We start from the raw sequence: 72,089 nt of genomic DNA on the forward strand, positions 1-72,089 counted from the left end.
TGGCTACAATTATTTTGGGGATTCTGGATTTTTTTTACTGGATTATGATTGATGGTCATTTAATAAATACTCTATTTGATCTGAACATTTGATATTTGATATGAACACTGGGTATATGAGCCCAGTGCAAGCACACAGACCAGCTGGTTGGACACATTCCATGAGCTCCTGCTGACAGGCTCATAACCATATCTGTGGTGCGTTGCCAGGTACCTGCTGTACTTAAAAAGCTTGTCAAGATTATATAGTTGAAATAAGAGAAGAGAAAGTACTAGTCTTCTCACAAAAGATTTAATAAAGGCAGCGGCCCTGTGTGAAGCTATTTCATTCAAGTGGACATCACTGGTGCTTGGATCTCCTCTGTGGAATATCAAAGATGAAACCGTGAAATCACTGCCACACGGGCAAGGACTGATGTCATAACCGTGACTGAACAGACTGCTGCCATTATGGTACCCGGTATGAAGCCTTGGACTTTGCCAGCACTTACTTTGTGTGTGTTCTTCCAGAAAAAGATCAGGATCAATTGGCTTCCACGTAGCCAGCCAGGCCTGCGATTTATCTGTACACTCCTTTCACAAAGCTATTTGGGTTATTCTGCAACATTTCATCCGGGGGTCAGACATGTTTTAACACAATATGAGCCACTGGTAGGTGTTGAAATGTTCCTTTGCATTGAAGAGATTGTGATGGTGACTCCCACTGAGGAAATTGCTCACACTGCAGTGATTAAAGGTGGTCGGGCTTGAAAGAAGAGGAAATTCAGAGCTCTGATGCGCCAGTGTCCTCTACTGTGAAGTGGAATTGGCACATCCTACTAGGAGCCAACCCATGTTCCTGAGGCCTTGGTCAGTTTCAAGAAGAGGTGGCAACACACTCATGAGTCACAGAACCAGTGCCGCTCACCACATTGCTTACCCTACTGGTACAAAAGGACCTTACCAGTGAACTTGTCACCTATCCAAGAGAACGTTAGTGCAATTGGCCATAATAGTAACATATATATCTTATTGTACATAACACCGGATGCTCTTCATGATGGGTGAAACTTTAGATCCAGCTCTTGGATGTGAAGCATGCCATCTCGAGAATAACAGAAATATGTATTGACGTAGACATGTGGATCATCACTAATAATAGCTTTAACTCTTTGATGAGAACATTGGGACACCAAAATAGTAATTACTGAATACATAGTGGTACAGGCTACATATAACTTAGACTCTCTCCTTCACATGCTCTCATTCTCACTCCATCTCTTTATCCATCCATATCAATCTATCACTCTATAAATTACCTACCTACCAGCTAACTAATTAACTTGTACTCTCACACAGAGAGCAACCGCATTTAAAGGAAAGTGTTCTAGAGTGAATCAGCATATGTACTCATCATTTCTACTAGAGGCTGGTGAATTTGTGCTCGAAATCATTACAGTAATGGAATTATCACAAAGAACTATAAAATCTGTCCTATTTGTTAACTATGCCAGCGTCTATGAAGAGGAGTTCTATCGGAACTGTTTTCAGCTATTTTTGTAAGTTACATGCAATTCTTCCCACTATGATTTGTCTGAGTTCCCAGGTGTCAGGGGTGTGGAATTGGCAGGTATTTAGAAGATACAGTGAGCCTTCCCTTTTGTTCCTTTTTCATGGCTAACTTTAATTCCTAATAGTCCAACTTTTATAACTTATCCCCTAACAGAATCAGTACTTCTCCATAAGATCTGGGAACAAACCAGGACTTCTTCATAACGCCCTGATGGCATTCTCCTCCATCAAAGAGCTAGCAGATATATGCATAGTTGATTAGACTCTCAAATAGCACCCAACCTGTATCCCCATCAAAGGAAGTATCAACCCTAGATAGACACAGATGTTGTCTTGAGTTAAACTGTGGGCAATGCTTTATGCCTCCAGAATTTCTTTTCTTATATAGATGGCAGGCCCTTCCCTACCTCTCATTTGGATCTGAATGAGCTGAATCCTCTGGAAAAATGGTAAAGTCTTTGATACTGACCAAAAAACCAAGCAGTCATTAGTGACATTTCCTTTTACTCTCTGTTGCTAGCATCGTGGCATTCCTGGAGCTGTCAGCGACTCAGGCTTTTACAATACAATCATTCCTCCCTTGGTTGGTAGTTACAAAGCCCAGTGTGTGATCTCAGATTTAAGGGGCATTATATGGGAAACTTGCTGATCAGACAGCCTAGTTCTTTATTGCTAAGCAGACAAGCATTAATTCTTTGTCCAGATTGTATTAGCCCTGGACTCTTTATGGCTCTCCAGGAAAGAGTATCTGAAGTGTCCAAATATTTATACTACTTTTGAGTCAATATCTTAGCTTAAATTGAGCTCTCAGTGCAATCTCCGGAGGAGCAGCTCAGATGACTCAAGGTATTCCGATCTCAGCCTTGGGTGTGATAGATTTTATAATATGTTTGCAATCTATCAGATTCTGCATTATTTCTTTTGGCCCTGCCAGCAAATGTTGAAGCTCTTGTTAAAGTCCAAGTGACTATGGTTTAAGATTGGTTCACATTTAAAGGAAAGTGTCTGGACTGAATAAGCGTATGTACTCATAGTTAGTTCTCAGATTGTACTTAGCTTACATGTAATAAGAATTTAAGAGCTGGCCCCAGAGTGGAGTAGAAGAGAAAGTCCTTGGGATGAATGGCTCTGCGCATTCCCCTTCCCATCCCACATAGTCTGGCAAGGAGCAGTTTACCTGCACTGAATTAGTTTTTAGATTAACAACCAGAATTGTGGCTGATATCAGCAAGATTGATATGAATCTCTTCTGCTGAGCTATGGATTTGTTTTCTAGGCCTGAGTTCTCTTGTGATATCACTTAAAAAAAAAAAAGATGGAAGTTTCCCTACTCTATCTTGGGATAATCTACACATATAGCAAGCTGTGCCTGGGATATCCTGTAATAGAATGCTCTTTTCAACAAGTCTGTTGGCCCAAAACACCTCTTAATGGAGTAAGTATGAAGCTCAAGGGACACTGTGTCTTCTGCTTTAACTCTGCTTCTCCATTGTCATTGCTATCTTTTAACACTTTGCTATAAGTGATTTGGGTCAATGTGATAACAACTTTACAAAATCCCCATGATTATGAGGAAGGACATGGCAGTATGTTCTCATTTTCCATTTAGACTATGAATACCTTGAATACTAAAGTAGATTTTTATATTCTATATAATCTAGAAATGCCCATGCATAAACTATTTATAACAGTTATTTCTGGATAAAATTCTAAATTCTTATGAGTCATTTACTTAAATTTTCAGAAAATTCAATCTTATCTCTCCAACTTGATTGTATGTATTATTGAAACATGGACATAACTTACATCTGAATAGTTTCCTTGAATCAACTACTTCAACTTTTAAAGATAGTAGATAATAAATATATGTTGGTTGACAGATTCACAGATTTATCTGTTTTGATCATATTAAATATGTTAATAATAGAGTTTCATTATTCTGAGCAATATATTCATTTGGGGATATAGGACATATATCCCTTATATGTACATATGTGCAATACATGCATATATTCCTTATACAAACAAATGGAATATACATTGACAGTGCAATAAAAAAAGATCTCTCATAGCACTCATCCAGAGTCCCTGTATCCTCCCTATTATCATTCTTTCTGCTTATGTCCAGACTATTTCAGAATAAACTATATATTCTACCCATAAATATTATTCCACCCAAATAGTAGCATATAAGGCACATTGTCTGCATTTTTCCCACTTATTACTGAGTAATAGCTTTCAATCCATATTAGTACATCTACAGCTTAGAGTTGCTTCACTCTACTTTTATCTGTTTTGTATTTCTTGTGAGTGTTTGTGTATATGTGGAAGTGAATTAAATAGGCAAAATCCCCACTACCATGAAGCTAGCCATCTAATTAGGAGAGACAGTCACCTAATAAATACATAATAACACATATATTGTATATTTGATGGTAATAAGTGATATTTAGAAAAAACAGAAATGTAAGAGGAGTGTTAAGATATAGGGGGTGGAAAGTGGGACTCTTCATTTCTACCAGAAAACTACTAAAGGTGTCAGCGAGAACGTCACATTTGGCAGAGGTCCAAAAGGAATGAAGAAGTGAGCTGCGCTGCCTTCCAATGGCTTACGTCCTAAAGGATGAGCAAAGCAGCTACAAAGAGCTGAAAATGTCCCAGCTGCAGCCAGGACGGCAGAATAACTGGGGCAGAGTGCAAGAGGAGATTCTGGTAGATCAAGTCTAAGAATGTACTGGAAGCAGTTCAGTGAGCAGATACTGGCTTTTACACTGAGAGATAAGAGGAATAATAGAATCATGAGTAGGTTTCCTTTAAAAAATATATATATCCTGATGTGACTTCACATTCACAGGGACACTGGGTGTTAAGAAAAGGCTATATAAGGGTGAGGAGAGAAGCAGAGAGAGTATTTGGAAGGTGACTTTAGAAATCCAGATGAGAAATGATGGCGGTTTGACAGGGTGGTATCAATGGAGATAGGGATAACTGGCCATTATCTGTACATATTTTGCAATTAAAGCCAACAAGAAGTAATGACGGATGGGATGTGGTGAATGAGAAATAAAAAGGAGTCAAGGATAAGCCAACAATTTCTGACCAGAGTAATGGGAAGGATGGAATTGTGAGGAAGATAAGAAGCTCTATTTAGGGTCTTTGAAGTTCAGGATGACTACCAGTGACTCATAAACTAGGTAAAAATGGTAGTGAAAACGTGAGTGTGGTAGGAGGGAGAACAGACAAAGTGAGGAGAGTAAGTCAGCTGTGGTTTGATGCATAGTAGAAGGAATGAGCTAAAAGAATATAGTGATTGGAAAAGAGCAGATCTGAAATTGAGATTATTCAGGGTTACAGTTATTGGCAATGAATAGTTTGGCTAAGTCATCACTGTGGAAGTTGGTATCTGAGCCGGGGGTATAACATCAATGGAAGAGATAAGTCTAGAAACTGGAAGAGAGGGAATTGGAGGAATCATTTTGAAATCAGCAAAACTTATGAAATAATACAAAATGAACAATTTAGTTGACTAATGCAGGCCCATCTATAATTATAGCTACAAATGCAATAGATAACATATAGAGAATACAAACATATATTGAATTCGAAATGTTGTTAAGAGGCAAAAAATACTATAGTTTTCAGAGTCGTGTTTTCTGAACATTAAAGTACAAAGATGGCTTACTTACTTTTTATCTTTTCCCCTTTCAAGATGTCATTTTCACATTTTGGCATTATGCAAGCACATACTCGTCATTTCCATCTGAAGGATAGCAGTTCTGATTGACTCATGGTAATCCACTGTGGTCTTGCAGTAGCTGAGATTTCTTTAAAAAGTTATGAAAGACATTTGTTCATATAAAGCCTTCTGGTTTTATTGATGTCCGTCAACGAACACAGCATCGCATCTCTCAGGACTGCTACTCATCAAAGGGGTCTTTAATAATCTCCATAATTTCGTCATTACCCAAACTTCGGTGCATCATTCATTTTACTCCCTTTATTATTCCTTTTTTTTTTTAAAGATTTTATTTATTTGACAGAGATAGAGACAGCCAGCGAGAGAGGGAACACAAGCAGGGGGAGTGGGAGAGGAAGAAGCAGGCTCATAGCGGAGGAGACTGATGTGGGGCTCGATCCCATAACGCCGGGATCACTCCCTGAGCCGAAGGCAGACGCTTAACCGCTGCGCCACCCAGGCGCCCCTCCTTTATTATTCCTTTTGAAATATTCTGATTAAACTCCTTTATAGTGATCACTTAACTGCATCGTGTTTGTACACACGCATGCCCACATGAGCACACGCATGGGAACTCTGCCCACCTACCCCACCTTTCTCCAGTTTTAACAATCATTCCTTTGTGATAAGGACCCTATTCCTTTCTATCAAATTATACTGTATAGTTTCCTATTGCTGCTGTGACAAATTGACACATACGTAGAGGCTTAAAACTACATAAATTGATTACCTCACAGTTCTGTAACTCAGAAGTCTTGTTTGGCTCATTGGTTCTGTTGGCTTCTCCCCTCAAAGTTGTAAAAGATGAAAACTGAAACAAAGTGTCAGTGTCTGCCCCCTGGGCTCTTATTAGGAGACTCTGGAAAGACTCTGATTGCATTGACTCAGAGTTGGCAAAAACCACTTCCTTGAGGGAGTAGTACCAAGATCTCCATTATCTTGCTGGCTCTCTGTCAGAAGCTGCTCGCTGCTTCTGGATACCTTTCTGGTTATTGCATGTGGTCCTCTATGCTTGAAATCTTTCTGAATTCCATTTTTGCTGTATTTCTTCTGCTCCTAGCTGAAGAAGGATCTCTGGGCCTCTGATTAGATTGGACCCACCTGGATAACCCAGAAAAAGCTCCCTATTTTTAGATTTATAACCTTAAATACTTTGACAAAGTCTGTTTTGAGATAGAATGTAACCCATTCCCAGGTTCCAGGGATTGAGGTGTGGTCATCCTGGGGACCTTGTCCTTAGAACCACTTTCAGCTTCATCTTCGGCATTTCCTGTTGGATTAGCACCTTCTGCACTCTTCGCCAGGCCACTACGAAAGCCATCATCAATAGCTTGAATCTAACTAAGCTTTGAAATGCCAACCTTTGTATATTTATTTATTTTTCTTCCTTTCCAAGTCTTCATGAGATTAGTCTCTTCTCTGCCTATTTCCTGCACTGGTCTTCTTAATTTTCATCGGCCATAGGAATTGTGCCTTCTTATTAAACTTTTGCTCTTCAACACAAACAACAAAATCTAGAATCCACATTTGCCTGTTACCACCTTCACGTGAAGGGCAAGACATGTAATTCCCTCTTGATTCAGTTACGAGAAACTCTGCGCTTAAAATACTTTCCAAAATACTATCCTCATTATTAGTCAGTGATCTTATAGGCATTCTCTGTGCCAAACCTTGTCTTCGGATACCATCATTATCTATCACAGTTTTTCAATTCTAAACGAAGTACGTTCACATTTCTTTAACTGCTTGCTGAAGTGTGATTTACAGAAAAGTTGCAGCACGTGGTACCAGCTGTGTAGGACCCAGAGAAGGATTGTATTCCATGCTGCTCTGTGAGTACGTGCAACCTGGAGGCAAACAGCAGATCCCTCCATGCTATTAATAAGGCCTCCCACAGAGGTCACTGTGAGGACTACATCAGAAATGCACGTTAGGAAAAATTTACAACCTAAAAATTACCAAGAACATTTTCAATAGCTACATCACCTCTATACTAGAAATCCTAAACCCAGTTTCTATCCACTTTGAGAGTTTTCAAATGGAAGTAACTGTTTTTTCTATTATAGATAACCCATATTTTTAAAAATTATTTAGACAACAGAGACAAGTAGCATGAATATGACATAATCATCCTTAATATTTTGATAAGTATATATGTATGTAGACACGTTTATGCACATGCACACACATATGAAAAAAGTATATATGCACATACAGAAATATGTATTTATATTATATACTTAAATATGCATACATATAACATGCATATTTTTATTTCTAGTCAGAATGACATATAATTTTTAAAATTAATATCTATTGTGGCAATATTATTTAACAATACATCCTGAGATAATTTGCTGTATTTATCATCTTTATATATAGGTTGAATCCTCATGCTTATCTGTAACTATTTTGTAGAAATGCACTTTTGGGGACAATGTACATTTTAAAGCTGTATGTAAATGTATTTCTAAAATCTATTTGATGATCTCATTTTAGTTGAGGAAAGAAGATACAGTTTTAGTTTGCTTATTAACTGTGAGACCGCCAAGTGGGAACAGGCAGCATATTTCTAAAAAAGCCAGAGTGTCAGGACCACAAGAATGTTGAAATCTTTAGTGTGGTGAAAGATTATCTCATAAAACTCCTCAATAATAAGTACACCCTTACTTATAATTAGTAGACCTTTTTTAAGGTTTTTATTCCAGGTATCATACAGTGTAATATTGGTTTGATTTGTACAATATAGCGATTCAACACTTCCATGCGACACTCGGTGCTCATCGCAATAAGTGTCCTCCTCTATCCCCACCACCTAATTAACCCATCCCCCCACCCCCCTCCCCTCTTGTAACCAGCCCTTTGTTCTCTTTAGTTAAGAGAGTTATGGTTTGCCTCCCCCCCTCTTTTTTTTTTTTTTTTTTTTTATAATCTCTTTGCTCATTGGTATTGCTTCTTCAATTCCACATGTGAGTGAATTCATCTGGTATTTGTGTTTCCCTGAATGGCTATTTCACTTAACATCATACACTCTAGCCCCTTCTAGGTTGTTGCAAATGCCAAGATTTCATACTTTTTGTGGCTGAGTAATATTCCATTGTGTATATATGCCATGTCTACCTTTTTTCTTTTCCCCTCACATCTAGGGTTACAGTTGGGGATAGGGTTAGGAAAAGCATGAGGGTGAGGATTAGGGCCAGTGTGAGGGAATGTGCCTTGTACACTGTAGTTCAGAGAACTTCTCCATAGGATTTTGGTTAGGGTTAAGGGTTAGGAGTAATGTTAAGGTTTGGGTTAGGTTATGGTATGAGCCTGATGTCTGAATTTCAGAGACCTCTCCAGAGAATAAAACCCTAGACTTTTGTTTGGGTGTGATTATACATGGCATCCATCCACCAAGCTGAGGCAAGGAGTGGATTTAGAGTTCTTAATACCTTTTATTTTTATTTTTTGTTTCAAGTTTTTATTTAAATTCTAGTTGGTTAACATGTAGTGTAATATTGGTTTCAGGAGTAGCATTTAGTGATTCTTCACTTACATACAGCACCACTGCTCATCACACAATGCCCTCGTTAATCCCCATCACCCACTTAACTCATCCCCCTGCCCACCTCCCCTCCGGCAACCCTCAGTTCGTTCTCTGTCACTAAGAGTCTTTTACAGTTTGCCTACCTCTCTTTTTTTTTCTTGAGTAAAGAAACCAATAGAAGTAGTTCTCCATTTAAAAAAAAATAATATTTTATTTGAAAAAAATTATTCTCATGAAAGAAAATTTGCTAATTCCAAAAATGTATCCAGAAAGGTAGTGAAAGAATGAATATTAGTGAGAATCCTTTCACTACAAAATTATCACCACAACAATTCAGTGACTAATTTCTGATTCTCTCTCCCTCCTTCTCTCTCTCTTCTCCTATCAACTTAGCTTCTGTTGTCACATTTCCATCTCTATCTCTGACTTTCTTGTTTCCCTTCTGTAAGGACCCTTGTGATACATTAAACCAACCCATGTAATTCAGAAATATTAATCACTGCTTCAATGTCCTTTTAGCCATGTAAGGTAAAATATTCATAGGGTCTGGGGATTAAGATGTGGACATATTTAGAGGGCCATTATTCTGTCTACCATGGGCTCTACACAAGAACAATTTGTAAAGATAGTTGGCATTTTATATCATAGTGCCTCATAATACAACCTCTGGAGTCAGATTTCTGGGTTCACATCCCATTGTTACCATTTAATACCTGTATTGCTTTTTGTTTTACTTAAGCTAAATGAGCTCAATTTCCACCCTGTTATCATTTATAAAATGTATTAAAATAATTTCAAAAACATAGTATAGTACCTTAATCATAGCAAACTATTGTTATTGTTTAAAGCTTTATTTATTTATTTATAGAGAGAGGGAGAGAGAACACGAGTGAGAGGAGCAGTGGGAGAGGGAGAGAATCTCAAGCCGACTCCATGCTGAGCAGAGAACCCAACATGGGGCTCGATCTCACAACTCTGTGATCACGACCTGAGCCAAAACTAAGAGTTCGATGCTTAATAGACTGCAGCACCCAGGTACCCCAAACTATGATTATTATTGACCAGGAACTGAAGTATTCCTATTTTAATAGCCTGGATTTAAGAATATTTAATCCATACCATCTACATGGGTGTGTTAAAAAGGAAGAAGGATACTTTCAGCACTTTTTCCCCAGGTATCCACCACTAATTATTTGGAGTTGATTTATTAATGAAATATTTGGCATTGGTGCCCTAAAGAATCTTCACGGGATTCATAGAAACTGAACAAAAGCAAGAACAATGTCTCTCTTATGTTTTTTCTTTCTTTTATTTATTTATTTATTTATTTATTTATTTATTTATTTTGCCAAATAATATATTGCATTAGGTGAGAATGTATTTTCTGCTTTATTCCAGGCCAGGTTTGAGAATAAAGTGAGGATCATTAAAATTATGCTAAGAAAGGAGGTGCAAACCAGGATATTTTGTCACTTTGATTAAATAAAAATAAAATAATGTTAAATGATGTTACTCATCCCATCAGTATTTGATTTGCAGTGTATATTCATGCATCTGCTGAAAGAAAAAAAGAATTCACCTACAGGTTTCTCTTGCAATGGCTGTATATTTGAGCCATTTTATGTCTGCCATGATCTCTAACATACAATGCAACCTTAATTGAAAATCCTATGCTTTCCACCACATTCGTTATCCAAGATATTTCCATGGAGCTATTGTCACTTTTGATTTTGTGTGTCATTATATTTAAACCCTGAAATTCATTTTTATTAAGAGAATTACACAGTAGTGTCTCCATATCGCTCTGATATGTATTAAATAGGACACAAAGTTATTGATCTTATCAAGAAATTGTAAAAGGCTGTGCATTGTGCATGGTAATAGCAGGTATATTTTGAATCTTAAATGGTCATCAGTTTTGTACTCACATTATGCTAGCAGAATCAAAGATGCTAAAAATGTCTTAGGTCTAGGACATAAAGCATATTTTTTCAGGGATTTTAGGCACATGTGGACTTTGCCTGACTTTGTATCAAGAAACAGAAGAAGCCTTAGTCTAAACTAAGTACAAGTAGTTTACATGATGAAAATATACTTTTAACAATTTAAAACACAAGGAAATTAGATGTTATTTATTGGTCCCCTTCCAAAAACCAACATTTGTCAATTGTTCTCTTCTCCAAATTTGTATATATTGGATACAAACATAATAAAATTTGAGTGTAATACAGAACACAGACATTTTAGATTGTAATTTAAAATTGTAACTGTAAAAAGCATTAATCTAAAGATTTTTCCTTTGAAATATATATAACTGATACATACTGGGCTGGATTTTTGAACAAGCATAACAAACTTTAAAAATATCATAAGGACTATTTGTTTTTCTTTGAAACATAGTTGTTCCTGTCTCTGACAGGTAGACTGAGCTTCCGAAGGGCCAGAGCTATGCTTTAAGGCTTTTGTGTCCAATAAACAACCACAATACTTTAATCAAAAAAGGCTTACCCATAATAAATATATGAATGGTAGGTATCTATAATTATTCTGCTTAAGAAAACCTTAGGCTATGCTGTTCTGGGGACAGTGGTCTAAGCCAGGGATTTTTGATTTGGGCCCAGAGCTCCAGCACAAACAGTTTCCTGAATTGAATCTAAATGCTCCCTTGGAAAGAGGTGAGAATGTAATCTGCTTAGGTGTTGAGATTCAAATCCGCATTTGATAAGGCGTTTTTGAAAATTTACATATAAAATCTTCAAATAAATCTGCCATTACATTATCATTCCCAATATAGAAGTCACTTGAAGAAATACATTTATTTCCATGATTTCTCCTATAAATCCAAAGATTGCAGTTATACATCAAGATTTTTATCCTTTGTGAGCACTATCTAGGAGGCAAATGCATTTTTATTAAAGAGCAAATCAATAAAATCATTAGTTAAAGACTAGATAACATTTAATTAGCATTAAATACAATTTATGGATGCTGTATAATAAATATGACAGATCACCTGTTTTAAAAAAAAACTTAATTCTATTTTTAATAGGTGCTACAAAACACATCCTTGGTTTATCATTTTCCTTCTTCACGTCTCCCATTGCTTTAATATGTCTAGCAATATTCCCAACATAAGCGTTTGAGAAACACATGTAATTTTTTTTCTTCTGTTAGCTTTTCATTATCTGTCATCTACCCTGACTGGCATTGTTGACTTTACTCTTTCTTTTATACCAATGTGCCAATATGGTTGGCTATAACTCAAAATATATCGATATACTGCCAGTTCTCGTTACTCTCACTGCTAGTACTATGGTTCAAGCCAGCAACATCCCTCGTCTACATTACTTCCAAAGCCTTCTCACTTGTCTTCCTCCTTTTGCTCTTCTCCTTACAGTAAGCTCTCCCACAAAGCAGCCAAGGTGATTGTTTTAAAACATCACATGGTAATATGTGTGTATCTGCCAGAACCGTACAATGGCTACTCGTCTCACTTAAAGTAGACCCAGAAGTCTTACCATAACCCCAGAGTCATTACATGATTTAGCCCCACCCTAGTTTTTGGAATGCTCCTCGCTAACCCAGGTTTATGACAACTAATCAGCTCTCTACACCTGTTGGCAGCAGAACTGGGTGTCGATCTCCAAATGTCCAGTCCATAAAGGTCTTTAGACAGGCATGAGAATGTCACACTCTTCATAAAGTGGAGAGATGTTGTTGGGTTATGAAATCTTTTCCACTGTGTCTCCTCTTTTGTGCAGTGGATGTGACCACATGATGAACTGTGTCTTCCCTCCTGGCAGAGTCCCTAAAAGCGTCTAGGAACATTCCACTAAGCTCTTTCCTCTTCCCAAGGAGCACTGATCTCACGTTAAGAAATATTATGTAAGTATGGGATGACCTTCTATTGTGTTGAGGATAAATTTGTTTCTACCACTTTGCCTATCCTTTTGTTTTCCTTTGCCTGTTACTCATTTGTCATTTCTATTTTTTGGCCTTAATTTGTTAATTTGGCTAAGTTTTCTTATCAATAGCATAGCCTTTTCTTTCATGTAGTCTGAGAGTATCTTTTAGAGGGTGATCTTGTTTACTTCAACTTTTCAGAAGAATTATTACAGTTACAAATTTAAATGTATTTACCACTTGAAGTACATTGTGTTTCTATGTATTCTCCTTACTTACCTTTGCATTTATTTTTGATTTCTTCAATTTCTTATTCATTAGGGGGTTTTTAAAAGTGTAATGTCTACCTATTTTCCATAGCACTATTGTTAACTTCTCTATGTTGAAGGGTAAAAGAAGGTCCCACCCCAAAAGATGACTATAGGAATTCAGAACATATCATCCCAAAATATGTCACTTTGATATATTGATTATATTGAGCTGTAGGTACTGGAAAAACAGAAAATGCAAAAGGAGCTTTTCTCTGAATTCCCCTTATCTGCCTAAAGACAGTTCCCACAAAGGGAACTCAATTGTCACAAATACCCTCCCTAGGAGTTTCATCAATCAGAGAAGATTGACTCCTCACAGGAGAACAATCTAGATGTTTATACCACAGCCAGACAACCTTTGCCACAAATTATCATGTCTCCTACCTATTCTATTAAGGCCCATCTACCTTTCCTAAAAATCACTTACTCTCCTCCCAAAGGCCTACATCTCCTCTTTCTTTTCCCTATTAACTGGTATTTAAGCCTGAATTCTAAGGCATCTCAGGTATCCCAGGTATACGTGTTAACTATCTTGTTTGTTTTTCTCTTATTAATCTGTCCTTTATGGCAGAGGTTTCAGCCAAGACTCAGCAGGGTAGAAGGAAAATCATTTTTCCTCTCTTTCAATATTGACACATAATTTTCTATGACTATCTGAAAACAAAATACTATTATTGTAAAGATGCACTGTTTCCTCCTCTGTACTATTCTTTATCTTCTTTGGAATGAGAGCCATTTAAAATATGGCCACTGTATTTGGAGTACTTGTAACCTCTCTGCTTCCTCTTTCTACCAATGAGACATTGAAATGACTTTACATACCATCCTCTGCCTCAAAGCTTTAGGTTTTGCTGAGAAGATTTATTATTTTTAGGTCTAGAATGTACTTGGCAATTTTTTTTTCGGTAAAGGGCCAAATAGAAAATATTTCTGGTTTGGGGGAGCATGCTGTTTCTGTCAGCACTATGCACTTCCGTTGTAGTAGGAGTGAAAGCAGCCATAGACGTTACATAAATGAAGGGACATGGCTTCCTTTCAATAATAGGTTACTTATAAAAACAGGCAGTGTGCAGGCCTACTTTGCGGACTCCTAGTCCAGATCAGTAATGGCATTTTTCCTATACTATAGCTCTTCATTCTTAAGACTTCTTATTTAGAATTTAAATCACACATTCCCCGTCTATCATCTTCCATCCAGATTTATCGTGAGGTCCTTTTACTGTCACTGTTTGTGCATCTTCCTCTTTAAGTTCCATCCTGGAATGTTTACATGGTCTCAATCCTATCTCAAATATTTTCCTCAGGTAAGGTAGGGGGTAAAATGTCACTGGATTTTTTTGGAGTGTGAAAATTACTTTTTTCTTATTAGTCAATTGAATTATGGGTAGCTGTAGAATGACTGATTTTTTATTCTTTTCTCTACAGAGTCCCTCTCCCTGACTTTTACTTTCTGTCACACCACTGACATGTCCAATGCCAGTCTGATATTTTTCCCCCTTGCAGGTAACTTTTTTCTTTATGGTGGTTTTTAAGATTTTCTCTTTAACCTTAGAATCCAAGATTTTCATCTGTATATGTCTTTTCTGATCAATCCTGCATGAAACTAGATAATTCTTTCAGCATAGATCAGATTTCTGTCATGGGAAATTATTTTCTGTTACTTATGATGCCATTACCTCTTCTTCATCGTATTTTTTTTTCCTTTGGGAATAAATATCACTCACAATATGGGTCTATAGTGTTTATCCACTAATTCCCTTATCTTTTCATCATGATCTCCAACTCAGTAATTTTACTCTGTGCTTCAAGATACTTTTCTCATTTGATTTTTATAGCCATTGGAAAGCCTCAATTTATGTACTAATTAGAACAATCAGCATTTTAAATGTATTATTTCAAGAAGGTTTTATGATTCACTTGGATCTTCTTATATATTTTATTATTACTATTCATTTATTATTTCTTGTTCAAAAATGTCATCAGTGTCATGTAATTGAAAGGCAATTGTTTCCTGAATCCTGCTTGTCTTTCCATTCTGTTATTGCCAAACATTATGCAAGTTAGGAAAGCAGATTCCTCAGCCCTTCAAACTTTGCCTGTGAGGTGAGTGGCTTTCAACAATGTACGTACTTTCCAAAAGCTTGGAGCAGTTTTCTCACATGCAAATATACTTCTGGGGGATGCAAGTTTTCATTATCTTGATGGTAGTAATGGCTTCATGATGTACACTTATATCAAAACATGAAATTGCACTCTTCACATATGTGTCATTTGTATTATACATAAAGTTGTTTTTTTTCAAAAATTATAGTTTTCAGCCTCTGTTCCGGTGGAGGTGACAGTACTGACTAGGGGACCTGTCCCTGTACTGAGGGATGGCTTACGTATCATGTAAGATATGTAATAGGCGCTGCTCAGCAACAGTGAGGTCAGTACTCAACGGTGTGCTGGCCAATGATACTCAGACTATCACCACATGCAATGTCTTCAGCAGGCAACAAGGTGACAAATGTGTGAAACGAAGTGCACTCCTGAATTGTGTGTGTGTGTGTGTGTGTGTGTGTGAGAGAGAGAGAGAGAGAGAGTATTTAGCCTAACTTCTGTGAAGGTACCCCAAACATTTAAACCCCCCCTGTTGATCTTATCTCTGTGACAGAGTTTGTTGACTCAGTTACCTTTTTGTCACCAACATCAAAAATCTCTAGTCTTGGTTCCAGCACAGCCACACCCCTGCCCCTTTCACCTCCCTGATACCTCTCCCTGCCTCCCTTATATTACTCAAGGTCTTATGGAGAGGACTTTCTGGTTAAGGTTTTGATTAATTAAATGTAATTTCTGTCTCTTCCTGAAGGTTGCATGAATATTAATTAGCTGAATTGTGTTTTTTAACTCCCATCCTACAATGCTTTGCATATATGAGTAGATAAGCACTTCCATCTTTAAAATAGAAATAGTAATGCCTGCCTTATCCATTCTCAAAAATTATTATATAAAACAAAGATGGATTAAAAAGAACAGTGATTTTAAAACTGTAAAATAAAAGCAGGAATTTATAGAGAGATGTTGCAAATCATTGATGTAATAGGCAGTATGAGACTAGATTATAAAACACAAGACTACAATTTGCATATTGCCTGTACTAATTTATTGGAATGGAATATGCTTTTCTCTGAGGAAATGACACTTCTAAATAGAATCTCTTCAATAACTGAAGATATTAAAGATACTATTAAGTGAATGCCACAGAAAAAAACTTAGTTTAAAAGATATTTCAAAAAGTGGACAATAAGGATAACTTTCAGAGGGTCAGAAATACTTTTTTAAATCTTGCTAATGTTTTTTTAATCTTTTCAGGTCAGGAGAACAGCACACGTAGTTTTAAATTACATTCATTTTCCAGAAACAGGTATTACCTATCATCTTAACTCTCTCTTGCCTGTCAAGACATGTCACACTGCTTTTTAACAGGAAAGCAAAGAGATCTGTCCATAGCTATCAATTTTTATCCCATAAGTATTCACAAAGAAAAATATATTTTTCTAAGAACTCGCAATCCTGAATCGAATTGCCATTTCCTACAAGCCCTATGAAATTTTATGGTTTTAAAAAATGAAACAATTTCAGCCACTAGAAAGAAAATCATGTATCTATCTGAATCTTCTAAGGTGAAAATACATCATCTCTCTAAAGATTTTGTTATCCTTTTCACAGAAAAAGGAACTTTTTATGTTAAGATGATGATGAAAAGACAGTGCTGGTACACCTGCAAGAGATCAGAGGCAGAAAATACTTTTATTTTTATTTCTATGTTCTGACATAAAGAATATAGTTACAATTCGGTGTTTTCTTTCACATATTAGAGGCAATCGTGTTACTGTCTTCATCCCTTTTTATTATCCCCAAAATGTGTGAATGAGTGAAAATGTTAGCCAGATTAAGAACAATAAAATGTTCTTTCAGTTACCTAAAAGGGAAAACGTTGGTTTGAAACAGAACGTTACAATATTCCAAATGGAATATTGTAACTCTTTAAAGTTTCTGCTGTGTAGACACCTCTTACTTTTTATCCAGTGCAGTTCCATTGAACCGTGAATTTTAGAAAAAATATATCTATATTATCCTTATCTATCCATCTATGTCTGTCTATCATCTATCTATCTATCTATCTATCTATCTATCTATCTATCTATCCATCCATCCATCCATCCAAATAACATTTCAATGAATTTCATTATTTTGGTTTTTTAATAACTTTTTTTGCACATATTCTTCTTTCATTTCAGAAAAAAAAGTTATGGTAGCTATATAATGTACTTTTGGAAACATCACTCTATTTGCAATATTTTAAAGCTTTTAAATTGTCTTCTAGTATTTTGGTTTCTACAAAGCCAGATTATTGGTGTCCTTCAGAATTTTTCTCTCATTTTTTTCAAATGTTTGGAGGAATTTAGATCATAAATCCTCAAGAATGGAGTAGTTTGAAAGAAGTGATATCATAAGCTCATAAAAAGAGTCTCCAGGAGATACTTAGAGATGGAATTAATGTGAACTGTATGTAAACTGCTGTCACCAATGAACTTGCCTCCTGGCTATGGATTTTCATATATGTCATTTTCCTTTCAAACTTTTGAACTGTCGCTCACCTGAACATACGAATGTGAGTATATGCATGTATGTGTGTGTGTATGTGTGTGCATACATCCTACATATGTGGACGTACACATGCATTTCCATCATGACAATAAAAGAAGGTTTTGTGCATATGTAAAGATTTTGAATTAAACATTTTTAAACGTTTTATTTTTAATGTCTTGAAGCATGTCAAAACTCATAATAGGATTACTTCAGAAGAGCCTCTAGACTATGATATATTGGGATGGGAATCTCTACTAAATATATCCTAACACTATTTTTGTATGTGCAATAAAGAGCGTATAGCTTTGCTAGAAGACTTGTTGCCTCCGCTCCAAACGGTCGATATGTAGTCCCTCTCAAAAGTCTCAACATTTTCTTATTAACAAGGTACAGGAGAAGGGGAGCTGAGGAATCACTTTCATTGTACCACACTTTTGTGAAGGTGCTTCACGCTTACAGATTCCATAGGCAAGAGTTTGGTGAGGCAACACAAACGTCTTATACAAAAGTTTTTACCTACATCAAAACAAAAACTAAAAATAAAATTGCATGTGAACTCCATCTTTGGGTACCTCTTTATATTAAAGAGGCACATAAATAAATTGTACACTAGATTAAATCTCACCATAGAAGTGCCCGGAATCTTCTTGAGTTAGCCCTAGGGCATGGAATAAGTTTGGTGTGCCCCAATTCAGGGAAACGACTCTATTTTTATCTCTAATCTAGTGCTCATAATAAAATGTATCTCATGAAGGCCCTTTAAAAAAAAACTTTCATATCTCGTTCATATGTTCCCTAGTTTGAGAGTTATTAAACTTCCATTTAACAAACAAAAATATAGTCATTGGCAGGCATTAAAACACAAGCGAGACAGCCTGGGACTTGGTGTGTTGCACCATCTGCCTCTCATTTCTCCTATCTTCCCTGGCATTCTGCGTTCTTTGTTTCGTTCTATTGTGTTTTCATTTTTTTACTGGTGTTCTTTATACTTAATATTAGGGGATTTGCACATTGCCTCTCAACGGTTTCTTTTTTCCCTTATTGAATAGGGAACTATTTGCATTTGCCACATATATTTACAACTAAGGCCGGAATTAGCATATTTTTAAATGTTTCTTTTTGTTTACAAATCAATACTAGTGAAACACCTTTGATTATTATTAACATCAACGCATTAAATATTTGTCTGTGTTTTATTTATTTTTAGTTTTGTTTTTGTAAGGTGGTTGACATCTTTACCGTCTTGGAGGTGGGGGGCGGTGCTCAGGCCCTGCGGGTGGGGCAGCCTGCTTCCTCTTCACCGTCCCAGGCTTCTGGCGGCGCAGGAGGGCGCTGGGTCTGCGAATGGAAGCCGTGCACAGATCTGGGGGATACTTGTTCCTGTGGAACCACTACACCTTTGCCATGGGCCGTCCACTCCATGCCCACAGCCTGGCGGTGCATCAGCTGGTTGTAGAGGAAGGAGTTAGGAGCCTTCGGGTTGTTAGGCTTGCTGCTGTATGTCTGCTTGCTCCTCTTGATCAGGAAGCTGCAGCAGGGCTGCAGGACCATCCATCGCTGGTGGGCAGACCTGGAGGCAGCTCCTTTCACGACGTGGGCAGAGACGGAGACTGTATCTTCTTCTTCTTTTTTTTTTTTTTTTTAATTTTTTTATTATGATATGTCATTCACCATATGTACATCATTAGCTTTTGATGTAATGTTCCATGATTCATTGTTTGCGTATTGCGTACCGTGCAATAGGTGCCCTCCTTAAAACCCATCACTGGGCTAACCCATCCCCCACCTCCCTCCCCTCTGAAACCCTGCGTATGTTAGAGGCAAACTAGAACTTGAGCTTGAACTAATCTTCAAAATCATTTAGTTTGCTATTTCACATATTCTATTTCATAGTGCCCGAAAGCTCAGGTACTTCAGATGTAAGACTAACAAGAAAGATAGTCATTGAGGAAAAAGCTTTTTGCATTTCTGTAGCTTAAAACCATCTGCTGTCTTCCGGTTTTCTTATTTTACCATTAAGAAGCTTGACGACTCCAGAGCTTCATAAATCATTGGTCGTTGTCTCAGTTAATAGCCATCTACTAGCAGAAATTTTTTGTTACAAAAATAATAAAAGAACAATTATTAATATTCTCATGTAGAGTTAATTGAATATTGACATATTGTCTAGTTCCCAGCAAGCAGATATATTTAATTTTTTGAAGAAATGATCGTTTTATTTCAATTTTACTTCTATGCTATAAAAATAACCAAAGCATAATTGTTGCTAAAAGCCAAAACGTATATTCATTGAAGCAAACACATTTTTCACTTTCACTATTTGGAATCAAATTGAACAATTCTCGATGCATCATTAAAATACACATTTTATGCAGGGCAATAGTCAGGAATTAGGCAATAGCAATTAAGAGGTGGTCCTTAAATGTGTACAATGTAAAATGGCCATTTGCAATAAATTAATGTTAATCTTGTAAATAAAGGATAATGTCAAGACCTGATCCAGTAACAAGAATTAGAAAGAATTGTGTAAATGTAACTGTGATATCTTCCTATCTACTTTCCTAATTTTTGTCAAACACATACTCTATTGACTGTGGACATCCATGTATCCATACCTCATTTGAAAAATTGTTTTGAGACATTATGTATGTGAGCACACGTATATGAGTTTGTATGCCTGCCATAATTGCTACAAAAGAAGCTACCAAGCATATTTAAAAGATTTTGTGTGAAGCACTTTTAAACATAGTTCAAAAAATATTTGGCTGTCATGACTGGTTATTACAACACAAATCATGTTTTGGCCTATAGCTGTTGAAATCCCTAGCTGCGGAATGTCCTAGAAATTAAATTATATTTTTCTTTTTCTGCACTGTACAGAATTTGAGTCTGATCTCTGAGGTTAAATCACTTTTTTGACCTCAAAGATCTTTCAAGAAGTATTCATAAGAAGCTGTCTCTGGAGGCTTCCACTTTAAGGTAACAAATGATCTGAACTGCATAGCTAGTGGGGAAAAAAAAAGCAAGAAAAGGTTCGGTAATAGAATTTAAGCTCACATGAATTCGATTCCTTTTAGCAAATGTTTGTCCTTTATTCATTTTCTTATTTATAACAATTGCATAATTTCTTACCAAAATAAATAATAATAATAGTTCATAACACTTTATTAATTTTTTAAAAGATTTATTAGAGAGAGAGAGAGGGAGAGAGAGAATCTCAAGCGGGCTCCCTGCTGAGCACGGGGCTGGACATGGGGCTACATCTCAGGACCCGGAGATCATGACCTGAGCCCAAACCAAGTTTCAGAGACTTAACCAACTGTGCCAGCCCAGCGCCCTAGTTCATAGCACTTTAATACCTTGGAAAGAAATAAGATTACACTTGAAGTAGTAACCATAGCTGGTAGGGGAAATGTCTTTTCCCTACTTTCATAAAAAGAGGTTTCCAGTAAGTACCCACGAGCTTGAGTTCCAACATTCCCTTCTCTGGACAAAGATGATCTGAGTTCTCTGGTAAGTGCCCTGCAGTGTCTACATGGCTTAATTAGTTCAAAGTAGCTGACCACAAGTCCTGCATGTAGGGTAAACTTGTCTCTTTATCTTTTTTTTTCTGCCAGATACATGTGGGAAGTGATAATGTCGGTAAAAAGATCTGTTCTACAAATTTAATTTTCCCTTTAATTTTCCAAAGACTAGACTAGAAGTGCAGTGATTATATTTTTTTCTCTCACACTAGATAATTTTAAACTTAAGTTTAATCAGTAATGTAAGTGATATAAGGGTTCTCTATTAGTTTTTTCTTTCTTATTTTTTAATTCTGTATTTGATTGCGGAAGTGGTCTACTTCCTCTTCACTGGGTCCAATCACAGACATTTATCATAATAATTGTAAAAATATCTACTTAATTCTTCATAAGTTTTATGGTAAATTTTAAATTACATAAACCTATTCCCATTTACTCTTAAAAAACTGGGTGAAATATTTGCTTAACTTTTATTTTCTTAGTAAAAACAGTTAAAAGGTAAATGTCATGGTTGATACTTTTGTCATTTCTATTTTTTTCTTATTTGCACATAATGGCTGTTCTTATTATGGATTTATATAAGAACAAAAATCATGAAAATTAAATTTCTAAGGGGTTTCTGGGACTCAGTTCACATACCATAAAATAACATGAAGTTAGTAGACAGAGCAATGAATAAAATAAAACTTTTCTGATGCACATATGACCCACATTTGTAAATGTAGCTAAGTATAAACATGTATGCATTATGATGTTAGAGTAACAAACCTGATATAAAAAATCTGAGAAAATCTAAAGTCCTCACAAATCCTATTTGCTTAAAGAGATCCAGGTGGAGCAGCAAACTATTTTTACCAAAGGGGCTACTAAGTCAATTTCCTGAAGGTTGTTAGGAAAAATGCCAGATAGTATCCAAGAGAATACGTCTGGTGAATTATGAATTTTTAATTTGGTACAAGTGAAATAAAAATCACATTTGCATGTGTGTGCTTGTGTGTGTATCTGTGTGTACTGACTGCGCTGTAGAATGAGAGACTCTATCAAATCCCCTTGACGTTGAAATTAAAGAATTAAACGTTCAAACAATTAGCTGAAAAATAAATAGTGACAATGATTTTTTTTTTTTTAATGCTGACTTTGTATAGAGCACTAAACAAACAATACTACTACTACTAATAAACCAAACGAGCCAGAAAGAGCTGTCAAGGCAGGCTCTGTCTCTTGAGGGCAGCATGGTACTGTCTTCTTCACTGACATTCAGTTGGGCTTCAATGTCAATTTGTCAGGCACTGGCCTTCCAAAGTATGTATGAGCCTAATCATTTTACCGTGGTTCAGAATACATTGAGGTTCAATGTTTCTTCGGAAAAGTGCACCAAAATTTTGGTTTTAATGTTTTCCCCAGGAGTGTAAATCCATCAGACTAGGGACTGTATTGAATTCTCCATTATGAAAGAGCAAGAAACCCTAAGGGAAGGGAGGGAAACCTGAATGGGAAGAAATCAAAGAGGGAGACAAACCGAGAGACTCTGGACTCAGGGAACCAAACTGAGGGTTGCAAAAGGGAGGGGCTTGGGGGGATGGGGTAACCAGGTGATGGGTATTAAGGATTGCACATGATGTGACGAGCACTGGGTGTCACACGCAACTAATGAATCATTGAACACTACATCAAAAACTAATGTACTCTATGTTGGCTAAATTAACTTATTAAAAAGAAAAAAAGTAAAAAAAAAAAAAAGAAAGAGCTAAAAAAATAGGAAAACGAGGCAAAAACCTTCTCAGCATGCCATCTGTTAGTGATGGTGCTTGCTCTTTTTACACGTCTTCATGTGGCTGCAAGACCCCAGTGCATTCTGGGAGTGTTGTGCAGGTAGACATGGTTTGTCTTTGAGCTACTGACATTCAGTTCTTTGTGATATACTTATCAATTTGGATTGCTTATGTGGAAGACTAGAAATTTTGTTTCTGGAAATCAGGTCTCAACATTGATATCTAACTTATCACCCATTTGGGGAAATCCAGAATTTCACCTTATGGATAGTTTTCATATTTTATACCTGTATTGATCATGACTTTTGGAAACCAAAATAAGACTCTGGGACCACACCCGTTTTGCTCCTTATGTAACTCTAAGAACGTATTCAATGGAGTTTCTTCATTCCTAAAGCATCCTTTTGTTTAACACCAATTTATCATCATCAAAACGTCTGTACCAGGAAAACACTCACCTAGAAGATAACTGAACTGCTTAAATAACATAGAAAACAATGTCCCTTAAAGAAAAAGTATATCTAAATCTATGTGAAGTAGAGTGCGAGGATATTGAAAGATTGAGGTGAAGCATAATAAATATTATGTTTTAAGGTGATGCAATAGAGACTATAAGAAGTATTCCAGTATGTTCTACTTTTTCTTTTTTATTAAAATTCCTGAAGCTATGCTGGGTTACAGTTACAGAGTATAAAAGGCCAGTTTTTTAGCTTCCCTTGTCATATAAGCAGGTTCTAGTAAATGGGATGAATGAAGAACTGGGATGGTGTAATTTTGGGGAAGAGGTCCTAAAGGAAGAGGTGTGTTCTTCTCCTTCTATTTTCCTCCTTGCTGCTGGATTTCCAGATGCTTAACCCCTAAAGTCCTTATGTGGTCAGAAGGCCAAAGGGCGATTTGGAGGTGTTATACTGGGAGTCATTTCTAGATTCAGATTTTTTACAGTTAAGGCCAATGAGAGCTATACTATAGTGATGATGGCATCGAGATCTGGAAGAAACCTAGATCTTTGGTGAAACATAGAAATTGAGCAATGGCCTTGTGACTTTTTTTTTAAGATTTTATTTATTTACTTGTCAGAGAGAGAGAGAGCAAGGGAGAGGCACGCAGAAGGAGAAGTAGGCTCCTTGCCGAGCAAGGAGCCGGATGCGGGACTCGCTCCCAGGACCCTCCTTCCAAGGACCATGGGGTCATGACCTGAGCTGAAGGCAGATGATTAACAAAACTGAGCCACCCAGGCGTCCCAAACTTGTGACATTTTATAAGAGATACACAACAGGTCCTCAGCTACCATTTAATGCTTCTGGGGGACTAAATTTTTTCCAAACTAAGCTCCCTTTGCAAACCCTCCAACCAGTCTGTTTGTCTCTCTCTCTCTCTCTCTACTTCTCTCCCATTCCAAAGTTCTTCAGCCAAGATGCAAACTTAGGGTAATCTTTATTCCTTCTACCTTTTCTGAACTCCTTTGTCCAAGATTCTGTGGTTGAGTAAATGATCTGGGAATTTTTGAAAATACCACCTGACAATTCTTTTTGCCACTTTATACCCTCTTAAAGGGTTAACTTATGTATGGAAACTGATTTAAAAAACTGATTTTGGTGAATTTATTATCAGCCAAATGCATATTAACTCCTAGATAACATTTAAGTCATCCTCTGTTCAGTAAAGACCAAATTAATAATGTGAAAATTTCAGGCAAAGTGCGTTATCAGTAGCAAAAAGAGTTACATTTCAACATGGAGGTAACTGCCTTGTCTTCCATGTGTAAGTCTGGAACTCCTATAAAACAGGTGCACATTAATAACTACACGATGTTAAATATCTTGCAAAAATACATAACATTTGACTCTCACCTCCGAAACAGATACCATTCATTACTCTACAAGCATTGAATTCTCCTACTTCATATATACACTGTTGACTGGTACTAAGTGAAAAGTCAAAGAGAACAAGTCCCCATCTGACAGCCCAGATGATAGGAGGAATAGTCAGTTTACTGTGACAAAGTAGGCAGTTCTAACATAAATAGCTCCTAGCTATGGTTTGGAAGGAATATTTTCCTTAGATGACTCTGTGGAAACCTCTGTGACAAGCTGTTATATCTTTTACAAATCTGCCAGCTACTTTTTATGAGCTTCAGTAGCTCTTTATGACTATAATAAAAGGAAAGTAGCAGCCATGTGTGTATCCAATGGTCCCCAAAGCAGGCATCCTTCTACAGAAAATGTAATGAGATCTTTGGATGTTCTTTCCCTTCTGCTGGCTGGTTGCTATCCTCACTCTTGTTCCCAAGCCATTCTATTGTTACTTTAATAAAAATAGTATGTGTGAAGTACGTCTGACAGTTCTCATTACTGTTAATTAATAGAATAATTGTCAAAATAGTATGCCCACTATCAAAAAAGAACATATAAATCAGTAAATTAGAATTTCCAGTCATCTAAATAGTACCATTAGACCCCTTGAAGTAAATTTACTTAAAAATGTATTTATTCACAGTGCAGTACAATTATATTTCCAAGCGTTAATTTGAGACCATAATAAGTTTAAAGGACATAGTTAAAATAACACCATGTATATAAAAATATCCACTATTTTTCAAATTATTAAAATAAGTTCACAAATTTGTACCTTCCTTTAATGCTACCTCTAATAGATGACATTACAGAATTTTAATACTCATAGGCTATTTACCAAATTAAACTTTGTCATTAAAAAGGTTGGTATAAAACTATGCCAAAAAATCTGTTAATGTGCTTCACAGTCACTACATGCCAAATATATTCTTTTTTATTTTTTTAAGATTTATTCATTTATTTGAGAGAGTGAGTGCACAGGACGGAGGGAAAGGGAGAGAGAATCCCAAGCAGACTCTGTGCTGAGCGCAGGGCCTGACGTAGGGCTTGATACCGTGACCCCAAGATCACGACCCAAGCTGAAACCCAGAGTCCTATGCTTAACTGTCTGCCCCACCCAGGTGCCCCATGCCAAATATATTCTTTAAATTAACACAGAGAACTTATATCTACTAGATCTGAATTCCAAATGTTGGTGTGGTTATTTTTTAAATTTGTGTTTATTTTATGGGTACATAAATAAATGAGTACATACATATTTTATGGACTTAATTTTCTTTCATCTCTAGAAAAATCAGAGCTAATTGATCTTCTTAAACTTTGCTGACATGCAGAAATTTATGATGTGAATTTTGAACTCTGTCCTTATCCACAAGTAGGGATAATTTTATATCCTTTCCTCTCAACTTCCTGTTTATATCTATTTTTCTTTGTTTTTTTTAAACTTAGAGCAAACAGAACACATGTATTTTTATAAGTCATCACAAGTTTTTCTGAATGAGGTATTGTAGAGCAAACGAACATGTAAGCATTCAGTGCATCTTACTCAAGATTTTTCCTTTCTTTCTCGAGGTCAACCCTGTGGTTTTTATTTCTCCCTCTATATATGTCTACATTTTTTCACGAAATAAAATCTAAAGGTAATAATTGATATGCAAGTAGCTCTGTGACCCCATAGTCCTCTTTGTCACTCCTACCAGATTGGTGTATGCTTTGTGCTTTAACAGCATCGGACTGCTTTAAACCCCCATAAATAGAGAATTTTTGCCTCCTTGTTGCACACTCGACCTATAATGCGTTATGCACTTATCTCCGTCTCCCAGAGCTCTACCTTAAGACATTACCTTTTCCAGTAAAGATGTTCTTGACCTCCTCTTGAGTACATTTCCTTGAGTACATTGAGTATTTTTCTGCACTGCTCTTACTTTTATGTGATCGGTCCTTCCACATTAGCTGATACTTAAATACTGACCTCCCCATTTGATCTGATCACCCTGCCTAAAAAATAGCCAGGTGTTGGTGGGTTTTTTTTTAAATAATATTTTTTATTATATTATGTTAGTCGCCATGCAGTACATCCCCAGCTTTTATGTAAAGTTCCATGATTCATTACTTGCGTATAACACCCAGCGCACCATGCAATACGTGCCCTCCTTACTACCCATCACCGGTCTATCCCATTCCCCCACCCCCCTCCCCTCTGAAGCCCTCAGTTTGTTTCCCAGAGTTCATAGTCTCTTATGCTTCATTCCCCCTTCTGTTTACCCCCCCTTTCTTCTTCCCTTTCTTCTCCTACCAATCTTCCTACTTCTTATGGGTTTTTTTTTATTTCATTTTTGTTTTGTTTGTTTGTTACATTCCTGCCTCTTCCTTATGTGCTGTTTCTATTGAGCTGTCTCCATTCTCTATACTTTCCTCCATCTTGTCATTCAGTCTCATCTCCTCCATAAACGTTCCTTCATGTCTGAGATTTTTCTGAACTTTCATTCCTCTGAATCACTATAGTCTTTCTTGGTTATACCATTCAACTGGTGTTTTTGCATATACTACATGTTATTGTTGTTAAGTATTATTATTTGCTTAAAAAGCATGTTCTGTGTCTTTAACTAGTGTGAAACTTTGAAGCACTAGCAAACACTGGCTGTTCGTCCCAGCAGATCTGTGGATGTTCGTCAGAAGATCTATGAACTTTTAAAACTATACACAAGAAAATGTATATATGTACATTTTTATAAACTTTCTTTTTTAAAGGAACAGTGTCTAAATATATCAACCTAACAAAGGCACCCATGTCAGAAGTCTATCTATCTGAAGTTTAAGAATCATTGGTTGCATTTCTTTTCTCTCTTCCATCAGGCATACAAATGAAAGTATTTACTAAATATTTGTGATTAATTCTCCAAACCCTGGAATCTCAGTTTGGACCCCCAGGAAACCACTCTCTAGGAGTGGAGAAAAACCAGAGATAAACCGAAACTAACAAAAATGCAGTAGAGTCATGAATAAGCTCAAATCCATATTGGTCTTGTCTCCTATTGGGTTGTATTAGTGATATTATCATCTTAAGGTTGTTTTTAAATGTTTTATTTTACCACGAGATAAAAGGTACAAACAAATTTTGTAAAATATGTATATATAATGTAAGGACTAATTATAAAGAGAATGTCCATGTAAATGCCATGAAGATTAGGATGTAGAAAATTGCTTATACCTAAAAAATCCCTTAGAAGACTCTCTAAATAAGAATTTTCTTGTTTTCCCATAAAAATAATATTTATTTGAAATCTAGATACATTAATGTAGAAATAAATAAAAAGCGAGATATGCTATGATCCCATGGATAGAGAGATTCCAGTTGGGAAGCAATACCTCATTGGTTTGTCATGTTTCTGCTTGTTTCCATGCAGTCACAAGTCTATTTTTTGTTCTGGAATATCTTTTTCTGGAATATGTTTGTATGATAAACAGCATTGGTAGATAGAGATGGAGTGTCTCCTTCCTGAGCAAAGGGAAAGTTTGTTTACTCTCCAGTGGAACAAAGATAATGTCCCCCTCTTGGACAAAGGGTCATCAGGCTTATTGTTCAGTAAAAAGTATATGCCTCCTAGACCAGCATCTCTGAAATTGTGGCAAGTGAACTTGATAGCTTACATGAGAAATAAAATTTCAGATCCTTCATAGTTCCTGCCAATTCCATCTCATAAGGATATAATTTTCCACGAATTTGTATATAGAGTCAATGTAATCTCAATCATATAATAAAGGATTTTTTAGTGAACTCAACAAATTTATTCACATATAGTGTAATTAATATACTTACATAATTTACATGCATATAAAAAACAAGAATAGGTGAGGTATTTTTGAAGAAAAAAGTGGAAGGAGAGAATCTACAAGTTATCATAACTCACACAGTTAATGTGATTAAGACAATGTATAATTGGTGCCAGTAACAAAACAGACAGTGGCACCAAAAAGAGAGCCCTAAAATAGATTCATACTTGAATGGACATTTAATATATGAGAGACATGTCATGACAGATAAATGAGGAAAGAACAGACTTTTTAATAAATGGAGATAGTACTACTTCATACTGAATTAAAAAGAAATTGGTGTCGTATACCGTATCATTTCCCAAAATTAATTCCAGGCTTACTAAATACATAAGTATGAAGGGAAAAATACATAAAGCTTTTAGGCAGTTAATACAGCTAATATCATCAGTAACTTCTTTGGAGTTGGGGAGGATTTTTTAAACGGTGTGTAAAGCATGAATGATAAAAGAAAAGATTTATAAATATAAGTATGAAGATTTTGCTCATCAAAGGCACTATTCAGTGGTTGAAAACACAACCCGCCAAATAGAAGATATTTGAAAACTTATATTTATATATACGGTATAACAAAAAATAGTAAAACTGAAACCATACATATGTGAACAAATATTTTATAATATGTTACTATTTTCAAATGACAAAAACTTGAAAATTTGTAGGAATGTTTACCAGAACTAGATGATAGTAGGACATTAGCTACAAGATGCTACCAAAGTAAGTCACAACTATATTATTAACAACTTTTATTAATAAAATAAAATTTAACTTAAAATGGGCAAAGAGGAAAGATGAAACAAAATACATAAAATCTTATAACCATAAGGAAATTGAATTATATCTTCTCGATTATAAAGCAATTGAATAATAAATAATTAATTCAATTATAAAACATTTATATTAATACAATGATAACAACATTAAAAATCTTTACCACAAAGAAAATTCCAAGCTCGTATGATTTCCCCATGAAAACCCTAAAAACACTAAAGGAAAAGCAAAACACCTAGCTTAAAATTTTTTGCAGTGTATAGAAAAATAAGGAATATATCACAAATCGTTTTATTAGGCTTACATAACCTTTCCTCCAATAACTGACATGACATTACAGGAAAACAAATCATAGGCAACTCTAATTCAAGAACATAAATAGAAATCTTAAGCAAAATTTTAGCAAACTGATAAAAAAATAATACATCATAGCCTCGTTGGTTTAATCCCAGTAATACTGGATTGATTTTTATATTACAAAATCAATTATTGTAATACATCTCAGATAGAGTGTGGAGAAAAATACCACATCTGTCACATAAAATGCAAAAATGGCTTTTGATTAACTGTAATATATATTCATGATTAAAAATACTCCTGGCAAATTAGAAATAAAAGTGAACTTTATCACCTGAAAATAGTAATTTCCAAAAACCAACAACAAGCATCATACTAATTGTGAAATGAAACTTTTCTTTGAGATCAGGAAAGAAACAAAATACCATCAATGACAGTTCTATTTGACAATGGGCTAGAGGTTTTGGCCAGTGTCTCAAATGGTTAACCACTTATTCTTTATCATTTTACTGCGTATCCACCACACAGCCCCCCCAACACACGCACACATAGCGAAATACCATTTACGCATGGCTTATTTGCTTTATATAGATGAACTTGTCCGTTATGTATCCTTCTGCACTCGCATTTTTCTCTCACATGCGTGTTTAGGAAATAAATCCATGTTGTGTCTGTAACTCCAATTGCTGTGTATAGTTCCATTGGTAGAAGGTATTACCTTCATATATTCCAAATTGTTTTCCGTGGTTCAGTTGATGGAAATTTGAGTCATTTTTAGTTTGGGGGTTTTTATGAATAATACTTTTATAAACATTTCTGACACCTTGGTGCGTATGTGCAGGAGAGCTAGAGTTAATTCGGGGTACCTATCTTTAATTGAAGTGATGAGTCATATACCATATGTGGACTGTCAACATTGCCAACCTGTTTTCCAAAGCCATTACACATTTACGCTCTCTACAGCGGAGTGGGAGAGCTTCATCACTCCACATGGTGTAACTCACAGTATTTGTTATACCCAGCTTTAAAAAAAAATATGTGTCATCAACCTTGAAACCCATTTGAAATATGTGTTGGCCATTGAATAGGCCTTTTTGGGGTATCTGTTGAAGACTTGCTCCTTTTTCTTTTTTTCTCGTCTTTATTATTTTGAATTATACATTGTATACACATACACAAATGTATGTATGGTGAGGTTGCATATATGTATGTATACATGTATATATGATGAAGTTGAAAACACAACCCACATATGTAACAAAAATCAAATATATATAAATATCAAGTGTTCTTTTTTTTTTTAAAGATTTTATTTATTTATTTGAGAAAGAGAGAGTGAGAGAGCACAAGAAGGGGAAGAGTCAGAAGGAGACGCAGACTCTCCATTGAGCAGGGTGCTTGATGTGGGGCTCGATCCTGGGACTCCAGGATCATGACCTGAGCCACAGACGCTTAAACTACTGAGCCACCCAGGCACCCCAAATCTCATTTGTCTATTGATAATATAACTACAGAATTTTATTTTTATATACTGCATGTGTATATATGAGATATGTCTTCCGTAATTGTAAAATAATTTTATTCTCTTTTTAGTTGACTCTGACTTTTGTCTCTTAACTGCATACTTTAGAGTCTTTATTTTAACAAAGTTACTGATATTTTTAAGTCAAACATACTTTTTGTGCTTTTTGTTGATCCTTTATATACTGTTTCTTTTTCTATATCTTCTATGTTATTTTTATAATTCACAATATTTTATCACAATATTTTTCTACCAGTTTGTAAATAGACTAGCCAAGTGTCCCAGTCCTGATCTAATCCAAATTTATAGAGAAAAAAATTAGTTACTGATTACCAGGGCTGGGGTCAAGAGAGAATGGGGAGTTATTTCTTAATGCGTGCAGATTTTCTGTTTGGGGTTAAAAATATTTTGGAAATAGATAGTGGTGACTATTGCACAACATCGTGAATTAATGCCACATAATGAATGCTAATGAATTATCACTTAAAATAGGTGAAAATGGAAAATTTTTTATGGTGTATCAGAATAAGAATTATAAAGTATACAACTGTAATTTAATTTTTGTTGTAATATTTGTTATTTGTAGGATATTTTACAATTTGCTTTATATTTTATATATTTTCTGACTCTCCTATGATAACACAAACATTTAAATTTTTCTCCAAATATAGTGTCAAAGCTGTTTTATAATCTGGTGTAAAATTTAAAAGACCACATTATTCTTTTTTTGATGATTAAATAGGAGAAGTAAACTCCTGGTTGAAATTTTCAAGCAGAAAATTTAATTTTCTTAACTAATTAATGATGTTAAATGGGAATTTATTGACTGTGGACTTAAGGTACCTCCCTCCACTGAGGTTTATGGGAATTCATGTTAATAATTGGTATTGCCATTGATATTGCTATTATGGGAAAAGTGACACAATTTATGGCTTGCAGTGTTTTGGAGCACCCCGGGAAGTGGGTTTGGGGCTGTCATTTCACACAGGACTCAATTTCTAGTTATATTTCTCAATAACTCTTTTCTCTTCCATCAATACAACTTTCCTTTTGGATTCCTCTGCTTAAGGGAGTAGGATGGTTTTTCTTCTGGCTCGCCTTGAGGCTATCACCATTTTGTGCCTAAACTTGAGTAGAAATTTCCTATTAGTATCTCTAGTTAGAGCATTCCTGGAATTTTGATTTCTATTCCTTCAAACCTAACTCCTGTTCTGCTAGTTAGTAAATATCCTCAGGAAATAAACAGCTTGGTGGCTCACTTTCCTTTCTGGAGTCTCAAAAACTTACAATTTTGGTCAGATAATTCCTTATTATTTGAAAGAACTTGCACATTTATAAGAAGATTAAAAACCCATATTGTCCGTATTGCATCCTAAATTCAGTTTGGTGATTGACCCAAATAGTGGAACACCATAGTACTGGAAAATTTCCCTTTTTTTTTTCTGAAATGATATTCCTTTCTTCCATTCACGGTGCATTTGATATAGTCATATACATATTCATGTGTATGTACAATTATGCATGTATATATATGTATATATGTATGAAATTATATGTAAGCACTTATTCTATTTCTTCCTTACACTATTTACCTAAAGATATTCCCTTTTTATGGATTCCAAATGAGCTTGGGAATAGTTGCATTTACGTCTACGTTTGATGTGTGCACACTTCCTTTGCACTAATACTCACTCACTTTCCTACCACACAATCCTTATGTTCTTGCTTGTTGAACATTGTTTCAGAGACAGAGGCAGAAGTGGAACGTTTCAATGCCAAGTGGGTTTTTTTGAATTATTGAAGATTTTAAATGTGCTACTTTGATTATAATTAATTTCATACATTTTTAATAATATTCATGTGTTTTCTCTATAATCATTATTTTTCAAACACATGTATCATTTCTTATAGTATAAATGATTTAAACTGATATATATAACTAGATCATTTGTAGCCATTGTATATCATGGTATTAATGAACAATTTAAATTTAACATTAAAATTATATTACTTTCAATTTTTATGAGAAATTCCTTATTTTTAGCTCTAATTATTATTAATACATTGTTAAGTATCGTCAAGCACTTTGATGATAACAGTTATGTTTTACAGTATGGACTATTACTCTGTCATTTTTTTTTTTTTTACTCTCTGTCTCTTCTGAACTTTTGTTTATTCTGTTTTGTATTGTCTTCAAACCATATAGAAATACCTTATTTTTTCCTCAATCCACCTTTCATTGGGATGAAGTGGGAACGAAACCCCTGTCTCTTGCCCCACTCTTTATGACTTCATCCAAAAAGATCACATATTTTTACTAGCATTCGTGTGGTTACTTTGTGTCAAAAGCAGGAAATAGGCTTTACTTAATTTATCTGCTGTATCGCTAACAAGCTCCTTTCAACTTTTTTCATCCATGTAGTAAGTATACTAGGAAAGTCACCCTGACCTCCGAAGCAGGAACTGCAAAAAATTATTTTGCTTTTCTCCTTGAGAATGATGACTGAGTCTTACCAGGTTCTTCAAGTTGATTTATGAGATAGAAAGACCCTTCTTATTCTCCACAAACTCTGAAAGTCCTGATACCTTAAACCTTACTTAATAATTTCTTATCAGTTAAAAACCGGAGGGGTGGAAGAGAGAGACACTGGCTCCATAACACTGAAACCTAATATTGCCATATGGGAATATGTAATATGCATTGTGTTTTATTAATTAAAATAGATTAAATTTGCACACATAGATGATGTTATGAATTTCAAATCCACTGTATTATCATTGCTCAAAATACAGAATACAAGCATTCAAAAAGCATTTCTGTGCTGATATAATGATCTGGGAATAGAGATTACCATGATTTTCAGGCCTGAGGTAATTCTTAAAAAATGTAGATGTACAATTGTATGCCATTTTAGGAAAGAGCTAGCTATTCTCATTCTCATATCTTTGACAATGTCTTCATTTCTTTTTTTTTATAATAATTTTTTATTATGTTATGTTAGTCACCATACAGTATATCCTCAGTTTTTGATGTAATGTTCCACGATTCATTATTTGCATATAACACCCAGTGCACCATGCAATACGTGCCCTCCCTAAGACCCATCACTGGCCTATCCCAATCCCCCACCCCCCTCCCCTCTGAAGCCCTCAGTTTGTTTCTCAGAGCCCACAATCTCTCATGGTTCATTCCCCCTTCTGTTTACCTCCCTTCATTCTTCCCTTCCTTCTCCTACCGATCTTCCTATTTCTTATGTTCCATAAATGAGTGAAACCATATGATAACTGTGTTTCTCTGCTTGACTTATTTCACTTAACATAATCTCCTCCAGTCCCATCCATGTTGCTGCAAATGTTGTGTAATCACTCTTTCTGATGGCTGAGTAATATTCCATTGTATATACGGACCACATCTTCTTAATCCAGTTATCCGTTGAAGGTCATCTCGGCTCCTTCCATGATTTCGCTATTGTGGACAATGCTGCTATGAACATTGGGGTGCATATGCCCTTCTCTTCACTACATCTGTATCTTTGGGGTAAATACCCAGTAGTGCAATTGCTGGATCATACGGTAGCTCAATTTTTAACTTTTTAAAGGACCTCCACACTTTTTCTAATGTGACAATTTCTTCATTTCAACCTCATCCATTAATAATCTCTTCTAACCGTTGCTGTTATGAAGATACATCAGTATTTTAATGGAATGCCACCTGTTTTTCCTTAAAGACCAGTTGGCAAACTTTTTTATTTTATTTTTTTAGTTTTATTTTTTATAATTTTTTTAGTCTTAGTAAATGGCGAAGAATGATGTTCTGAACACCTATATCACAATAACTTACATCAATGTTACAACCACAAACAGCATTTCCATTTAGATTTTCTTCATATATTATGTATCATATTATCCTTCATCTTTCATGGAAAATTAGATATGTGTGAGTCCCATATCATATCTTTGATGCAACAACAATCAGCCACATGATTTCGCACACCCACTAGAAATAAACTTCATGGAGTGATTGGAGAGTAGAAACACATTAATATTTGCTAGTCACAAATCTTAAATAGGGTCAATGTAAAAACAAAAGCACATACTGAAATTAATTATACCTATGCAAAAATCCATCCACTTAATCTTTTGAAGCATAATAGCATATAGCATCATTCCCATGCTATATGGCTGGGAAATCTTGACACAAATTGTGAGAGCAAACAAACCCCAGCTGGCTGTGCAGGTGCAGTCCAGGTGGGCCTTGGCTGATGCTTTTGTACTGTATGAATTTTAGCTTTTATCATCTGGGCTGCTGCTGATACTGTAGATTCAGCTAAAAGAGTAAATTACTTGGAGGCATCATTAACTTCCAATTGATTCATTTCCAAACAGGTAGCTGTTCCATCTGAAGTTTATTTTGTTTTGTTTTTTGTTTTGTTTTTGTTTTGTTTTTGCCAAATACAGCTAAAGTCCACATGCGTTAAAGTGTGCACTCACACATAACAGTTGTGCACAATTTGTGGAACCATTGGTAATCAGGTGTATGAAAATTGCTAGACAGAAATAAACCATTCATCTACCTTTTGTCTAGGCCTACACAGAAATAAACGCTAGAATTCCAACCTCTGAAAGCAAGAGTTAACAAAAAATTTAACAAAAGAGTTAACAAAAAATGCAGACATTCTGCTCTCAAGAAGGTAAAGCTTAAGTCCTCACTCATTAAGTGTGAACTGTACAGAGTGACTTTATTCCAAAGAGGAAGATTTGAAAAGGAGGGTAAAAGAATAACTTTAAAGTTAAGAAACCTAACAAATACTATTTCAACCCAGTGGTCAAAGTTAACATCAGCAGTGATAAGTCCTACTGATAGTATGTCTTCTTGATACGATGGGAAGAAGATGTCAGTTCATCTCTGTGGCCTTTCCCCCCATCCCCACTTTACTCAGGAGTTAAACATCAAGTAAATCCCAAGTCAGGGACATACTACAAAATATCCCACCAGGCCTGCTCAAAACCACTAAGTCATCAAAACATGAGTCCTATAAACTGTCACAGCCAAGAATAGCCTAAGAGACATGGCAACTCAATACACTATGATATCCTGGATGGGACTCTGGGACAGGAAAAGAATATTGGGGACAATGCAAGGAAATCTGAATAAAGTAAGGACTTCGGTTAATAATGAAATATCAATATTGCTAAGTATCAATATTGATTCATTAACTGTAACAAACATACTAATGTTTGGATGTTAATAATAGGGGAAACAGGTGTGAGATATTTGGGAACACTACAATTCTCACAATTTTTCTGTAAGTCTGAAACTATTCTAAAACAAAAAGGTATTTTTTTAAGTGTGTTTATAAATAACAAAAAAACATGGCTTCTGAATCCAGTAGATGTGGATTGAACTTGAGACTCTGCAGTTCTAACAAGCTCCTAGTGCTGCTCGTGCTGCTGGGTTTGCTCGCCTTGGTCTAGCGCAGTTTCTCTCAAAAAGTGACCCCATGCCAACAGGATCAGCATCATCTGGAAATTCTTAGAAATGCACGTTCTCCCACTACAGACTTACTGAATCACGAAGTCCGGAGTTGGAGCCCAACAACCGTTTTGTAGTAAGCTGTCCTGGGATTCTGACCCGCTGGCCCAGAACCACACACATCTTTTCTGCTTGACCAGCAGCCGTCCTAGAGGAACTCCACGTCCACCCACCAGAGATAAGGTAACAACCTTCTGCAGGCTTCACCAGCACCATTGTGCAGTCCCCGGGTCCTAGCATTTCTCTTATCTTCTAATAGCTCTTTTTTGAGCCTTTACTTCCTTTGCTTTAGCAAAATAGGTAAGATCTTATCTTTAAAATAATCTTAAAATAATAAAAAATAAATAAATAATGAATAAACAATAAATAAATAAAATAATAATAATAAAAATCTTTTTTTTCTGTATCACTCGCTCTGGTTCTGGTTCCCTAATTATTCCTAAATAATACACTTAAATTAACTTTAATCCATAGATTACTAATCCATGTAGAATTGATAGCCTTGTATGAGATAAGGTAAAGGTCTCTTTTATTTTTATATAAAGATAAATAATTGACCCAATCTCACTGTTAAGTAGCTCATCTAATGTAATACGCATGTATTTGCCTCTATTGTTTTACATTGCTAATTTGCATCCCTGGAACTATTTATGCCACCTTCTCTGAACTGATACATTTTGTAATTTGTAATTGGGATGTATTTTGATATTTAATAGGATATATTGTACGACCTTGTTCTTCCTTTCGATAATGCCTTTTATTTGGTCCATTGCAATGCATATATATTTTGGAATAAGCTGAATTTATAGTTTTTTTCCTTAAGAACATACCTGTTTATTATACCAAGTCTTACTACCCATGAACATGGTATATAGCTCAATTTATTTAGATCTCTATGTATTTATATCCAAATGGTAGATTCATTTATTTATTTAACAGATGGATTTTTTTCTAAATGATATCTTTTCATATTTTCTGTTTATAGTTCTTGTCTAAGAATGTAATTATCTTTACTATGTTGATTTTATACCCCAAAACTTGCTAAGTTATCTTATCCCTACTTTTTATTAGATTTCTTTGGCTTCACTAGCAGAAAATAATAGAACTGCAAAATTAATGAGAGTTCGTGTGTCTTTCCAATCTCTATATTCTTTCCTTTATTCTTATCTTCTGGCTAGGGCCTCAGCGTAGTGTTATATAGAGGCAGGTACCATAGACATCTTTATGCCATTCCTAATTCTAGAGGAAATGTGGTTTATTGCAGTGTTATTGTAGATGCTTTTCATCACCTCAAGGATGTTTCTTGCTACTACTAGTTGGCATTTTTGTAATTTCAAATGAGTATTGACTTTGACCAAATACGTACTCTTCCTCTCAGTTTGATCAGTAGCCCGAAAGAAAGAACAAAGAGAATGGAAAGATGTAATATGCAAAGATAGAATGGCCCTGTGGATGCTCAACAAAAGACCACCCTCCAGAGGAGATCTCCAACGTCAGACTAGACACCCATCATTGTCTCTCTGCTATGTCTCTTAAGTTCTTTTTACTTTTTTTGTATCTTCTCACTCCATGTGCTGTGTTCCAGATGATTTGTTGATGTCTATATCCATGTAACTGGTTTTCCAGCTTTGAGTAATCTGCGGTTTACCTTATTCATTGAATTACACTTTCCACAATCATTTTTCGCTTCTAAAAGATCAACTTTTCCTTTCTCAGGTTTGTCTAATCATCTTGATTTCTATCACTTGCTTGCAATATCAATCCCTATATCCCTTAAAGTGTTTTAAATACACATTTAAAACATGAACTTGTTTTCTGGAATCTCAGTTGGGACAAAAATCAACCGGTCCAAGGGAAGGATAGATATTTGCCCCCCTCGTTCACATCTCCATAATGACAAAGACAGATAAACATCAATATTTTCCTTTAGATACATAGATAGGGCAAGATAGATAGATAGATAGATAGATAGATAGATAGATAGAATATAAACTGTTACAAAAGCAAAAAAGACTTTTATCAATATTCAGATACAAGGGTTTTTTTTGTAAAAAACTTAGCCTTGGGGTAAATAACTGTGCTGGAAATCTCCGTGACTGGCTGGTAATACAGATGTATAAAATATATCACAGCTATTTTGTATAGTTTTTAAAAATTATTATCTTATGAATGTCTGCAACATACACTGTTGACAATTAGGCTTCAAGCATGAATCTTCAGGTAAATGACATACCTAGGATACTGAGCTCCAGTTCATCTTCTCTGTTATCCCTCCGTCATCGACTGGTATCATTAGCACGTCTGCTGGTCAGGCACATAGCCAGAGGGAGTCTACTGGAGAGTGAAAGAGCAGTTGCGTGTGTGTGTGTGTGTGTGTGTGTGCACACGCGTGTGTGTGTATTTTAGTGAAAGTGCTAAAAAAATTTTTTTTGGAAAGAGTGTCAGAGACCACTACCCTGATTAGGTGGCTTAATTTCCGAAAGGAGCCATTGAAGCCCAGGTAGCTTGCGCCTTGATTGGGATTTTCACTGTGTATAATAACCGAATACTTTAAAGAACTTGAATCCTTTGTCTATATTGTTAGTGTCTTTCAGTTATTGACTCAGGGAGATGTGCCTGATATTTGCTCTCTACCAAAATTCTACCTTTCCTACCTAGGAACTTTGATTTCAGAAACTACATGGGCTATTCTGGAAACAATGTCAATTTCTGCTGTGGGCTCTCAGCATGAAAACACCTAATTTCTGTCATTTATACATTAATCAACATCTTTGGCCAACTGATGATACCCTTTGTGTCCAGGGCTTTTATGAACTTGTCCGTTTTTCCATGTGCTTACTGGATTGCAATTTACTTTGAGAGTAAATAGGAAAGTAGTCAATATATTTCATTTGCTATTGTAAACAGAAAGCCCACAGTAAACTCACCTTAGTAGATTTCTCTGAATTTGTTAATTTTTTCCCAGTTTTGTCTATTCTTTGAACAGAGAAAACTCATCCCTGTTTTAATAAATTTGCATTTTCTGTGCTGTGTAACTAGTTTAATCTTTTGTGGCACTTCCATTTCAATGGCCCCTTCTCATCATGAAGACTTTAGCTTAAATGGCACTTTTCCTGTCTATCTTTCCACGTTCATTCTATCAATGTAAATGTGTATTAGTTTGTTAGTGCATCTGACCATTATCTAAAATTATTTTTAATAGTTGCATATCATTTCTTTCCTTCCCACAATAATGAAAAATTGCTAAGCGTATTTACCTTGCCCGGCTTGATCATCATTTTATCCCTGGACCTAGAGCTATTTGAAGCATACAGTTGGCATTAAAATCATTATTCAATGAATGAGTGAGTGATTGAGTTTAATTTCACAGGTTTGTTTCAGAGGGCAGGTACCTTTTAGAGTGACCATAAATCCGAGGTGTCCCAAGTGTAATTATTTAATTATTATTAATAGCATCACTTTTCATTTCTGGTTACCTACATAGACTATTTTGCATACCGGCAAGGCTGAACTTGAGATGTTCTGTTTTCTTTCCTTTGTTTTCTGCTCTCTTTCCTTGAGGAGAACATTAAGGCTATGCTAAGTGTCTGGCTGACTAATAATAAGAGCGGAGAATGAACTCAATTACTTGCATGGTATAGGAGTTTTTTTTTTTAACAATTATCATATGGATTAAAAACATTAAAAAATCTTGGGATTTTCTAATTTGTTTTATATTGTTAATGCAGTGATAGTTGGTATGTTTTCAATTGCATTAAAAGTGTTGCAACAAATAATCAAAATGGGAATGCATTAGTTCATATTTGGATATAGTAATGAAGTTACTTCCCTTTCTTAAGAGCTAAATGTAAATGCAACTATTGCAAAAGAAACTTGGAATCAATCTCAGTCAAACCAGGATTAAAAATTTAACAAGGGCAGACATTTGTACTTCAATTTTTTGTGGGATTTAAAGCAGAGTACTCTGTATTTATATTTGGCATATTTTTATGTTGCTTACATTGTTTCAGGATATTTTATATGGTTCATGCTGGTCATTTTGCAGCCCCCTCTGGTATAGTTGTGCATTCTTGGTTTTAAGTAGATTCTATTATGACCATCTTAAGACCATTTTGAGGGCAAAATGAAGTTTGCACAACCAGTCCCCAGAGCATTTTTTTTTCTTTTTTTTTTGGCCACAGTTAACAATTTTATGAAGGTGAGAGTAGGGCTCCTTTAATATGTTGCTTTCCCAAGAGATGACTGCAGGCTTTGATGTTGACTTCATTAGTACTAAACTTGGATGCAAGAAATAGTGAAGTCCAAAATAAGTTTTAACAAAATAGAAGCTATTTTTCTCTCATGTAATTGAAGGGTAGAAATTGGCAGAATGAGGCTGAGATTGTAGTTCCTCAGCACTCAAGAACACCAGTTCCTTCCAGTTCATCATCCTGACTTGACATCTCCGAGCTTGATTATCATGATCTAGGATGGCTGCTGGGGATTCTATGATTTCATCTGCATACCAGGAAATAGGTGGAGAAAGGAAAGGAGCAGCGGGTCATGAGTGACACCAAATATTTTTAATGAGCACATGACACTTCCATCCATCTCATTGACTAGAGCTTGGTCACACCTTCAAGAGAAGAAGGCTAGAAAATCTTATCTACGCAACAAGTAGTCATTTACCCTTTTAAAGAAGAAGTGTAGGGGCGACCTCCAGCCACCAGCTGGGTGGCTCAGTCAGTTAAGGAGCCAACTTCTGGTTTCAGCTCAGGTCATGATCTCAGGGCCCTGTGATCAAGCCCCATGTTGGGCTCCTCACTCAGCATGGAGTCGGCTTGAGGATTCTCTCTCTGTCCCTCCCCCTGCTTGCGTGCACACGCACATTCTCTTTCTCTCTAAAATAGATAAATAAATCTTTTTTTAATTAAATAAAAATAAAAATGAGGTGTGTTATTAAGGAAAAGAGAGAGAAAATAACTTAGGGTAGGCAACTATCAGTCTCCACCACTGTTTACAGACCACATAGTTTCACAGAGCAATAGGTTGAGGGAGATTAGCAGGAACCTCTTTATGGCCATCTCCATATTCTTTCCTTGAGCTATAAAGCTAAGACCTTCTGCCTTCTTGGGACATTTCTCGGAGCAGGAAAAATCTGTTTCGTCTTTCTTTTTAACTCCTTTGTCTCCCTTTTTATGGACTAGCTAATCAAATTGATAAACATGATATTCTTTGGATCATGTTTTTATTCATGTATACAAAATACTATTGTTAAAGCAAAAAACTAACACTACTTAGCTTGCCTCATGAGGTAGTAAGAGAAACAGTGTCATGTTCCCTACTTCTCCCCAAATGATAAGCACAATAGGAAAGGAACCCATCGGCAACCTTCAGATACAAAATACAGAGACTAGGAAGAGAAACTGGTATGCAAAATTTCCAACGTTCACTTAAGTTATCAGGCAAAATTCGGAAAGTTTTCAACCAAATTTAATTCTGATTTAATTTCAGTTATTGGTGATTTGCAGTTTTGAATAAATAGGAATCTAAAAACATACACAAAATGAATTATTAGTATAATTCAAACAAAAGTCATACACCATTTAATTTCAAAATGAATATGTGGAGTATTATAAAAAAACATAAGCAATTAAGAGAATAAAATCTGAAAGCAATGAAAAAAGCATATTTATGTTAATTTGATGCTGTTAGTTCAATTCCATAATAGTCGTAACATAACCACTAAAAATTTTATGACCAGTTTTCTAAACTAAAGATTATATCTTAAAATTACATTTCATGAAAAAAAAGTTGTTTTATATGCATAAATCCAAGCTCATATTTACAAATGAGTGTCTTACTCATGGATATGGGCAATGTTGTGTGGCTTCTTGCTGACCGTCCCTGCAGTAATTCACGTTCTCCAGCCTCTATAATACAGCTGTGAAGTCAGTAGGGAGTCATTCAATTATTTGTGATTTTACACATCTGTCAGTTAAATCTGAACATCAAATGCAAAATTGTACACAGAGGGACATTATCGGGATTTGTGACTCTCCCTGGAGGATGTTGGATCTGTATACCAACAAAAGATCCATAAATGATTCTTTCCATCCATAAGAGATGTATATTCCTTTTCCACTTATGCTTATGCTATACCAGCCCTAGGAATTTCAGAACAGAAGGAGGTCCTGTAATCATGAATAAATGAAAATGGATCTTACAGAGTAATTTGGCATCTTCTTTTAAAAATATGAGATTTCCGAATGCAGTGTGGAATCACAATGGTTACCACTCCTTCATTTTAAAAGTTTTATATGGCCAGAGGAAATAAAATACTGATCAAACATTTTTCACATCCATATGAGTTTAGATGGCAGTTTCAAAATGAGCTAAGTATGTCAGAAAGTTGTGGGCATATAAAATACACAAATATATCTCACTGACCATACAAAATTACGTGTTGTTAGTGTAATCCTTGCAGTGTCACCTCAATTTCAGAGAGAATAGTTATGGTAATTGCTATTTTTATCATTTAAAATCTTCAAATCACATATACTATGAAATTTTGTTTTCTGAGTAATTGTGAAAAATATGGGTTGTTTATCTATGGTAACATTTGAACATTTCCAGATTACAATCAGTTTGAAGTTTAAGGGATGCCTTGTTTCCAATGTATAAAATTTAAATTTTTAAATGGTTTTGGTATGTTAATTCTTCTAACTTATTTGACTCATTTCTTTTTTATTTTTTTAAGATTTTATTTATTTTTTGACAGAGAGAGAGCCGGCCAGGGAGAGAGGGAACACAAGCAGGGGGAGTGGGAGAGGAAAGCAGACTCCCAGTGGAGGAGTCCGACTCGGGGCTCCATCCCAGAACTCCAGGATCACACCCTGAGCCGAAGGCAGACGCTTAACGACTGAGCCACCCAAGCACCCCTATTTGATTCATTTCTTGTCTTTATTTCTTAGCATCATGCCATAAAAAGATCATGGGCCAGAAAATTTTGATTCCTGCCTCTACTCTAAAAATTCGTGTAAGATTTACCTTATAAGGTCAATTTACCTCATGAGATCAATTTCTTCCTTTGAATTTTAAGAGTAATGACAACAGCTCTTAACATAGTTGTAAATAGTAAATGAGAAAACATATATATATATATATTTACCTTATTGATAAGTAAAAATATATTATATATATTTACCTTATTGATAAGTAAACTGCTAAAACTGCTATGGCATGATGCTAAGAAATTAACTGTCCTCCACGTCTTTAGTTAATATGCACAGAATTTGTGTTATTAAATTGGAGTCTTCTCCGTGATTAGACTATATCACATACAAAGATGTAACATCAACTGCCCTTTACTCCAACATAAATAATCCATCTATACAAATGCAGGAATTCTGTAATTTAAAAAAAATTCTTCCTGAAGAAAACATCCAAATTTAAAAAAGAAACATTTATAGATGGTACTTACTAGAGATCTTAGAACACAAGAATACTTCTAATAATGAAAAGTCTTTTCTTTCCTGTAATTCTGTATTGTTTAGTCATTGTTATTGTAGATGACTTGAACAATTGCAAAGATTCCTAAGAGCCTGGCCAATTGGAACTAGGTGGTGAGCAGATTTGGTCAATAATCTCCATGAAAATGACTGGGACATCACTGATCCAGTTTTACATAATATCCACTGCAGTTATGAAATCAGATAAAGGCAGAGCACCTGGGTGGCTCATTCAGTTAAGCTTCTGCCTCCGACTTAGGTCATGATCCCAGGGTCCTGGGATTGAGCCCCACGTGAGGTTCCTGCTCTGTGGGAGTCTGCTTCTCCCTCTCCCTCTGCCACTCCCCCTGTTTGTGTTCTCTCTCTCTCTCAAATAAATAAATAAATAAAATCTATAAAATTAGATAAAGCCAATGGGCCTACAGACCAATATCTCTAGTCACATTTTGTAATTAAAAACTTTACCTACTCTTAAACCTCTTTAACTCTGTAACTGCGTAGACTTCCAGTTTCAAACTCACACCATCTCTGTCACCCACAAATAGATCTTACTGTATATTGAGCTCCAATATTTAGCAAACCTAAGTAGTTGTGCATAACAACTGCTCCAAGTTTTGTAAGGTTATTTGACCTAAACCTTTGAATTTAGCTTATGATGTCCCATTAGGGTTGGAAGAATGGATTTTGACTCCTCTGTCAAATTGTTTCAGATACTGTGATTTTAAGTGGGGGGATAAATTCAGCCACTGTTAACATAATTCTGTTCCAAATCATGATTCTCTTAATTTGATTTGGGTTTCTCTAGATTATGATAGATTTTTAAAAAGTTGTCTTGACATTTATTTACTTATTTTAAGTAGGCTCCACTCCCAGCACAAAGCCCAATGTGGGGCTTGAACTCACGACCTTGAGATCAAGACCTGAGCTGAGATCAAGAGTCAGCCACTTAAATGAGCCACCCAGGCACCCCCAAAAGTTGTCTTGATATTTTAAAATGTGGGCATGGTGCCAGTGTAGCCACTCCATCCTATAAATTTTGGTAGTAGACTTGCAAGTCCTCAGTAGAAATCCCGCCCATTTCCTTTTTTTCACCCCTTTCTTCAAATTCCATGAATCTTGTTTCTATCTGTCAGCCCCATGGTAGTAGCAGGGTCAGTTAGGTCAGTTACTACTTCCTAAAAATGTCATTCCTATAACAAAGATACATAAATATCCGCAGACTTGGGAGTCCTTATCACAGCATTTATAGCAGTCTCCATCAATTACACTGAATGAAATATGTCCATGTGACCATCTCAAAGGCAGTCTTGGGACATCAGGTACACTTCATTTGTGAGATTACAAGTGTGTGTAGCTGCTACCCTCTAAAACTAAGTTTGCCAAATCCCTCTATTTCCTCAATATAGCCCATCAGTTATCATTCCACCAGAAAGTATCTGTTCCCAAAAAAATTGTAGCTACTTGGAGGTCAGATCTCAAGTCAAATAATCTAATTAATTGAGTAGTATCTAGAATTATCGATGGTTTCTCATGATCATTAATCCTAAGAATCTATGTTAATGATTGTTCACCAGGCTTTTGCAAGTACTCCTCTGAAATGTCTTAACTATTTAATAGAGTGCACTCAAGATTCAGGGGGCACATGTCTTTGGTCCTCAACTACCTGAGCACTTTAAAAAAAATAATCAGTGGTCATAACTGAGTAACTTTTGGAGTAAATATAACATCTGCTTAGGTGAATATAACATATGCTTTTCTTCTACTACTCTCGTCTCTTTTTTTAGGGATCTAATTTTTACCAGTTCTACCAAGAGCAACCAGAGAAAATAATTTTTCACGAATCTCCCTTTTGTTATGTGCTGCATATACATCTACTTAGAAGTTTTCTTGTATCTATTTCTTCCAATTTCTATTGATAAGATTTGTCACTCATAATTTGCTCCATACCTTTTGCTATTTTCTACCAAAGATGGGAAGGAAGCCATCTTGGCATCAAGTTCTCATTCTGTTTTCCCATTCCTTTTTTTTTTCTTGCCCCAAAAAGTGCTTTAGCTGTCATGTTTTATGTTTCTGAAAGAAAATCTGGGACACAATGATAACTGAAAATAACACATAGTCAAATTGCCAAACCTGATTCACAGGAATCAGTATCAAACTTATCCTGCTTTGCCTTCACCTCACAAGTAGTTGAGATGCAATGGCAGAGTGGGAAGAAGTTCAGGACGACCACCAACAGATTGGAAGATTCATATATAACTAGAGAATTGTATAGCAAAATTCAGTCTTGCCTACAAAACCAATGGGAGTAGTTGGGGTGAAATAGTCTTCAAATTTTGAAAAGTTAGATATTTGGCTTGATTCCAGGATCACTGCTCTGATTAAGGAAATGGTTATAGTAACTATTTTTTTCCACAAACTATTTTTAACAGTCTTCTCACCAGTATGTTAACTTGATAGTTTTTTTTACTATAAGCTGGCTGATATAGCTATTTATAGTCCATTTGAAAGACCATGCATGGGTAGTTTGTTACTAGACATGGTCAAAATTGCTCCCATTGAGTAAAGGCATCAGATAATTCTGAGGCCAGGGATACTAATCGCATTTCGTGTGATGTTAGGTATTAAATCAGGGAGAAAGAATATCAAAAAAGTTTCCTTGTAAAGTAAAAGTAGTATAGTCAAAAATCTCTAATAAGGCAAGTTGGTAAAAGGGATCAAAACATACACAAGCAAATTGCTTTATTGTCCATGGGACCAAATATAGGGCCAACCACAAACCTTGCTGCCCCCATTACTATATGTGGTCTGAACCTTATATTTTGTTGTTAGTTAAGGCAAAAAGCTGTTTATTTAACTAGCAAGAGTGTCTTTATTGGAAATCACATTGATTTTTGGTAATCAGAAGGAATGGGACCTACTGGTGGAGTGAATAAACAGAATAAGTTGGACCGACAGCATTTAGGCAGACTCACAATAAACAAAGAATGGAATCTGTTCGAACCCAACCAGGATTCTAAGGCTTACCATCAAGCTAGAAGGCTGAGTTGAAGACGGTCATGAGCAGTGACCCAAACTTACAAAGGTTCCTTTTGGGGAGCTCCAGCAATTTTAAATGACAGCTTCTTTCCAGGGGTACTATGTGTGACCCTGGGTTGTACCTCTCATGTGGAAGCCAAGTATTAACTTCCTTCCTTCCCTGAAACGTGATGACTTATTCTTAAGTATGATTATAAGAGAGATTCAGTTATTTAAAGAAACAGCATTAATAGATTATGTAGCCTACAAATGATTACAAAGATATTTACAAAGGCTACACTTGGTTAATGGCAGAGTTTCCTATAGAGATTACTGATTTACTGATGTGCACCCTATCTTTACAACAGAAGTCACCCAAGTAGACCTTTACTTCTGACTTTAAATGAAATGATAAATGACACCACTTTGGCCCTGGGAGACATTTAGCTCATACTCAGCTTAGTTTATAAGGTTGTTATGGATGAAAGAATGGTCTTAGACTTCCTCCCTATCAGCCAAGGCAGAGTCTGTCTGGTTGTTAATACATCTTGCTATACATGGATTAATGCCTTTCTGTCCACAGAAAGGTCAACACAGAAACAGGGAGAAAGGCATCTGGCTTTCTAAGGTAAATCCATATGATCTAAAAGGAGATTTGTTCGGGTAGTTTGCTCTGAGACCCTGAAATGCATGATTGAAGTAAAAAATGCAAGTTGACCTTATGCTTTTGGGAGACCTTTTGGTAGTAGACTTAATTAAATACTTTATGGACAAACTGAATGGATTTTGTTCCATCTCTGCCATATAAATTAGAGCAGCCGACAAAATGAAAAATTCTCCAGAAGGCAAGACAGTATAGCAACAAAAGTGAAGTTTGGGAGAGAAAATTTTCCATAGACCTTACCCATGTCTGCATGTTTTACAAGTAAGGTACCAGCTGCCTTCTGTTCTGCAAAACCCGTTCAAGAACATTCGTATAGTGGACTCTTTTGGAAGATAGCGTCTCCCTCAGTAACCAGGGAGATATTTGCTTATAGGCTTGGAGATGGAGATAATGTAACCGTTTGGAGCAAAGGTTAAGGATAATCATATTCATAATAAAATATTCTGATTCTCTGAGATCAGAATTTCTCTTCTCTAAAACAAACCCCTCTGCAAGGACATGTGTCATCTGGCTGTCCTTCCATCACCCTGTAGGAACTGGGGCTCAAGGAATAAAAGCAAAACTCCTGATGCTCAAGCTATTGCCTTTGCTGTGAACAATAACCTTTCCTTTATCTCTGACCAAGGAGTCTCTTATCTTTTACTGGAATCCATGAAATTATGGCAAATATGTTTGTTGCAAGTAGAGTAAAATTTCTAACTCTCAGAGATATTTACAACTAAAAATTTCACTGGATGATTCAACAAAAAGAAACAGCTTCACTACCCCCCGCCCCCGCCATCCTCCATGATCTTAACTACCAGTGTCTGACTACAGCTGCTGTTAAGTTCTCATCTATAGGCTATGAGTAAATAAACCAATGGGATTACTCTAATGGAACATCATACCCGTTGATAATGCCAGAAGTGTGCTTAAACCTTCACCCAGGAAAGACTATTGCTATTCTAAATAGTGTGGAACAGAATGCTTCCAAAGGTTAGAATTGCTAAGAGGTAAAAGTGGTCATATATGGTCCCTCAGTGAAGGACATCTCTGGACAGTGTGGTCTTTACCTTTATTCTCAAGTGGCACTGGCAACACAGACTGAAAAGGGAGTTTGTCTTCTCTATGGAGCAGCTGGTTGGAATCGGGCAGAGAAAGGAATAATTTCATGTTATTGTGAAAGTTGATGAGTAGCAATATTATATCACATGAAGTCACCATTTATAAAGCATGTTCTAGACATCTGGAATGTGGACATGTTCACAAACTGTTACAATGTAGAATTACTCATCAATGGCATCTAGTTTCTACCCAGTCACTAAAAATATGTAGTTAATGGCCAAAGGTCACTTCTGCTAGAAAAAAATAAGAATGATATTGTAATTTTAATTGAAGATTAATGCATGAAATAATACTTTTCATCATTCTGCAGTATGTATATATTGTAACAAAAGGGTTATAAGTTCATTGCTTAGAATTGAATGAAAATCAAACTTATGTAGAAATGACTCATAGGATGAAAGGATATTTCTGGAAGCTCATTTGAAGCCTCTAATGAATATAAAACCTATAGAGAATTATTGGTCACAAAAAAAATTAAAAGCGACTATAGAAAAGTTACCTAATCTAGTACAATCTTACAAATGTTCAAACAACTTTGGATGACAAAAAATAAAAACAAAGAAATTGAGCTTTAAATAAACTGTGAAAGTCCTCAGAAAGAATACAGCTGCTATCACCATTCTTAGTAGTAATAATTCCTGATGCCCATTATATGCTTTGAATCCAGATGTTAAGAGGCTTATTCTTTTGAAAGAAATATTGCAGAAAGTGTTTTAAGACAAATTATAAAAAGACAACTGAGACATATGTGTCAAGGAGATAGATAGATAGATAGATAGATAGATAGATAGATTAAAGGATATATATATATTAAAGATTTTATTTATTTATCTGACAGAGAGAGAGAGAGAGAGCACATGCAAGGGGAGCAGCAGAGGGAGAAGAAGAAGCAGGCTGCCCACTGAGCAGAAAGCGTGACACCAGTCTTTATCCCAGGACCCTGGGATCATGACCTGAGCTGAAGGCAGACACTTAACCAACTGAGCCACCCAGGTGCCCCTGTGTCAAGAGTATATTGACAGAAGTCAGAGGGTGTATTGAGAAGAAAAGAATTACCCAGAGATCTACAACTCATTCTGGTCAAATCTCTTTGAAAATATGCTAATGACAGGTAAATTTAACAAATGCATCAATGGTGTTTCCTAACAGAATGTGCCCGGTTTGGCTTCTATCGCTAATGAATGACACGCAAACCTATAATCCATAGATGGGGGCTGTGTATAGCTCCCTGGATTTTGCCACAGAAACTACTGACATATAAATTGAATATGCCTCATTATGAAAAGAGCTACTGTAGCTCTCCAGATTCTGTAATCAATGATGGCGTGTATCACCTAGAAAACGGATATATTATATATGGAACTCAGTATTTCCTAATGAGGTAAGTATGCAAATGGGAAACTAGGTCTGTAGTCCAGATATACTGCTGCTGAACCTGGTGCCTCACGACTACTCCTGTCTTTGAAATTATAGTTACAGTATTGTGTAAGATCTCAGATTCTTGTGTGTGATTTGACGATCTGAAACGTCATGTTATCTCAGCGTATAATCTATTGCAAGTCAGTATACATTCAACCTGAATGGGATAAGCTTTAAATGGAATTTTTTTCTTTTGTTGGACAAATCAATAACCTAATTTATTCTTGAAAATCTATTTTATTATAATATGCTAAAAATTGACTCCTACCTGTAGGTGAATAAAGTCTAATTTTTTTTTGTTTAAAAAAAGAGAAGGGATTATTTTCCTATGCCAAGAGTTTTAAAACAGACGCCTTCCATTTTGCTTATCGTTAAACAGAAAATTGGCACCTGATAAAAGAAGTTGTATTTACTTTTCTTGAAAGAATTTCCATTTGGATTTTACTGAATTACCTGAAGCAGCACAGCATTTTCAAAGGTAAAAATAAAACATTTGGATGCATCTCTCACACCAGATTAAAATCCTCCTCTTTGTATGTTTAACACTTTATGAGCCTGCCAGGCGTCGGATTTGGTTCTCATTGTTTGATCTGATTGTTAACTACCATTTATCTCAGCAAGTTGATTAACCTAATTTTTCATTTCTCCCCAATCCCTTGTTTTAGATGAGACACTTCAAGTGCAATCACGGAGACTAAGTACATTTAGCGCCGTGTGCTCGGCACAGGGTCCCTCCAGAGGCTAGTGTTGTGAGCGTCACTGAAGAAGAAAAAAAGGGAGAAGGAAGAGTAGAAGAAAAAAGAGGAGGAGGAGGAGAAAAGATGAAGATGACAGAGAGGCTAACGCCACATGATATCCAGCTTTCTCATGGATGCTGCAAGACTAGAATTGAAGTTCTGTCTTGCAGACTCTTTTTATATGCTATTCCTGGAATATATGAGCCTTAAAGCACATTTTAGGAGGCTTGGTTATTTCCCCTAGACTCTGAATTAAGGGCCAGCACAATTTCATATTGCATAAAATTGCCACCTCGGGCTCCAGACTCTTCTTTTCCTGTCCTTTCCCTAGTCAGTGGCTCACATTTTCTGTCCTCTCCTCTCTCCAGATACCTTCGCTGTCATTATTGATTCACACTTTAAAGTCGAAGTATGATTTTTTTCCATTCTCTAACAAGATTGGATTTCTCTCAACAATCTTAAGCCTTGCTCTAAGATGGAGCCTCAGAGTAAAATTGTTCTAATTACTTTGTCCAAGCCTGGGGACAGGGAGGCGAAAACCGAAGGGTCAAAAGTTTCTTCTCCCCATTCACTCATATTCAGTTTCTTGACCAAAGAATAGCAAGGTTGGGGTTTTTGTGTGTTCTTTATTTGTTTGTTTCATTGGTTTATTTGTTTGTTGGCATAAGAAGCTATCATGCACTAAAGGATCGTGTAGACACGTGCTTGCTACAACACCAAATTATATGCTCATTTCTTGGAACAAATAAGGAATAGAAAAAGCTGTACAACAGAATTGCTGAATCTCCCTTCTCAGTTTCTAGCCACAGAAGCAAGTCTACCATTTAGTATAATGATTTCCTATAATTTACTCTATATGAAGAGCCTTCCTGGAAGCACCCATGATTTTCTTAGAGCCTAGTGATTAGGCCTGCCTGGGCCTTTACCATACTTTATTATCTGGATTACACAATGTATGGAGCACTCATCCCCTGTCTTCACTGTGTTGTGTGCTCCTCAAGATCAGTGAGTCTTCTTTCTCAAAGAGGGTCAACGTTTGCAATTCGATTAAATAATCAAAACACGTTCAAGCATTTAACAAGCTTGACAATATTAACAATATTTTTTAAAATAAATTCTACCCCCAACGTGGGGCTCAAACTCACAACCCCAAGAGCAATAGTCACAAGTAAGCCAGTCAGGCACCCCTCTTCTCACAAATATTATCCTAGGCAGAAACCTACCTGCCACAAGACATCTTAGAGGTTTGCTGGTATCCCAAGAATTTAGGCCTACAAGTAAAATAATAAATGTAAATTCAGGAGTACAAAGGCAGGGGAATGTGAACAAATGTAACATACAATACTCCCTTCTTACCCATGGCTTTGCTTTCCACAGTTTTGGTTACCTGCAGATAACTGTGATCCAGAAGCAGATAATCCTCCTTCTGATGAATCATCAGGTCAATAGTAACCTAATTCTAGGTCACGATGCCTACATCATTCACCTCAATTTATCTCAGTATGTAGGCATTGCATCATCTCACAACCTTACAAGAAGAGTGAATACAGTACAAGAGAGACAGACGACATTCACATAATTTTTATTTCAAGTTATTATTATAATTGTCCTATTTTACTATAACTTACTGTTCTTAATATTTTATTGAGCTTAATTTATAGATTAAACTTTATCATAGGTATGTGTATGTAGGAAAAAATTTATAGTATATACAGTACTCGGGCATCTCCTGGGGGTCATGGAATATATCCGCTGCAGATAACGGGGGACTTCTCTCTTGATCTACTGTGTGCCCAACCCTTCGTATATGTTCGCTGAAGTATTTAGCTTTAGAGAGTAGTCATTTTATTATTAGTAATGAATGAATTGACTCTCAGAGAGTTGAAGTCAAAATTGGATTTTAAGCCTTTAAATTGCCTCCTAGTATATCCAGTGGTGGCTGGAAGTAAAGTTTGAGAATAAATTCACTAATAGAAATCCATATTGAGCGATTAAGTAACTTAAAGGAAAATTATTATGATCACCAAAACAGCAGTTCAACATTGCGAAAATTGTGGGTTAAGTTGTAAAGATATCATTGGCAAAAATATTGAAGTAGGACCATTATCTGGAGGATTATTTAAAAAAATAAACAAAGTCAAAGTACCATCTCATCTATAAACAAAGCTATGAACATTTTGCTTCTATTAGGTAATCTTGATTGACCCCAAAGGCTCATTTGAAACAGCTCATGAATGCTGAGTGAAGAATCTGGACTTGATAATGCCACACTCAGATGGAACCCTTCTTATATTTCCTTAGACACATTTATTAAAGCATGTATTTTTATTATTAAATTATTAATACATTAAAATCAATGTAGCTGATTATTCACAACTTCTGAAGCAGGCCAATTACTCCTGCAACTTCTAAAACTGAGTTAAGTGGCAAAAGGGAAGCGGATGCTAAGTCTATAATGTAAGAAGCTACATTGTTTCCTTTACACCTCCCTCAAATCTATGTCTTTCATTTGCATTCTTAAAGCTAAATACCCTCTATTGCCATTGACAAATGTTAAATATAAATCCGACAACAATCATTGCAAACCATGTAGTCACTGTCTTCCGTACTTTGTCAGTTCATCAAGCTATTCTCTACAGCACAAGGGCCATGAAACAAGCTACTGTGAAAATGCACAGCTCTTTTTTTTAAACTATGGTTAAAAGTAGTTTCAGGTTGCAAATTATACTAAACTTAGATGTAAGGAAGTATATAAATTTATGATGCCCAATTAGCTTTATGCAAATTTAAAGTATTATAGGCACAGAATTCAATCTAGATTGGACACAACATGAGTTAATTATCTTTATTCTCACTCCAGAATGAAACCAAAATAATATCATTTTTCCCTATATATATATATGTATATATATACATACATATATACAAAAACATAGTGACTGTGCCATCCATTAATTCTTTCTAATATATTTTTATATGTAATTCACAAAGAAAGAAAATTACCCACAAAAAGGATTGAAAATGTGTCGTCTGTGACCAAAAACAATCTGTAAGTATGTGGGTAAATCTAAACCCATGTTGACACTATAAAACTGGAATGTTCCCATTAGTGATAACTAGAAGATTAAAATCAGAAGAGTGGACGATAATATCCGTTAGTAAGAGACAGGAGAGGGACATTCTTAGATGCAGTATTATGAGGACATCAAATTGTTTGAAGAGAAGGTGGAGAAATTTATTCACTTAAACTTTTAGTGAAATGGATTTGATAATTTCAATAATAGCCACATAAAAGGTAGAAATAGAGGATATAGTTTCCATGATGCCAAGAAAATCATGTAATGAACATGTAATCTGCATGCAGAAAAAAATAGAATAACATGGAAATGAAAAATATCATGGGAGAAATAAATCTTAGTACATAATATTTTCATATCAATGAAAATGCAGGATTACTTAATACTGAATAATAATGCAAATACTACTGTTGTAGATTATGGGATGCAGCCCAAATGGTACTTAGACAAATATTTATACTTTTAAAAGCCTCTATAAAAAAGGACAATTTATTGCACTTAAGTGATTACATTTGAAAAACAAATAGGCTAATATATTCATGAAATAGAAATCTGATTTAAATAGCTAGAAAAAGATAAACTATACCTAAAGAAGGAAACTGTAAGTAAATTACTGAAAGTAGCTGAAATAGAAAACAAATACATAATGGGAATGATCAACAAAGCCAAAGACTGCTCTTTATAAATCAGTGTTTGCGAACAGCAATTTTATAATGTCATTGTCGAATTATTTTTCTGCGAATATTCCTTTGGACACATAAGCGACAATAACAGTTTGTGTTCTTCCATCCGTGCTTTATATATATTCTTCCCTTCAACCCAACCTTCTGGATCGAAGTAGTGCAAACAGCATGGTTTTCTGTGCACATACCAAAATTCAAGTATATTTCCTTAAAGGCACAGATCTGAGATGGAGTTGAATCCAGAATCCATCCACTTTGGTTGTATGGAGTATAGACCAAACTGCTTTATCAGGCATTAGGACACAAGCGGTCTAAATCTAAACTGATGATTGGGACACTGGGTTTTGCATTCGGAAGGAAGACAGCAGTCAAAATAAATGGGAAAATGCAGGGGGAAGCAGAAAGGGCAAGTACATTTACAGCGTTGCCAATAGCTAACCCCAAACTATAGTTGGTTCTGACTCTTAAGTTCCTACCGTGCACAGGGCTCCAGGAAATGGAGTAAACTGCTTAAGAGGCAGCCAGTAATTTACAGGATGAGGCTTTGAAATCAAATCTAGCCAACAGTGGAGTCCTTGCTTTTCCCTCTGAAATACTCTTAGAGGACAGGAATGTGATTCTGATTTTTGGTATGTTTTGACTGAGTCTCACCTTAATGACTCAGATTTAGAAGGCTTCTCTTTTTAAGATTTCAAAAAAAGAATGCTTGACAAGTTAGACAGCAACCATGTATCTCATTAGCTTGTAGCAAATGTCAGATTTATTTACACATTCAGAGAGTTAATGATGCATTCTGGATGTTTTCTTATAAGTAACTATTTTCTACCTAATTTTAGAACACCTTGGAAGTTCTGTTATTTTGTGACTTGTGAAAATTCAATATTCTTATACTTTCAGAAAACATACTTTCTGTGAATGTGTGGAAAGTGATATATACATAAATCTATTTGTGAACACATGGAGAGTAGTATATAATATTATCCTTTCTACTGTACATGCTGTGCACTTTATATACTCTTTACTGTATAATCGATTTACCCTATAATCTATACTATCTATATTATCTATACTCTATACATTGTTATAGATATTATATATATAATATAATATTTTTCTGACAGAGAAGATACGCGTGATAAGACTTCATATATGGACCATGTAAACCTGCCTCTTAGAATTGTGATTAATATCATACTTCTTAAGCATATAGAAACCATGTGACAAAAAGACAATGTTATAAATTAATTATTTCTACGCACTCCATCTCTTATCCAGTGTAAGGCAGATTTTTTTTTTACCATTACAATTCTGTTGACCCATTCACTTGAAAAGAATAGCAATAAAAAAAATAACAATCAACCCATATTTTCCCAAGCAGTTTTATTACGATAGACTGAACTGCTGGAAAACAAAAACAAACAAACAAACAAACAAACAAATGCCTTCGGTTAATGGAAGTTTAGCTCATGCACATGGAACAATTAAAAGTCCAAAGAGCCTAGGCAAGTGAGGCTTTGCTCTGTGATTTGTTTCCTACGGCTTCGTTTTCTCCCCGTGGAATACTCCACCTTTCTCCCAGAAGTTGCCTTCCTCAGGACGGTTGATGACGAACTTCTGCCACATCCACGTTTCGGTCCCTAGGCAGGAAAAAAAGAGGAGGAACAGGGTAAGATCTTCTAAACGCCTCTCATTTGTGTTCATATTTTACTGATGAGAACTGGAGTACAGAAGCTGTATGAGGATGAGAGAAGCAGTTTACAGCTGCGCAGCCTTGTGCCCAGAAAGAAGGGAACGGATTTGGTGGCACAGCCTGCAGACTGCCAGGGTCCTTCCTTCCTGTGGCCACCGAATACCTGAGCACATTTCTTCCAACAAATTTAACTCACTCTCCAGCTGAGGGACAAAACCCAAGGTCCTGTCCAACGGCCACATTCAGCTCAAAGCCTCTACCACGTGGCCAACGGACATTGCTGTCCATTATGACCAGTTGTGGATTCTCTCCTACCTGGCGACTTGCAAACTAACAGAAGAATGATCTGCCCTCTCTACTCATCCTCACCCGCCACACACACATTTGTACACACCCCAGCCTTCCTGGGGACAGAAGCACGAATATAAACAGCTTACATAGCATGTGCCAAAATCCTTAAAAATTATAAATCAAGCAAATGGATTATTAAATAACTTTTATCCACCTTTGAGAAATTCAGGATTCTCAGACTCATTTGTCCATCCCGAGTGTGGTAACACAGACATACATGCCCCCACCTCCTAACCCTTTTTTCCATTCCATCTTTTCACATCCCTCTTTTTTGGTCAATTGCATGACCCTCGGCCCGCAAGTCCAGAGTACAATCAAACTCCCCTGAAGAGCTGCCCGTTAGCCAGTTCTTGGGCTTAAGCTAGGCCCACAGTGGGGCGGGCAGCTCCCAGGAACAGGATGTGGATAAAATGTCTGTGAAAAATCTGGAGGCCCGTGTGAGACTGTTTGGACGGGGTATCCTGGAGTCCCAGGTATGCGAGACGTAGTCTAGGATGGAACACGGTTCCCGCTGAGCATCGTTGCCACTCGGCCTGTAGACTTCTCACCCTGATGATTGGAGCAAGGCTGAAGGATGAAGGAGTCAGGCCCACCAGTGCATGGAGCCCAAGGCAGCACTCCCTCTTGCCTGGGTCCAAAACTGACAGTGAGAATAATATATGATGATGAACAGGAACAAACAAATGCTACTGAAAAAAAAAAAAAAAAAAAGTCCACCGAGAAAAGAGAATGAAAAACAAGTCCATCAGTCCATGACAATGCTGAGATCCTGGGCAGAAACGGTAAAGGCTGGTTTTGCTGAATGTTGCAGAAATTCATTGGTTAGATTCTTTCTGATCTGTGAGAAAAACCACCTTGTTTTCAGTCTTCCTTGGCACTTGACTCTGATTTCTGGGAGGTTCTTCATTGTGTCCATAATCTCCTGTGGCCTGATCTGAAGAAAGTGTCTATACTTCCGGGAGATGCAATTTCACAAACGCCTTGCTGTTGCAATTCTAGGAGGCTGAAAACTCTTTTAGAAATAAACAATCAGATTTTTGTAGGCCAGACTTGTAACTCCTTTGTAATTATTCTCTCAAAAGTTATTGGGCTTCTGATTTATTACCTCCCCCCCTAGTACAGCATTTGAGGAACAAACCACAGTGTTTATTTATGAATATTGTTCCAGGTCTGGCTTGAGATTTTATTTTGTGGGACCATTTCTTCCTAACTTGTCTGAATGAAGGTACCTTGAAGACTTCTTGATACAATAGGGCTAGAGTAAAGGCAACATTCATTTTCTTACCATCACCCCGAGTTTAGGTAACTTTTCTTGGCTGAGGAATCATAAACAGAGGCTTTGATAAATGTTCTGAATAACATTTTTATTCTCCTGTGTTTGAGGAATACAAAATAAGTTATATTTTCAAACTCTGCAAAGCCTCATATTTCTGGACTTTCCCTTTCTTCTTGTTTTGAAAGTAAGTCAAATCTTGCCTGAGGTGTTTTCTTGATTGTAATAATTTGCATAAAGCAGCAAGATTCAGACAATATACAATCACTTTATGGCTCTTTACAACCATTTCCCCAGAGGTTGGGGAGCTGAGGCTCGATACCCATGTGTTCTGCTTCACAAGTTACCAAAGACAGCAGGTTACCAATGATGACGGCATCACGAGGGTCATGACCTTTCCAATCTTCATGGGTCCACACATATTTTAGGTTTCTGTTATAGCAGCAACCCACTTGGGATTTTAATGTCTGTTTTGTTTTGACTAAAGTTTAGGCAGTAGCAAGAAGTCTCCAAATATAATAACATAAATAAAAGAACTAAAATTTCTAGTCTCGCCAGCAGCTAGGTGCAACCATATGCCCAGGAAAACTGGGGGAGTGTATTTGGGGATAATAACTGGCATAACACTTTAACTTTAAAAACTGAAATGCCACTGTCACTGCAAAAAAGTACTTTGCAAAGGTCAATGATGGTCACCTAATGATTAAAATCAATAATATCCTTTTGCCCAAATCCTCTTTCCCTGAACTCGTTTCCTACTCTTTCATTCCTCTTTCTTACACCTCTGCATTGGACAATAACCCTCATATCTTGAGCATCTGTTCTCTCTTTATTTATCAGAGATTCAACTCTTTAACTCTTCCTCTCTTTTCCAGTTTTTGCCCTCACTTTCGCAAGCTCTAGATCTCTTTGGCTGTCTGTTTTTCTTACTCGGTGTTGTGTAGTCAATTTTTAATTTTTATCTCTACCACCTAGATTTCTCTTTAAAACTCCACTCCCAATTTTGGATTGCCTGCAAGATGTCTCTACATAAGATCTCCACTTCCCTAGTTTAATTTTCCATTTTTCCTCCAGAGTCAACTAAAGGAAACGGTCTATTCTTTCTAGTCCAGACTGTGCCATTCCTCATGGTATCTCCTTCTTCATTTTGCATAATATCTTTGTTTTGCTATTTTTTTTGTCAACACATTGACATATTATGCCATGTTTCTGTCAAATACTCATGGGGCACCTGGGTGGCTCAGTCGGTTAAGCGTCTGCCTTTGGCTCAGGTCATGATCCTAGGGTCCTGGGATCCAGTCCCATGTCCAGCTCCCTGCTCAGCAGGGAGTCTGCTTCTCCTTCTTCCTCTGCTTCTCCCTGCTTGTGCTGCTTTCTCTCTGTCAAATAACTAAATAAAATCTTTAAAAAGTAAAATGTCCATAGAAACTCAGTGTCGTATGAAGATTCCATCCTTTAAGCTTCCATACAACTCCACGTCTTCTTTTGGGACTCAGACATTAACCAAAGTTCTTGGCCCTATTCCCCTCTTCAAAGGTCATCCTCCCATAAAAAGGAATGTGCCGTACTAGCATTTGTCTGACATCATTCCAGGCACCTGCTATTTTGCAAATCATGCTTCTGTTCCCTGTTTCTAACTCCATGATGAGCAAGTCTATTCAGAGCAAACGCTTCCTGAGCCTTCCCAAAGTGATACAAGCATCTCCGAGAAGACACCAGTGGAGACTTAGAGGTGGCCGGTTCACTTTCCTTTATGACCCTGCAATCTCAGTGTGCACAACAGCAATGTGCAAGTTTGTCATCTGTACAAATTTTGCAGTGGTTTCATAATTCAGAAAAATTAAATTGAAAGAGAAAAAATTAGAATTTTTCTAAGTTGCTTTCATAGATCATAAAAATGCACACAGACTAAAACATTAAATATGATTGCTTGTGCTGTCAAACCCCAGTTTCAAGACTTGCTTTCTCTCCCTTCGGTTCCATATCTTATGTCCAATTTATGTATTCTCTCTTAGGTGATGAGTCATCATCCATTTGATTTTGTCTATTTTTTAGCTTTTTTGTTTAATTCAATGACTACATTTTTGTTTACAGAATTTTTTTTTCATTTTACAGAGCTTTTAGTATTTCTGCTCTTTTTGTATGATCTCCTTTCTTCTCACAGTTTCTAGTCCATTTTTCAGTTTAAACATGTTTATTTTAAAATCCCTTTCATATTTCCTATTATGTCTAGTTCTTTGTAAATTATTTACAAATAATATATTTTTTTTTTTTGCGTATCATTGTTTTCTATTGTATCTGAGAGCCCTGGAATGAAGTCTTTCTATAAAGTACTTTATTTATACTTTGTAATCCATATGGTTTGTCTAAATTCTAAACACTTCTCAAAATTAATTTTTGATCTGGAGTTTGTACAGTTCATTCATGACTTATAAACATCCTGTTTCATCATCTCATGTCTGAGACACTGTGGTAAGACTTCATAGTCTCATTTTCAAGATAAACCAGCCCTTCCTCAATGCTGATCTAACGTATGAAGCCCAGCGTCATCTCTCGGTGAGATTTGCTGAATGTGACGGTCTATGGCACGGCCAGTTTTCTCACTGGAATTTATGTGCATATCGCCTTTTGATACCCATGGAAATGTGTAGCCTTAATTCCCACTCACAGTTCTACTTCATCCTCTTTCTACTTGTAACTTGAAATTAATTTCTTTCTTCTTTAATTATTAACTAGAATTTTTATATTTTTTTAATGCAACTACTCTCATTAGTTCACTCCACCATGTTGACAAGAATCCCCTCCTTCCCAGCTGAATGCATTGTTTTCCAAACATACAGCTCTTAATGTTGATTCTTTAAGAAGAAATATAACCCTACCTACATAGCTTTATTTTAAGCCAGGCTCTAGGCCCTTGCCCTCATTAGCCCATTTCCGCAGATCTGAAATATATACTCAAGAATAACATATTAAGGGATCTGATAGCCCTAGGCTGGGCTTGGCACTTCAAGACGCACAGGACATTTTAGGAGGGCAATCTAAGCCCCATCTCTTTAAAGCTTTCTCTGTTGGCTTGATAGCTCAAGTGCTTCCTGACATTTCTCGAGATTAGATAACAATTAGATCCACTAACCATATACACAAGCATTAGAGCACACAGAGCCTCAGATGCGCTGACATATAAAATCACGAGAGAAATATTTTCCTATCCATCCAAAGTTCCTGCTCTGGGGATATGATGCCAATTTATTGTCAGAAAAATGTCAAAGTTTTCCCCTTTGTTTATGGATGTTTTCATGCTATGTCACTTGGCAGAGTCGTGCTAATTTTTTTTCCTTTTTTTAACCCACCAATTGGTTACAGTAAGTTGGGATTTTCAAAGTAACTGCTTCTGCCACTTTGGGTTAAACCAAAATCTAAGATCAAGCACCATCTTCCCATACAAAGATTGAGATACTCTAATAAAAGCAGATACTGTGGGTCAGTGGAGCTGGAGGGGGGAAACCAACATTTTCATTAACTCTGATCTTCTGTGTAAATTTGGGGTTTTGTCTTAGCCAAGCTACTAGATTACAAATTTTTAAATATAAAGGGAAGTTTTCTAACATTGGGTCTTCTGGATGTTAGGTTAAAATTTTTTAAATCTGTTAATTTAATTTTAATTATAGTAGTGTTAGTTTAGAGCCACATGAACTCCACAGGACTGAGAATTCAAGTCCACAAAGTGTCTTTTAGTGTGAAAAGTTCAGAGACTTTCATTCGAAAACCAGACGTATTATCAATGTCTATTTATAAATATGTTACATAGTTGATCTAAGAATAATTACCTTTCCCCACCAAAGTCTAAAATATTAGTAGTAGTACATGGTATCGTAATTCCCAATCTTTCTTTACCAGGAGATAAAACAAACAATTACATAAAAAGAAAAAAATGCTTATTTGCTGGAGGTTCTTGCTGGATGTTCTTTTTAAGAACCTATGGATATTGTTGAAGAAAAAATATTCCACTGGTTAAAAAAAAAAAAACACTCTTTTGAAATTTTTTATGCCTTGCTTTAGTTTTGGTATAGATCCATGAAAATCAATCATATATAGAGAAAAAGTCATCATTCTTTAATGCAACAAAAATATACTACTTGAATAGAATAAATAGCTAATAGGCAGAGAAATATAGGCATTTTTCCAAAGAAAAGATACAAATGGCTGACAGGCACAGTGGGTGCGGGTTGGGGGAAATGAGTGAAGGTGTTCAAAAGGTAAAAACTTGCAGTTATAAGATAAATAGGGCTAGGTAAGTAGTGTACAGCATGGTGACTAAAGTTAATATTGTTTTGTATACTTAGAAGTTGCTAAAAGATTAGATCTTAAAAGTTCCCATAAGAAGAAGAGAAATAACTCTGTGAGGTGATGGATGTTAATTAAACTTATCGGTGGCAATCATCTTAGACATAAGCCTGAGCATCATGTTTGGACACATTGTACTGATACAATATTATATGTCAGTTTTATCTCAGGAAAGCAGGGGAAACATAAATACTTAACATTAGTAATTCTCTAAGGTCCCATATTGTTAATATTAAGTTTGGTTGGTTAAGATCAGCTTTTGTTCCTTTTGTCATTATTAATCTGTAATGTAATAATTTCAGACACTTTGAATATCCCAACATTTATAATCTAGTGATTTTTCCTTAACTTACAGTTTTTGCCTGAATCAGTTATTACTATAATGACTATTAAATAGTGATTTTTCTATTTCTATTATTTCTTCTAAATTTTAATCAACATTCTTATTTAAATAAGACATTGTCCCCCTTTTAATATTTAAAATCAATATTTTGCTAAGTGATTAGGTGCACTTATAATATGGTCCTTCATGTAAAAGGAGGTTTGATTTGTTCACAAAACTTTTATGCCCCGATAATGTACTTAGTCCACCATTTTGCCTTGTTCCCCTCGGGTGAGATCTGTTTATATCTAGAGTATCTAGCAGCTATTCGAATATTTATACATTGGAAAGTTTTAACTGCCATGGAAATTCCAGGAAATTTTACATAAGTGCAAATATAAATCTGCAAATGCCTAGGAAGTCGTTAGCATGGGTGTCCATTTTTTAAGCAATAATTTGAAAGAATATTGAAATAGTAACTAGTGGAACTTCCTGTTATGGAGTGAAGGAAATCCTTCGGCTGTATGGAAATTAAAAAGTAACATCAAATATAACTTATTGAACCTGAACAATTACTATCTGACATAGAGGCATATCTCAGAGATATTGTGGGTTAATTTCCAGACCACCTCAGATAAAGCAAATGTTGCAATAAAGCAAGTCAAATGATTTTTTTGGTTTCCCAGTGCACGCAAGGCTATGTTTACCCTATACTGTAGTCTATGAAGTGGGCAAAAACCTTATGTCTAAAAACATGTATATGCCTTAATTAAAAAATACCGTATTGCTAAAAAATGCTAGCCATTATCCAAACTTTCAGCCAGTCCTAGTCACTGAGCACAAATCACCAGAACAAATATAATAACAATGAAAACATTTGAAATGTTATGAGAATTACCAAAATGTGACCCGATGACATGAAGTGAGCAAATGCTGTTGGAAAACTGGCTCCGATAGATCTGCTTGATGTGGGGTGCCCACAAACCTTCAACTTGTAAAACATGCAGCATCTGCGAAGGGCTATAAAATGAGGCGTTCCTGTCAAGATAAAATAGAAGCAGCATTCGTGTTGGGGAAGTAATAGCCTTCACGAATTAGACTCATTTTTCTTGGGCTCAATTGAATGCAACAAAAGATGTTTGGGTATTTCCCTGTGCATTCCCATTCCAATTAATTTTCGAACTGCGTGCGTGTTCCCTCTCTCACAATATGCACAACACTACATTTATGGAGAGGCTATCCTAGAAACATTAAGGCTACCCCAGAAACATTGCATATTCAGTAAATGCACGTGGCCGACCAGCTCACCTTGTGGATGAGCTCTGTGGATTCTGACCACCTCTACTTTATCACCAGACACATCTCACAGTGCTTAGTACAGATCACTTTGAGTTTGAGTTGAGGACTACTACAGGCCTTTATAATATTTTTAAAGTTACGTCAATAAAGATAATGCTTGATACAGGTTTTAACAAATACCCTTTCATCAGGTGAAGGAACCTTCGACTTAGGATTTGCTAAGTGTTTTGTTTCTGTTTTTATTTTTATTCATGAACAGGGGCTGAATTTTTGTCAAATATTTCCATGCAACAACTGAGATTAATTTATTTGTTAAAATGTATAAACACACCGTTACACTTCCTGATACTAAGTTCTTTTCTATGGCTGGAACAAAACAAATTTAAATGTAATATATTTTATATACATACATTGCAGGTTTCAATTTGGTAAGAGTGTATTCATGCTTTCTGTATCAATGTTCATAAATGAGTTTGCTCTGCAATTTTATTTTCTTGTACTATTCTTGTCCAATTTTATAATTGAGGTTATACGGGTCTAATAAAATGTGCTCGGGAGTCAGTCCTCTTTTCCTACTCTCTGAACAGCTTTTGTAAGATGAGGATTGTGTGTTTCTTCAAAGGCTTGTTAAAACATCTCCAAAACTATTGGCCATCATTTTCTTTCCTAAAACTTTTGTAGGAAGGATATTTTGGCCATTGATTCATATTTTACACTAATACTTACATATTTCATTTATGTTAGTTGAGAATATATTTTCTAAAATATATTATTCTTTTTCATGGGGCGCCTGGGTGGCTCAGTCGTTAAGCGTCTGCCTTCAGCTCAGGGCGTGATCCCGGAGTTCTGGGATTGAGCCCCGCATCAGGCTCCTCTGCTATGAGCCTGCTTCTTCCTCTCCCACTCCCCCTGCTTGTATTCCCTCTCTCGCTGGCTATCTCTCTCTCTGTCAAATAAATAAAATAAAATATTTAAAAAATAAAATAAAATAAAATATATTATTCCTTTTCAAATACATTGTCATTAACATTTTCATTGTCTTAAAAGATTTAAATAGCTTCTACTAATGTAATTATTCTATTTTCTAAAGCTAATTTTCCTTCTCTGTGCTTTTTCTTTTTTCCTAGTTTGCCTTGATAGATCATGTTGTGTTTTCACTCTTCTAAAGAATCAACTTTTTGTATTATTATCTCTAGAGTCCCCGCCTCACAAAATGTAACATTTTTGTTTTATTAATGTCTGATTCTTATTATTTTCTTTCTCCCACTTTTCTTTTTACTCTGTACATTTTTCCTATTTTTTGACTTGATAATGACACAATAGGACCAACAACAATAACATAATAATTCATTTCATGAATATTCAAACACCCACCAAGTGTAGATCTTGTTTGAGATGTGGGGACACGATGTTTTTGAGAGAAGAAACGAACACTAAAACATTGAACATATGAGTGCTATTTTAGTTAGTGTTGTAGTGAGTGATAAATCAATGCTATAAAGGAGAAAATGATTTGTGGAGATGGAGAGATGCATAGGACACTTTGTTTAGGTAGGAAGGTCAAGCAGTTCTTTGGAGAGATGTGGTGAGTTGGCGTGGCTGTGGGAAGGGATGGGGGGAAGGGGCAGGTCCTGCTGGCACCGGGCACAGAAGAGCCTTCATGAGCCAGAAGACGATCATAAGAGATTGAAGCCTACAGCAGAGTTAAACTGGGGTTTTGAAAATGGCTCCAAAAGAAGATGGAGAAATAGGCAGAAACAAGATTTTGTAGGACAAGGGAGGGAGTTTAGATTTTGTCATAAAGCAATACAGCCATTGAAATGTTTAAGCAAGGAAGGTAAACATAACCTATGTTATGTTCTGAGAAAACCATGTTTCCTCTTCTGCAGAAATGAATAGGGGAGGAGAAACCTTAGGAGTGGGAGCACAAAGAGGAGGCTGGTGTCATTACTCAGGTGAGACAGATGGTGCTTTGAACTAAGGTGATATCAATAGAGACAAGGCTAAAAGGGCAGATTCGGGTAACATTTTTAAAATATCATTGATAAGACAGAACTCGTATTATTACAAAGCTGGACTCAGTGGTGTGCGGTGTATAAAAATTTTTCCCCCTTGTCATCCTTCACTTTAAATAGTCTGTCAGATATTGCCTTCTTGCCCCTGGATAGTATATTTAGATGCAAAATCATTCCTGGTTACTTTCATGTATTAGAAACCCCATTTTCAAAAAAAGAAAAAGAAAACCCATTTTCAAACATTGAAAAAAACCCTAGCTAAGATTAGTGTCAACGTTATGACCTATTATCCAATATAAGCATGTCCCCTTCTCTGGCTCAAGTCTGGCCTGAGAATTCTGCAAGGCATTAGTAAAATAGGTCACTATTAACTTCCTGGCACTGCTTTTCCCCTCTTGACTGGGCTGCCTCCGGCTCCCCCGGCTAGAGAACAGAGAAGGAGATGAGACAGTTGGGGGAGAAGGGGGAATTGGACTAGTGTTTTTGTAATCCACCATTGGCATCTTCTGAATGGCAAATATACTCAAATTATTATTATTTTTATTCTTTCATGGAGTACATTGTGGCTTTTGGGATGCAAGCTTCTTCCGTCATGGAGACCGCTCACACTACCATTTCCTTGTAAAGATGTAGCCGTTCAAGTTAACCACTGAATACACAGATTTTGTTTCTTCTCTGGAGCACAGAAATGTACCAGAGCCTCCCACCTGCAACAGGTCCCTCTGCTCTGCCCCACGGATGGAATCCAGCCAAACCAGTCTAATACCTTGAGACTTTTCCAGACAAAAGAAGACACAAATGTGTATTTGCCTTGATCAGATTCTCCAGAGGAACAGACCATATGCTCACAAAACCACTCTCAGTACACTTCTCTTCTACAATAACCTAAACAAGCCAAACATTTTTGGCTAAGAAAGCATCTGGCTGGCAAGGAGATGGCAAGGTTGTGTCCTTGGACACTGCTGCCCCTTCGGACCTCATCAAACCTCTTGAAACTCCCTGAGCTAGTCTTGAAATAAGGAAAAATCTCCACCCTCATAGAACGCAACGGGAGGTAAAAAGCCAAAGACTGACGATCTTTTTTAAGTCCAAGACATCCTCCTCGCTCAGTCCATTGGATCTTTAGTCTTTACTACATAAACTTAGAGGTGTGTGTGGAGGTCAGGATGGCAGGCCTGGATTTTGAGCACCTTTTAGCAAATACTGACTATGTATTTCTTCTAACACCTTTTTGCTCTTTAAAAAAAACAAGGGGCGCCTGGGTGGCTCAGTCGTTAAGCATCTGCCTTCGGCTCAGGGCGTGATCGTGGAGTTCTGGAATCGAGCCCCATGTCAGGCTCTTCCGCTGGGAGCCTGCTTCTTCCTCTCCCACTCCTCCTGCTTGTGTTCCTTCTCTCACTGGCTGTCTCTCTCTCTGTCAAATGAATAAATAAAATCTTAAAAAAATTTACATTTCTTTATTAAAAAAAAAACAAAGAACAATGCTCATTCATTAGTACTTATCCTCTTAGTTTGGAGAAACAATAAAATTATCAGAAATAGCTGAAAAGCTATTTAGTATCATCATTTAATCCCCAAATTAACTCTATAATTTAGGTTTATTTTTCCTATTTTTCAGAAGGGAAAAATGATGCAGGAAATGTGAATTACTTAAGCATATTTACATACCTAACATGTTGTACTACAGCAAGGATAAAAACAAACTATTCAGATTTCCTGACAAGAAGATACTAACTCAGAATTCTACAAACTTGGATTGAAACATTAATGTAATATCTCTGAAATATGAAGACCTGTGTTAAATATATATATATGTATACATATATATTTACACATATGTATACACATATATATGCCTTGTTTGCTTAAAAATCATGTGGTCTCAAAGTGAATTCTTGTTTTACTATACACGTTACTCATACAAATGAAAAACATTGAACCAATTTTTTTTTTTACTTATATATTGAATCTTGTCTTCTTTGAAGATGTGCAACTGTTCCTGACTTTAGAGATGACCTTTTCCATGCTCTTACATGTGCTTTCTTCTAAGTAGAATCTAAGAGAAGAAATATTTCCTGAGGCTGTGATAAATGCATTTAATGATAACCAACAATAATTTAATTTTACCTTATCTTCAGAATGGAGACATTATAATTTAATTTATCTTAATTAATTATGTGATAATTTATTTATAATTAAATTGTAATTTCAAAATTGTCTGATTAAACATTTTGAATTATTCTTCAGAGAAAATAAAGCATAAAGAAATCTGTTATAAAGGTTATCTGTAGTCAAGATAGCTAGTATTGCTTTTTGTTTTCTTTTTTGAAGAAGGCCTGGCATTTAATTTTAAAAGGCTGTATGATGGCCAATCTAAGGGGAAAAAGGGAAAAAAAGTAAATCCAGCCATTATACATTTTTTTGTTCACGAGAACTCAATGTTCTGATCTGAAATACTCACCACCCACTCTCACATGTCACCAGGAAGAAAACGTCTGCTTGCACTGCTAGAGAAATACTTGTTCTGCTAACTAACAATCATTTTTTCAGAGGGCCTAGACACAGAAAAATATAATTTATACCCTATTTGAGCACATGTATTTTATTTTCATTCAATCACTATCTTATTTAAAAACGTGAGTTTTGGGCTCTTCAAGGTATTGTGTGATGCATTCCGCAAATGATGCACTAAAAGCTGGTAGCTTCATATTGTATATTGAGACTATTTCCTTTTCTCAGAAGAGGATTTAAATACCCTCATATATCCAGAACTAGAGGAAGCTGTATGATAGGAACCAGCCAGGACTCACTGTCAGAAGGTCTGTGTAAAATTTCCAGCCCTGCCATATAACAACCACAGATACTTTAGGAACAGAAAATCCTTTGGAGCTGTAATATCTTCATTTGGAAAATGGAGACAGCAATAGTTATCTCTAGGGTTTACTATGAGTACAAAATGAGAACACTTTTACAATTGCTTTGCAAACTATAAAGAATTTGGCATTATTAAAATATTTCAAGAAAGTAAATGTCATAATTTTCGATGTTTTGTTAACTATTTCTGTACACTGAAGTGCCATGTTGTGTCCTAAATCAACAGTGTACTAAATGGTACTTCAGTGGTCTGTTTCCAGGGAATAACTTTCTCATGGGTATTATCCAGTTGCATATAATGAAATGTGATATATAATCGAACATTACACATTTAACTTATCATCTGGGAAATTGGAATTGTCAGTCCCTGAGAAAATAATTAAAACCCATGCTTCCAGAGAAATATATTGAAATTCATTTCTTGAGTAAAGATACATATGGGAGAGGAAAAAAAAAAGATAAAATTGCTTCCTTTTTTTTTATGTTCAGGAATAAAATCTAATTCCTGGAAGAGTATAGTGTAATGTGTAAGGAACAACACAACTGTTGATGCTTGAAAATGTTATTTCAGCTGCAATTAGGAAAATAAGAGAACATTCTGAAAAATGCTCTGAAAAGTAAGTGTTCTAAGAATGACAACAAAAGAGGGTCTACTTGAAAGTATGATATTTAATGAATCACAAATCAAAAAGACCCTCAGCCATATGAGGTTATATTACTTTGTAGAATTCCAACCAAAGGTGGGTTTTCTGAATAACCAAACATGTTTAATTATTTTATAACTCCCAAGATTAATAGGCTGTGTCCTAGGACCATGGACAGCGCAGGAGTGAAAGGGTCATGGTGAATTTAAAGCATGTCTGGCCTTCTCTTTAGTTCTACTGCAAGTGAATTAGGCATGGCTACAAAGGAGTGGGTTGGTTTGCCTCTTGGCCTTCAGTAATTTACCATAATTTACAGTACAAAACATAAATAAATTTACATATAACATAAATAAATTTATTTTCTGTCACATGAGGAATTGATTTGGCAAGTAAATTAATTTATCAAATAAGAAACAGTTTTCAAATTCCTGTTGTTTTAAACATAACATAAAACTAAATTGAATCAAACTATTAGTTTCTTTTGCTTATTTGTTTCTTTTTAATGTACATTTTGTGTTTCAAACAAAGTAATTTCCTTTCAGACTGTTCATCAGATAATCCAGGAAAATAAAATGGGTTCACTCTTGGTGTTGTACATTCTATGGGTATGGACAAATGTATAATGATGACATGTATCCACCATTAGAGTAGCATATAGAGTGTTTTCACTGCCCTAAAAATCCTCTGTTCTTTGCCTATACACAGCTTTCCTTCCCCAACCCCTAGCAACCATTCATCTCTGTACTGTCTCCATAGCTTTGCCTTTTCCAGAATGTCATGTTACTGGAATCATAATTTGGATATTTGGAATCATTTCCAATTTGGCTTCTTTCACTTAGCAATATGTATTTAAGGTTCCTCTGAGTCTTTGCATGGCTTGATAGAACATTGCTTTTTAGCACTAAATAATATTCCAGTGTCCAAATTGCCACATTACATTGATCCATTCACCTTTTGAAGGACACTTTGTTTGATTCTGAGTTTTGATAACAATAAGTAAAGCTGCTATAAACATCCATGTGCAGGTTATCGCCTGAACATCAGTTTTCAACTACTTTGGGTAAACACAAAGAAGTGATTGTTGGATGATAGGTTAAGGTCTGTTTAATTTTGTAAGAACAGTCTGCTCTTATGAATTCTATTTCTCTGTGTTCTTTCCAAGCTTTTTCTTTATTTTTCTTCCATTTCTTTTTGAATAAATAATATAATGATTTGTAATGATAATTTTCCTGGCCGCATCAAGCTGGTATAAGGATATAAGTAACAATAAAAAAAAAAAGTCTTCCAAATAGTCTTTAAGCTAATCTTATAAGTTGAGATCTCTGAAACATTAAATTCTCAAGTTTATAAATTCTCATTCAAGATCTTAGGAGGAATGAGTTCTTCTCTCTTTAGACTCCTAAAGTGTCTCACTACAAATGTCTGAGTTGTTCTCCCAACTATAAAAAACATGTGTCCTTCACTCTAAGTAAAAGCTGTCACGCTGATGTTACTCTGTTTGATCTTAGTTTCTAATTATTTCTGACCATGCTAATGCCAAAGGTCTACTTATGGATTTTCTTTCCTGTATTCATATGACCAAATAACTCACTACCACTAACAACATAGTAATACAGCCTATGTGATAATACGGTCTTATCACCTATCAGATACGTGGTCTTGAGCCAAAAAATAGTACCTACTTCAAAAGATTTCTTGAAGGAGTAATTAAATTAACACTTGTCTAGATTGCTTAGGACAGTAGTTAGAACACGTAAAAGACTAAAGAAAGATTAACTAGTATCATTTTGCCTTTTGTTAGTTATTATTATTATTGCCTTTCCTAATAATATAAAAATTTTAAAATTACTTTGGAGCTTGTAGTTGGTACGGGTTGAATTGTGACCCCTTCCTAAAAGATATGTACAAGTCCTAACTCTCAATACCTGTGAACGTGGCCTTATTTGAAAATAGGGTTTTGTAGATTTAATCAAGTTAAAATAAAGTCATTACTATGGTGGGCCTTATTCCAATATGACTAGTATCCTTATAAGAAAGGGGAAGTTTAGACTCCACAGAGAGAATGGCATGAGAAGACACAGAGATACACAGGTACAAAAGGAACACAGTCACATGAAGATGGAGGAGAGATTGGAGTGTCATAACCAGGAAATGCTGAGTGCCTCTGCAAGCTGGAAGAGGAAAGGAAATACCCTTCCCTAGAGGTTTTAGAGGAGCATGTCCCCGCCAACAACTTGATTCCTGATTTCTAGTCTCCAGAACTGTGAGAGATTAAATTTCTGTTCTGTTAAGCCACGCAGTTTGTAGAACTTTATTAT

The 72,089-nt window shown here is 35.9% G+C and overlaps 1 pseudogene; it reads right to left on the reverse strand.

Annotated features, from left to right (window-relative positions):
• Positions 1-18,899: 18,899 nt before the first annotated feature.
• LOC121100133 lies at positions 18,900-52,637 on the reverse strand (annotated as a pseudogene).
• Between the last annotated feature and the right edge of the window lie 19,452 nt (positions 52,638-72,089).

This window comes from Ursus maritimus, unplaced genomic scaffold (assembly GCF_017311325.1).
Source record: "Ursus maritimus isolate PB19 unplaced genomic scaffold, ASM1731132v1 scaffold_10, whole genome shotgun sequence".
Taxonomy (NCBI): Eukaryota; Metazoa; Chordata; class Mammalia; order Carnivora; family Ursidae; genus Ursus; species Ursus maritimus.